Genomic DNA, 64,178 nt, shown 5'->3' on the forward strand with positions numbered 1-64,178 from the left:
ATTCAGTGAACAGGGCTTGTGCTGAACATACTTTCCGCCTATTGTTTTAACAAAGGAATATTATTTTATCATTTCTTGCACTAAAGAGGGTCTGAAACCGAAAGTGTTTCCTGGTTTGTACAACCAAAAACAAACAGCAGTCCACAGAGAAACCCTCTGTATAAACAGACCCCAGCCCCTTCCTCCAGCTGCATGTTTCATTAGGCTTTCCGATAAGGAGCAGGAGAGCTTCTCAGTGGACTGGCTGACTTGTTTCGATTGTGCTTATACAAACAGGAAGTAGAATGTGAATCAGAATAAAGGGGGGATCCATATCCACCCCTACTGCCTTCCCTTACATGGTGGGTGCAACTTAACCGCTGATGCATGCAACTCACGCCTTGGCACAGCTACCTGCACCTGTGAAGCCACATTGGCACCAAGCGCACACTGATGCACGAGACCCAATTAAATACTGAGATGTATAAACAATGTTTATGGCCAAGAGCAGCTGAGTTCCCTTGGGACCCTTAGAGCCTATGGATGATTTGTACCCGCTGCAGAAAATGCAGTATGACAGCTCCTACTCTCTCTTACACAAAATCATACACACAGATCTGTACATGTTCCAGTGGGGTTTTTTTATAGGAAACAATTTGTGTAACCACAGAGCAGAGGGAAGGGTAGAGTTTATTAGTGGTGATATCTAAAGGGGAACTGGAAGGGGAAGTGAGTGCTTATGAGTGCTTGTATGTGTGAATGCCAGACTATAGGATAGATAGCCTGCTGAGAAGCAATATGGCAGGAAACCTTGGTACTTCTAACAGACAGCGCTAGTGTTACTATCTAGGCACATGGCTGCACACTGGCGGCCCAGAATGCTTAGCGGGCCATCCCTGGTGGTGGGAGGGCAGTTCTCCTTAATAGCAATGGCACTTTGCATAACAGGATGTGCAACCTTCCCCCCCAGGGAAAAGCTTTGAGGCCCATTCTTGCGAAATGACAGCATGAAGGTTGAATCACGTGCCGGGGTATGTCAGAGGTCTTAAATAAATAAATATAGAGACCTATCCTGCAGATATAGGGAAAGACAGACATCATCAAAATGCACAGCAGGATCTTTAGCAAAGAACGAATAAAGGGTAAGAATACTGAAAATCCTGCAATTCTGCCCTATCAGTTTTCCAGTCTCTCATTGGTTGCTAGGTAACTTGGACCCTAGCAACCAGCTGTTGACCAAAAGCAAAATACTTAAAAAAACAAAAATGACCCCTTTAGCTGGAGAGCAGATGCCTAGCATTACTGGGCTCCACAGCATTTTGTAAGGGATCCCCTCCTCCACCAATAACTTCATTAACACATATTTATTAAAATTGTTATCAGTCTGAAATTCTAGTGAATTCTCTGAATGATTTTATTTTCACCACCTCACCTCCAGTTTAATGGGTGTCTCTTTCATTAAAGGAACAGTAACACCAAAAAATTAAAGAGCTTTAAAGTAAATAAAATATAATATACTGTTGCCCTGCACTGGTAAAAGTTGTGTTTTTGCTACAGTAACTCTACTATAGTTTATATAAATAAGCTGCTGTGTAGCCATGGGGGCAGCCATTCAAGCTGGAAAAAAGAAGAAAAGGCACAGGTTACAAAGCAGATAATGGATAAGCTCTGTAGAATACAATAGTGTTTTATCTGTTATCTGCTATGTGCCTGTGCCTTTTCTCCTTTGAATGGCTGCGCCCATGGCTACACAGCTGCATTCTTTATATAAACCATAGTAGTGTTTCTGAGGCAAACGCACCAGTTGTAGCAATGCAGGGCAGCAGTACATTATATTGGAATTTCTTTTATACACTTTAATTTTTTGGTGTTACTGTTCCTTTAAGCCAACCTGTAAATACCCCATTTTATAGCCTAAATCTGCATTACCGAGTGGCCCCACTACAGATACTCCTGTTGTCATTGAGGGGCCACTAGCGGCTTTGTGAGCACAGCAGGGTGGGGCAGTTTATTATTTTGTGAAGAACCTGACTGCATCTGCTGACATAGGTAGTTTCACTCTGCCTGGGAGATGGTGTTTCACCAGCCATGTCTGCCACCTAGTGGCCATCTAGCCCACTGCGGTTCTGTTTAGCTGGATACAAACATGGGACCTGCCCACTCCATAGGGCATTACATAAAGGGAACTAGCAGAGTTGTGTATAAAGGATCCCAGCTCTCTTAAAGGGGCACTAACAAAAATGAAAGGTACAGTAAGATCCAGCAGCATTTCATTGGTCCAGTCTTTATATTAGTTCATTGGCCGGACCGACAAGCACATTCAATAGCTCTTTAATTCTGAACCAAATCCACTGTTGGGGCATTTTAGGCCCACATACAGACAGATGTTGGTCAGCCTTACCCAATAACAGGATACTTAGATTATTAACTCTACAGGGCTGGGATCTCTGTCCTGCCAAGTCACAAGGCACTTAATCTCTGTATAGTTATATGTATTTATTATAATTCATGTCCTCCCCATGTGTATTTTTCTATATTGGCAAACTGTACAGCACTAGTAGCACTTTATAAATAAGGTTACACATACATACGAGAGTATGAGAGGTCCCTTTATTAAAAAGTGCTAACTAGGTCTTATCTGCAACTAAGTCTTATCTGCATTCCAGTCTGGGCTCCAGACTGGATTTGAAAGCTGCGCCCAAAAAGTATGACATGATCTGTCTGATGCTGAATGCTGTCAAGTGGGAGCCATATTAACACACTGGTTCTTAACCATGGATGATCAGATGTAGCTGGAACTACCACTCCCAGAATCCTCCAAAACTTTATTGAGGTAAAAGCATGCTGGGAGTTATAGTCCATATGGGTAGGGCCACGACTGAAGGGGGGGGGGGGGGGGGGAGTCCAGTCAGAGGGGCTTACTAAATTAACATTCCTCTGATAGGCAGATTAACTAATGCTGGAATACAGCCAAGCCTAAATATTCTCAGTCATTTGCTTTGTATCTGCTGTTGAGCTGTATGCCCGGTGTACCTCCTGCGTTATCCATAGACCCAGTGTTATTATAGCTGCCCAGCACATCTCTCCCCCAGTGGAGTTCTGGCCCAGCAGACTGGAGGCATTTGGCAGTCATTACGAGAACATAATAGCTAAGGCACAGCTAAAGCCTGAGAACTGGGTGATGGCCAGCGCCAAATATAGTGCGCTTTGGATGGAAAGGAACCCTCTGCTTCACTTCTATAAATATATACCTCTGATCAATACCAGTGTAGATTTTCTACAGACGCCCACTTTTTGGAAGTGGCATTAACTCCTTCAGTACACTGGTAGGAAGCAGGTCTGGCCTGCAGCAGCTAGGTTTAGTTAGGAAACACTGCTATTCTTTGGGGCAATCACTATCCTATATATTCACTGTCCTATATTCTTGGAGCTACTCCGGAATGACAGATACCCTAAGGGGGGCTCTTAAAGAAGGTTGGACCTCCAAGGAGAGCTTGAACCACAAACAGACCAACAACCACTGCCTTACAATATCTCCTCATACCATTCTTCAAAGTCTTCTGAAATATTTTTAAAGGGACACTCTGCTTTCACTAAGCTTCGCTTTACTTCCATTACTGGTATAGGGCTAAGCCTCGGGCAAGGGTACATTAAATAAGTAAATAAAAGCAGGCCTGGTCTGTGGGTTCTGGCAAATGCCAGAGGGGCTGCTGTAAGATGCCACAGACAGTCACTATTTATTGGGCTGGGGGGCTGTTTGGGCCTCTGTGTACTTGGAATGCCAGGGCCTACTATTTTGCATGCCAGTCTGGAGCTGTTTGAGTAGCCACATTCTATTTTTAGGTTTTAGTTTCCCTTTAAGCAGTAGACAGTATCCATGGAAAAGAGGAGGTGTGGATCCAATATGTCTGAAAGCCATTTAGAGACAGAAGGTAACTGATCCAATCATTTGTCTTGTGAGTCATTTGTCTTATCCTGTTTATATCTAGATATAATGCAAGACAGACTACTGAATAAGGGGATAGATAGAGACTTCCTTGTGCCACGCCAAGTGATTGCAGAACTATCCACGTTATACACACTGTACTGTATATAAATAGAACATAGCATGTGTATCTATTAAGAAATTCACTTTGTTTATTTGGGAAATTCCTCTGTCACATGATTGGCCATTCATTCAGGACAATATAAATTACTGGTTCAGTTCTACAAACACTTCACTTCAGTCACAGCAACAGACACTTGAGGAATTAAGACAAATGAAGTCCTAGGGCCACTTAAAGGGCAGTCTCTTTTTTCCTTCATGCAACAAAAGGGGTTTGGTCCTGATGAACTCCTTACCATGGGAGAGAAATAATATAACACAGAGATGGAGGAACACATTAGACTCAAACAGATATAGGGGACAGCTGGTAAATGTAACCCACTAAGTACAGGAGGGAATATCAGTGAAGGGCAGAGGATTTTGGGGAGAAACACTTTAGACATTTGGGAAGCATCAGATCAATATATTTTGGTCCGAGAGTACATCAGGGATCTGTAACCTGCTTAGAATTATAGTTCGGTGTCATCTGAGAGAGATATAGGTTGAAGATCAATGGAAGCAGGATCAGAACTGCTGGCTCATATGAGTATATTAAGGTTCCAGCACTTAAGTCTTCTGTATAGCGCCAAAACCAACACACCGACGGTAGCTCTTTAGCCAATATTATATGATATAATAGTATCCATATGCCAATATGGGGTTTGCTGGTAAGTGTAGGGGAGACCAGTGCAAGAGATCTGTGTACATGTGCCATTCAGATCCACAGGGCACCATTGCCGAGAGCAGAGTGCTTAAGCTTTCAGCAGTGTCCTTTATAAGACAAAATGTGCCAAACTGCATCACCCTGATGGTAGAGCAGTCTCTCACGCTGAGCTTATAACAAACCTGCTTTCATTAGTTCAGCTGGGACAAACCCAGAATTCTAAGCAGACATAGTTATGGTCAAGGCAAGGCAGAGTGAGCTCCGTCATTGTTCACATTGTCCTTGAATCCCCACACCTCAATAATGGAAATCTGGAAGGTTTCGGAGCAGAGTGGCTGGTTGTTGAAGGTGTTACAGTGACTGGTTCTGCCATAGTTGAGGTCCGAGTCAAAGTATAACGCCTGCCCATCTCCACCGCCTGAGGGGTTAACAAAAACACTTCGTTATGCACTTGACAAAATGAGGACCAATCAAATGGTTGTAAGCGACTGAGAGTGCAACGCTCATCTATGTAAGCTAGAGTCAGCATGTTACACCTCTGGATGACTTGAGGGCCCCAATACAGACTTCACAGTTAAATCTGCAACCGAGGGGATGTAACTGATATTGCTTGGACCTCCAGCTTCAGCATTGGCTACAATAATAACAGCACAGCTGTTGTCAGGCTCAATGGCATGATGTGGTACCCACAAGTCCTTTTGTTCAAGGTAAAAATCTTGCTTATTTGGATTTCTGAAGTGTCTATGGATGATGCAAATCATAGCCTATTTCTAGACCCAGTGGCAGCAGCAGAATAGGGGTGCCACCTAGAGGACAGAACCCTGCAGTAAAACTAAATAAAGAAAACTAAAAATAAATAAGAGTAATACTATACCACCAGTGGTGAAATTATAGGTGGAGCGGACCCCACTAGGAACAAGTGGGTCACTGGGGAGCCCATGTACATCATACTGAATGCACGCTGGAGTGGAGGGGACGCACGGCCATGAAAGTAGGCCCATGTACAGCACTAACCATTTTTATACTTTATATGTTGCATTTTTAAAGGGCAAGTCTATTGTTCCTGCCAACAAAATCACAGGATCACATATGGTCAGAGTTAGCACACAAGCGCTCTTCTGGCAATCAGGTTAAACAGTCAAATCCTATAGTCTATGTGGGTAAAATTCTCTTATGCCTGTTTGTCTTGCAGTCCTTGCTACATCTGATCACTCACCAATAATAATGCAGTCTGTGCTGCCAGCCATAAACATGGAAGCAGATTTGGACGGGAGGTTGAAGTGTCGGGTGGCCAGGAATGGAGAGAGACGATCGGAAGGATCAATGCCATCCTTGGCTGACTGGGAAGAGTTTGCATCATTGTCACCAGATGAAGCATTCACTTTGCCAAGTTCTGGGTGCTTTATTACAACCCACTCGTATCGCTCAACCTCTGGCTGCAACTAAAAGGGAAGAACCAACGTATTCATCAAGAACACACTGTCCAGACCACTCGTTTCATTGTAACCACCTACTCAGCACGGCACATCTTGCTCTGCAAATCTATTTGTTTTTAATGAACGCAGGTAAGGAGGAGCTGGAGGTAGTTCCAGAGCTGGGCCCCTCCTGTAGAAGTCCAAAAGGTGAACATGGGTGTCAGTAGACGTATGAAAGGAATGATATGGGCAGTTAGGAGTGCTGAGATTATACAGGGGCTAAGGTCTGGAGATCTTTGAATGTATGTAGCAGTATTTTAGATTCAATTAAAAAATGAACAGGGAGCCAGTGGAGTGAAGAGGCTAGTAAGTCTGATGGAAGCATTCTGACAGGGAGAGCCAGTAGAATGGAAGGCCAAATAGCATCTCAGCTTCCCTTATGAGGGGGGACAACTTACCCGAAACACAAAGCATTCTCCTGTCCCAAAAAAGCTCAACTTATTGCCACTCCTCCTGCGCTCACTCCAGTCTGTAGAGAGGAAAGCCCCGCATACCTAGACATTGTAGAGATACTAATGAGCGCTATGCACTTAAGGTCATGGCCACAAAATATATTTACATTAACTCTGCGGTTTAAGCCCTCCAACTAATAGCAATGTTACAGGTAGAGGAAAACATGGGTGTTATCAGCCATTCTTCCACTTTCCCATAAATCTCACCCTAAATGGATTTCAGGCCTGTCTAAAAAAGCAAACATACATTCCCCCAAATCTCCTAACTCAAACTGGCTAACCCCAATGCCTCCCCCCCACCTCCTTCAGTACTACAGTTTGGGAGCATAATGCAATGTTAAGGTGGCCATACACCTATGGGTCTTTGCCAGATATGGCTACCTATGTGCTGGGCCATGTTGGGCTGATCTAAACATTTGGCACTTGGACCAATGATCAGATCATATCGAAGGCCCTGGGAGCGGAGGACTGCACCAATAAGCAGATAAAGTCCTCATCCAAAGGGATTTTTAAATTTGCCTATAGATATATGTCTGATTTCCAACCAGATGTGTGTTTGTCAGGGAGGGCCCATGGACAGGGAGATAAGCTATTGACTTGGTCTCTTGGTCTGAAGGGGCCAAAAAAAAAAGCCTAAATCTGCTTGTGTACGGCCATCTTTACAAGCTATAAGACAAAAAAACCCCCCAAAAGACTATAAAAGTATAACAATATACTTTATGAATGTCTGCTGCATAGATTTGTGTCCGGCACTTACCCCTGGCGCAGAGCTGATGGAAAGTACTGTTTTATATTAAATCAAACAATGTTAAGATTGTGAAGCTGTATGGTGAGACTATTCAGATGGGCCGGGTGCTTCCAGGACAGCCTGGCTACATAGGGGCCAATATAAATATTCTCTGTATGGAAAGTGTACAAGCCACAATGATGTTACACACCTCCTGGTTTGTCGTTTTGATCAGAAGCAGAGTAGGCTCGTGCCCTTCGCAGTGCAAATAGAACCTGCCCAAATGGAAAAGGAGCAATAAATATGGCATAGATAACTTGCTACAAAAAGAGAAAAAAATACAATAGTTACAGGGATTCAAAACCAAGAAATAGCAACTAAAGCAAAACCCAAATTCTACTTCCTTGTAATGGCTCTAGTCTGAGGATTGCAGTTACAGTTTATCTTAAAGGAGAAGTAAAGGTAAAAACTAAGTAAGCTTTATCAGAAAGGTCTATGTAAATACAGCCATAAGCACTCACAGAAACGCTGCACTGAGTCTGCTCAGTTCTCTCCTCTCTCCAGCTCCCCCTCCCATAAGAACTCATAAAACTCACTCCCCCCTCCCTTAGGAATGTGTAATCTGAGATACAAGGGCTAGAGCTGCTGCAGGAAGCTACTTAAAATGGCAGCTGCTATCTTAAACAAACAGAGAAAACTTCTAGGGCTCTTTACTCAGGTATGTCAATGCTTTCTACAGAATAAATATAGCGTTCTTGGTGGCACTAATGTGATGAATCTATTAGCAGTAAAATGCCAAAATGACTCTCCTTCTCCTTTAACTGGCCCTAAATGGTTGAAATATATCTATAAATGCTGCTGGTGATCACCCAGGAACTAGTAAGCAGGTTACCTAGTGACACATATCCATGGGTAAAATACAGTAATATTACAAACACCCTCCATCAGTAGTAACCCCCAGCCACCATTCAGAAGGTTGCATTTTCAACCAATATTATTACAGCAGCCATGAAAACAAACATTCTTACCTTGAAAATCAATGGGAAAGACATCAGTTGAACTGGTTTGCAGTTACATTTATTGTTTTTTTTACTTTTAGATTCCATGATATTAGCATATATATAACAGGGATGCCCTCCGCTGTATTGCCCAAAGCGTCTTTTGATGCTTCTCTGATCAGTTCTGGTGCTTGGCAATAGAAATGAGCAGAGAACACATCACTAAATAAAGATTATGCAGTTCCTATTACACTTTTTAGAAATACATATGGGATTTGTTATCCAGAATGCTCAGGACCTGAGATGGTCTTTCCTGTAATTTGTAGCTTTCTGAATAATGAATCAAAACCTGAGCAACCTCTAAGCATTTTATGTTAGTTATATGGTTGTGTATAGATCCCCTTTAATAATTCAGACCACTAAAATATCATGTCCTTGTGGAAACAACACAGGCACAATAATAAATTATATTATATATATATATATATTTATATTTAAACATCAAACAGATAGGCACTCACGAAAAAAGAGAGATCCATTGCCTGGGTACAGTCCAAAAAAGAGGTATAGATATTCGCAGAGAGTTGAACCGCTTCACACAGGACTTATAATAATCACTGAAAGAATTTATTAAGGCAAATAACAAAGACTGACAAACTTTGAGAAAGGCTGGTATTCCAGCCGAAACGTCAGTCTTTGTTATTTGCCTTAATAAATTCTTTCAGTGATTATAAGTCCTGTGTGAAGTGGTTCAACTCTCTGCGAATATATATATATATATATATATATATATATATATATATATATATATATATATATATATATATATATATATATATATATATATATATATATTCGATCCATATAGGATCGTCATCAGGACCTGGTCCTGATGACGATCCTATATGGATCGAAACGCGTAGACGTTTTTGTGTAAATAAATATTTTCTTTTTTTCCCAAATACCGCGAGTGCTTTCTTAAGGAGGATATATATATATATATATATATATATATATATAAGAAGAAAAAGAAGCCGCGTTTTTTTCTTCTTATCTCGTTTTCACTTTGAAGACTGCACCCAGGCGGATTCGAGATTTATACGTGAGTGCCAGTATTGCATTTTGACTTATATATATATATATATATATATCCTGCCCGTTGAAAGCACTCACAGCTCCATATGATTAAAAAAATCAAAATATTTTATTGCTCCACACTCACATTGACGCATTTCGGTCCACTAGGGGCCGTTGTCAGGATGATATTTTGATTTTTTGAATCATATGAAGCCGTGAGTGCTTTCTACGGGCAGGATATGAATACTTTTTGGTGAGCACCCGGCGTGTATTCTTGAAGTGGTGTCAAGGAGAACTAATATATATTAATACACATGATTCATAAAGCTTTCTATTTAATTGCTTAAGCACACAAGTGATCAAATCAATGCTATTGTACTGACCCGACTGATCTTGGACAGCCCTGCTAAACACTGTTTATATTTCATGAGGATTGTATAATAAACATATTGCTCTGCTACAGGCAGACTCTCTCTCTTCCGGGGCTTTAAATTAGTAATAAACTAGATCACTGCAACCAACCAGTTACACTGGTTACAAGCAGAATTTTATATTGCTTCTGCTTCGGTTTTTGCAATTAGTATTCAGACTTTAAGACACAAGGTAAATGGAACAATTGTGTAGCATACAATATCTATACAGCCCCAGCCTAAATTCCTTACTGCTAGTAAAATGGGGGAGGGGCTTGCTTGATAATCACATAGGGACTAGTTTTCCTTGCTAGTAGTTTAAAAATTAAAAACAAAAAAAAGATGTCAGAAATTATTTTAACCTTTAAATCCCCATGATATTTAATTTGGGTACCCATGATCCCCTTTATTACTGAGCCCAGGTCTTAGGCCTCAGGCTGGGATCCCTGTAAAAAACCATAAAAAAACTCAATTACAGACCTAATTTGTTTCATTCTAGGGTACATTTATGCTTCTGACTATTAGTAAAACCAGTGGTCCTATAGTTACAAATTGTCTCTGGACATTTCTAGTCTGCCCCATTATTGTCAGTAGTACAGAATATTATTCTATTGTGCTTGTTACCTTTTTTTTTTTTTTTTTTACTTATCTTCCTATTTAATCCTTCACCTATTCATATTTCAGTCTCTCATTCAAATCGATGCCTCGTAGTTATGGTAAATCAGACCCTAGCAACCAGGTTGCTGATGAAATACGAAACAGAAGGGCTGCCAAGCAAAAATAACACAAAAAACACAAAAACTAAAAAATGACGACCAATTGCATATTGATTAGAATATCATACTAAAAGTTAGTTTAAAGGTTGACCACCCCTTTAAAAGAGTGCAAAAAACCCAAAAATAGATGGTTATGGAGAGACAAGAGAAGCTGGTTGGACTCACCGGCTGAGGCTGTTCCCGTGCTCCCGATTGGTGTACAGCAGCAACGGCTGGGAGAGCGCAAACCTCTCGGGGATCCAAGACCAGATGTCACGCATTTCTTTCACCGACACAATTTCGGACTTGAAGTTTTCGGCATGAACGGCGAGGTGGACATTCTGCCTGTCACACACAAGGTAGAAATGAGTTCATTCTGTCCAAAGAGAGAGGGAGCATACCAACCTATCCAAGTAATATCAATTGGGGTATTAGGAACCATACTCTTAGACGTGGAATATTACATCTAGTTATTAAGAAAAACCCCTATAAACAGTATATTTTTAGGCCAGAAGTGATTTGCCTTTATAGTCCCTTACTTTGGCTAGCTCAAAAGTACTATAGATAAATGCCCTGCCCATGGACCAGCCATCACAGAACTCTGTATACCTGTTTATGCAGTTTGTCACTCATGGACAGATGGCCTTAGTGTGTGTAACCGCATTACAATCATTCAGGAGTCGCTTCCCTACATGACGTGTGTGTGTTGTACACAGTCGGAAGCACAATCGTAGGCTTAACATCCGTACTACACACTGATCCCTTTAGCTGCCAAGCAGATTCCAAGTACCCAAAGAGGATTAAGCAATGTAAACTAAGGTAAGGAGAAAAGATCATTGGCAAGAATTAGTAGCAGGCTGCTGGACTAGTGTCGGCACTAAACAGGGAATCCTGAGCTGGAGAATAACAGCTGCTGCACACAGGCCTCTGTGTAATGAAACCAGGAAAATTCAGTCTCAAACCGTGGCAAAAACCACCCATAGGATAAAGTGCTCCGCTTCAGAAGTTGTCAGATTTCCAGCTGAGAACAGATCGACTATGGGGCTAGATTTTATTTCTGTTGATTTCTGGTTTTATTGTTTACCTTTTGTGTTGAGGCACTCTTTCGTCATACTTTACTGTGCCATTAAATCATATATGTGGTTGCTAGTGCTAGTATTCATAGCAACCCTGTTCCATACACATGAATGTTTTAATGAAATTTAAACTTCTGCTGTTTAGGTTTCCCCATATAATGTGACAGATACACCCCCACCCACGCACCACGCAAGCCAATCATGCATCAGGTTAGTGGTCTGCTGATCATGCTTGAGGGAGCTGCGCAGAGCCGCTCATTAGTCAGTCTTGGCCGTGTGATAAACACAATGAACTGGAATTGTGTGTCATACACTGAGGTATAATGTTTCCTGCTTCCCTTCTGTCTGCTGAAAAGGATTTTTACTTCTGTATGCATTTTTAATGCTGGGTCTGGAGTGCACACCATTCTTTTTATCCTTTGTAACCAATAGACCACCACTCGGGTGTCCCACCTTCCCAAAAATTCATCATTGTATATCACAATGTGTACAAGTTGTGGCGGCACAAATTGGCCCAGTGACATTCTTGTTTCAGGCCACTAAGTCTGAAGACACACAGAGCTACTTAGTAGCAGCTACTTGTCATGGCTACTAAACGCCAAAAAATACCCTGCCATAGACAATACTGAGTATTGCCTCTGCTTAAAACGCACACAATTATCAGTAAATGATCAGCATTGTCTATTTCTGTAGCCACGACAAGTAGCTGTGCTGGACTTGGAGCCCCATCATCAGATAGGGATGGTTTTCACAAAAAAGTCCTTTATTTTCCCTTGGAAATAAAATCATGGAGCAGAAGCTCCTTCAGTTCTCCAGAGACATGTTATAAAGGACCAAAAAGATATCAACAGCATGGCTGTTCAGTGGTTTCAAGGTCCTGTGTTAGACATGTGTAGGGCATTAACCCTCAAAAACTGAAAGCGAATTATAAATCAAATAATAAATCAAAATATTACTCAAAATCTATCCAGAAACCAAAGTGTGCAAAGGAAATCAATATAAACGATAAAATTCGTACCAAATTAAACAATAAGGTCCGGGTGTGAACACCCCGAACCTAGCACAAATATTTAGAGCCGAAGCTCGTGAAGTCCAATGGTAATCAGTTCCACTCACCCAGGTCCCAATGTGTAGGGCATTACTTACATTGTTTATGGTTTTTCATTTTAAAAAAAGCAAGAAAAGTGCAAGCAATTGCAATAGCTTTGCTTGATGGAGAAGCAGCACAGCCAAAGCAGCCCCCCAGGAAGAAATTGGCAATGCCCAAGGCCAGCTTATTGACACTAGCTGTTGCAAGTTGAATGGTAACCAAGCCAAGCATTGTCTGGATAAGCTTGCAGTCCTTCCATCCAATCCACGCTGATCTAGCTTAATCTGTCAGCAAGATGAATGTTTTACTGCCCGTACTTGGATACTGATTAGATTTGAAGTGATCTTCCCTTAAAGTTAAGGGTGAAGACACACAGAGCTACTAGTAGCAGCTACTTTTTCACAGCAACTAAAAGACAGAAAATACCCTGCCATAGACAATATTGAGAATTGCCTCTGATAACACATGTAAAGATGCTACTAGTAGTTCTGTATGTCTTCACCCTTATGCACCATGGGAGAAATTAGTCGCCCTCGATAAATCTCTGCTACATTGGGCGACTAATCTCTCTGAAATGCCTTTTCACTTCACAGGTGTATTGCAGGTGGAAAGGCCTACGTATCACTTTGTTTTCTGAAGTTGCCAGCAGGAGGAAACTTCACGCAACTTCAGAAAAATGAAGGGATACGTAGGCCTTTCCACCTGCAATACACATCGGTGATACCCTTTTCAGAGAGATTAGCCGCCCAATGTAGCAGAGATTTATCAAGGGCGACTAATCTCTCCATGGGACATTACCCTAAAGGAACAGTGTTATATGAAAGTCATCCATGACCCATTAATCAAAATCAGCAGGTTGTGGCCCAAACTTCTAGCAGGGTTCCTCCCCGCTGATGACATCACTTCCTTTCCCTTGCCCCCTCTGGTGATGTAACATCCCATATCATTTAAAGCAGAGAGGGCAGATAAAGCTTGGGCTTTAAAACCTTTGAGAACTTTGGCACAGGTTGGGTGTATGGTTGCCAACTTCTCCTCAATCTTTTTACCGGCCAGAGCAGGGGGCAGGTCTGTGACACGAGGGGCAGAGCTGTGACATAAATAGGGGTGGGAATGACTTTTACGCCCCTATATAGGGGGAAGTAGTGAGCGGGGCAGGCTTGAAAGGGAGCTGGGAGAGGGGATAGGAGGCGGGTCGGGGGCGGAGGACAAGTTATTACAAATTTACCAGCAGCTACATTGCCGGTAAGTTAGTAATACCAACCCTTTGCAATTATTCAAGTGTAGTGTTATAGACACGACAAAAGGTTGGAAACTGGCACACCTAATAGAATTAAAATGTAACTTTTACTTATATATAATTAAAATTATCGTAAAATAAATAGAAAAGAAAAAGAAAAGGAGTTAAAAAACACCTCACACCTTGATCAAGTTAAGCTTCTAATATTGTCTCTCCTGGATATAGTCACTTTCAAAGTATCTCTATTGAAAGTTAGTATAGGGCTAGCAGCTGATGTAGCAACACGAAGTGGTTGGCAGATTATCATATATAGTTTCTTTCCTGTAAGAAAGTAACAATGTTGTCTGCTAAAGGGATATTGTTTCTCAAAGTTGCTATAATCTCAGAGCAATCAACTTTATTCATTCACCATATGTATGTATTTGATTTTATGCCGCTTATATTCACCAAGATCAAATGGGAATCAGGTATTCCGTCTATTAATCCTTAACAATATCACAACATTTATTAATTCACCCTTCTTAGGTTATGTCTGTATTTATCTTTCACCACTGAATTTGACAGGAGTCGGATACGGGTCAGGTAAATTTTGTGTAAGTCATTATATGTTATATAAACTTTATTGATTTACCATTTTTGTGTTGTGTATATTTCTTTTCACCTCTTACTATACCGAAAATCAGGTAAGTAGCGGACGACGTTTTATCCCTAAGGGATCCTTGTAGTTCTCCCCAACAGGTAGGTATCCTGGTTATTATATATACGCAGTTCGTGGTAAATTCAAATATCTGTTCTACACGAGCAGTTCTATTACTTGAGAGGACTGCTGGCGTTGCCCTTATAGATATCTGATGCACTTGTCTGTTCCGTTAATGCTCACAGAACGATATGACCTATGTCCAGTCTCCTCAACATTGACCGATCGGTACTTCTGCTGCAAAAATTTTTTTTATCTAATCTGATTTCAAGGCTGATGTCCATATGCCGAAACAATAATTAGATTATTTGCTGGCAGCTAACACAAAATTATCCCAAGCACCTAGCCTCAGCGTTGAAATTTACTTTGCTGTTTCCCGGGCAATGACAGCTATGGCCGTTTGTACCACGTATTTACCTTATATTATACCACTAATGACGTTCGTATATATCTACTCATAGATCTTTATACCTATTATTTACGATATTACGCCAAAACATAGGAAGGGTACTGAAGTTAGTTTTGTCACACTCTTATGGATGCTATTGCGGCGCTTAAACAAATCCGCCCGCTTAGTATACGGATTGCTTACGATCGTGGTGAAACACACCTGACATCAATTGATAGCGTTGTATTATTGACTCCTTTGTACGGTGTATGTTTTTACAACTTAACATTTGTGATTCCTCCGTGCCGCTCTATCATTACCCAAAAAAGTCAAACCATTTATTCATACAACAGTACCATAGAACTTTTAAGTCAATTTATGGCTTTTACAGCGTATCTGTTAATTACGGCGCGGAAGTAATTCTACCCGATTAACACTTTGGTGGTCAGTCCCATGGAAATCACTTGCGTGGGGATTAGCATAGATATTCAGAATTCCATGTCTTCACCTTTATATGTTACCATAGCGACTTGGATTTCAATTTAAGCCGACGATACTCGGCATGGGGATGATTCCACGTTTACGGCTTATTATAACCTATAGATTCAATTTCATGAAGAATCGCCAGTCTACATTACTGGATACACGATCAGCAGATGGTTTGAACACACATTCCTGTGCCTACTACCATAATTTGTACCTCGGCACAGGGTTAAGTCGGCGAGATGTAACTATTTTAGCCCCGATTTTAAATCAACAACATCCAGTCTACATTACTGGACAACAGTTCCATAAGTAGTCAAAACAACGCACAAAGCCAAAATCCTGTGCCTACCACCTTCATTTATACCTCAGCACAGGATTCCGCCAACAGTATGCCGCTTATTGTAGCCCAAAAAAATGTTTTATATAAATTCGTAGTAGAAACCAGTCTACATACTTTGTGCCTCAGCACAGGGTTAAGTCGGCGAGATGTAACTATTTTAGCCCTGATTTCGAAACAACAATATCCAGTCTACATTACCGGACAACAATTCCCTAAATAGTCAGAATATAGCACGTACTCAAAATCCTGTGCCTACTACCTTCCTTTGTACCTCAGCACCGGATTCCGCCAGCAATATACCTCTTATTATAGCCCAAAAAAAGGGTTTTTTTCTTTATAAATTCATAATAGAACCCAGTCTACATTACTGGGTAAACAATCAACAGGAGGTTGGAACAAGAAAAAACCCTGTGCCTACAACCATAGTTCACACCTCGGCACAGGGAGCATTTAGATCAAGTGTGTGAGAAACGCCAACGCGCGTTTCGCATAGAGCTTTCTCAAGGCGAAATCTTTTGGTCGTTCTCGTCAGGATACTTTTAAACCTGTTTCAGCCAATCAGCTTACTGGTACCTTTAACAGCCAATAGAATGGTAATGTTACTGTTTTACTTCGCATTATTCCACCATTTAAGATCGATTTCGTAGATCATTATATCATACTTTTGAAAAGTTTCATGCAAGGAGTCGTTCTGTAGTTTACTCGGTATACTTTTTATTTTTTGTTTGTTTTTTCTTTTTGGTAAGAAAAGTTATTTTCTAACCCTTGACACATTAGCTTAATGTTTGTATATCCCTTACTAGCCAAAAGTTAGACGAAGAGGCTCATAAGAAACCTGATTTGCCATATCTATGCTGTGAGTGGTGCACTAGTGATTAGTAAGTACTCATATTGTGTGTGCTACATAAAAGAAGTGATAATAGAACTTACATCATTTATCCTATTAATAAATAAATAAAAAACAATTGTTGTTGCTAGAAGTGATGAAACAAAAGTACATATAGGTTTTATATATGTACATATCCCTTTAGCAGACAACATTGTTACTTTCTTACAGGAAAGAAACTATATATGATAATCTGCCAACCACTTCGTGTTGCTACATCAGCTGCTAGCCCTATACTAACTTTCAATAGAGATACTTTGAAAGTGACTATATCCAGGAGAGACAATATTAGAAGCTTAACTTGATCAAGGTGTGAGGTGTTTTTTAACTCCTTTTCTTTTTCTTTTCTATTTATTTTACGATAATTTTAATTATATATAAGTAAAAGTTACATTTTAATTCTATTAGGTGTGCCAGTTTCCAACCTTTTGTCGTGTCTATAACACTACACTTGAATAATTGCAAACTTTGTAACACTGTGCACCCTAAGATTACTGTAGTGCGAGGTTTCTCATTTTCATTATAGTAATACCAACCCGGCTGGTATTTTACAGTGAAATAACGTCTAAAAGGCAACCCTAGTTAGGAGCAATCATCACTAGCAGGTTCTACTAGTTAGACAGCCAAAGCAGCCCGCAGGGCTAAAAATAAGACGTTAAGCAGCAGCAGCTGGAGGGCAAGAAAAGAATGAAGCAGATTGATATTTACTTACCGGACAGGAGACTGTACTCTGGAAATACACAAGTTACAGGTAGAAGTAAGGTGAGGAGAAACCACAGAAGGAAAGAGAGAAGAGAGATTTAAGAGTTAAAATACATTTTACTCAAAAGGAATATCTTCGGGAAACCCAGGGAATTAGTTTCGATTAACCTAAATTACAGGCTGCCAATCATCAGGCTGCGAGGAGTATCACTGAGATTAGCATCATTGTATCACGTCCTTTCAGAAGGCGGCTTTTAGTTCCACTTATGGCAGTTGAATAGCAATGTAAATAAGCAATAATTTGATGCAGAAATTAGGTAAGATTATAGATTGCTTGGCAAGTCAATTTTCAAAAGTGTTTTTGCTATGTTACAGAATAACAAAGTATTAGTATGTAGATTAAATGTCATTAAAGCCCATTATGTTTACATTATATAAAAGTGATAACAATTTTACCATTTGAAAATATTATAACACAGTCTCCAGAATGGTATAGTAATGGGTTAATATACAGCTTTGTTCAACACAAGAAATATATATATATTGGATGTGTTGAAAATGTATTCAGTCTATTCTTTGCATTAAAATGTAAACAGGTTACATAGCAGATAACAGATACGCTGTGTAAATTTCCATTGTATTCTACAGAACTTGTCTGTTATCTGCTGTGTAACTTGTGCATTTACTCCTCATTTCCAGCTAGAATGGCTACTCCCACACACAACTTTTACCAGTGCAGGGCAACAGTATATTATGGGTAATGTTCCACTAACTGCTCTGAAGTACCAGTATGTTGGAAAAGAACGTTCAGTTTCATTATTAGTTTTGTATAGTGCAAATAAACAATATACAAATAAAAGTAATTTTCACAAATTCATTGAACCCATGTTGAACAAGGGGGTATACTTCTCTTTAACCAAACAATGCCATGGTTAATTTGGTTAAAGCACTCATAATATTCAATAGTGGCGATTTAAGAACTATAGTGGCTTTGTCCCTACAATAGGGCTTAGGGCTATGTGAAATCCATGTCCATGTTTCCTACTGAAGCAACTCCATCCTTGTAACAAAGAGCAGCAACTACACTAAAGAGACATAACAGTTGAAGATGTCTGAAAAGCAAGTGTGCTAGATCAGGCAGAGACACTATTATACCACTTCACCATTTGCTTTAGCTGCTGAGATAGAGGCAAGCCCTGTTACCAACTGGAGATGCATAAGTCAAAGAAATGAAAAGGTCCTATATGTATTTTACTACTTACATTCTACATACAATAGGGGTCATTTACTTCAGCAAGTGCAGTGAGCAAAAAGAGCAATTGCCATGTTTTTTTCCCACAAAATGCAGCATTATTTCCCCAGAATTCCAGCTCCATTGCAGTCGCAAGAGTGGGCATTGTTTCTGGTGTTGTCAGTGCGCAATTCTTTAGGCGCAAGTGCACTATGCCTATTGACGTTGATACGAAGGGAACCCTGGAGCTACTGCCTGGTCAGGAGGTGGTAGTAGCTGCAGGGTTGCCCTGTGTCCAAAGGAGCAGCAGCACTCAATATGGAATGGAAGGCAGTAAGGACAAATCGGGGCTGAAAGCAACCATAAGGCTGTGCAAAGAGCCCGTTCTGACGTTTAATGTGCAACTAAGTGTGGGACCGCAATTGCGCTTGTGTTGGTAAATGTTCCCAAATGCGTAATGACAGCTCTATTATAAAAGACCCAAGTCCAGAATTCTTACCTTTTTTGTTTGACAGTAATCCCTTTCTGCTGAAGGGCTTTCTCATTGGCCATCTGCAACAACTGGATCTCCTTGCGCGAGAATAATCTGATGGCAAACGCCTTCTCTAACAGCTTCTCAGGAGCTACACATTGGTTGAGGTCTCTCACAAACATCTGAATGTCTCGTTTAACATTGTTGGACTCCATAGGCTGTCCGCCTCTGACCTTATGGAAGAACTTAAGGAGAGCCAGGGCTACACGGAACAATACTTTGTAACCTTCTACCAGAAACACATCAAACACACGTGTAATATAAGCGAAAGGCAGTTCCCCAAAGATCCATCTTTGCCAGTCAGAATACACCTCTAATACATCTTCTGACACTGCCACCATGAGCTTGTGTGGACCTTGGCAATACTTGCCAGCAAGATCTCCAAAAGTCATACAGGAGGATTCAAACGCCAAGAACGTTTGGTCAACAAGTCTTCTGTTGGGGTCATTGCATGCCAAGATTCGGGACACGTTTTCAAAGCACTCTGCTTCATCCTGACTGTAGTGGAGAAGCAATGCCACCAGGGACGGGAGAGCAGGGCAGAAAGAAATATCTGGGAACTGGTTTGAGATGCACGTAATTATTTTCCGGACAGCTCCAATGCCTTCAGAATTCAAACAGTAGCTTGGGATTTGGCGGTCATCTACAAATTCTGGGAGAGGGAGGCTGCTTGCAGGACGCTTTCCCACGATCTTACCCACTATGTCACGGTACACGGATGCGTCGGGTGTCACAGTGCGACAGGGTATCTCCTTGATCAGTTTTTGGTACACCTTAGCCCTTAGTGAGTGGCTCTTTGCCCAATGTCCTTGGCGAGCCATCTGTTTCAAGTCTTGAAAGTCAGTACAGCTCAGTACCTTAGTGCTTTGCTCTTGCCCACCACCCTCCATTTTGTCCCAGTCCACAAAACGGCCATATTCAGTATCATCCATGGTTGGGGATTGTTGTGTGTGAAAGGGTAACTTCTTTCAATGTCACTTGTGAGTCTCTGGCATTTCCTGGAAGACACAGATCATAGCACATCATCCCATCAATATAACCACTCTCTTGTGACTATGTTATAGCTTTGTTAGATAAATCTTTTTCTATAAATCCACCTGTTTTTGCATAAGGAAAAAATATTAATTCTAAGCAACATCCCAACTTACATTAACTTAAAAAGTGCTTTTAAAGATAATTTTAAATGTAATTACAGGCATCTGTCTGTCCCTTTCTGCTCTCTATTACTTCTCCTGATCCTGACTAGTGAAACAATGTAGCATAAGATGCTAAATGTGACTTACCATATACATGTACATATAATAAAAATCCCAGCAAGGCTAACTAGTCTTCTGTGAATGCAGTAAACTAGTAACACATAGGATAACATTGCACTGACCCAGATAATCTGAAACCAGCATTAATCATTAAAAGGATAGTTCAAGCACTGTGTGGATCCCAGTGTACTAAACAGAGGGATAAGGACCAGGTATTTATAATCAATAATGGAAGAGTTTAGATTTGTAACCATTGACATTTTTTAATTCTTGTATCCTTGAGTCCTGCAATGGATTGGGTACCTACGGGTTACCTGCAGGTTGCAGGTAGTACTTTTGGATGGGGTATAGATGCGTATTGAGTTGTAGGTTTTCTCTATATTAAGTTTTACTCCTTTGCACATATTTAAAAAAAATTTTTCTGCCCGCCTACTTCTGATGATGTCACTTCCAGTTTGCAGCAATAGCACTCCTTATTTAATGGCGGTCAGCAGTTGGGTTATAAATAAGGCAGTTGCGGGTTGGGTAGAGGTTAAAAATGCTGCTTGCAGGTTCGGGTTTTAAAGAAACTCCAACTACAGGAAGTTCATCTTCCATAGACTCCATTTTAATCAAACAATTTGATTTTAAAACGTTATTCCTTTTTCTCTGTAATAATAAAACAGTACCTTATTCTTGATACTAACTAAGATGTAATTAATCCTTAGTGAAGGCAAATCAATCCTATTGGGTTTATTTAATGTCTAAATGTTTTTTTAATATATATAAGGTATGAAGATCCAAATTACGGAAAAAATACCCTTATCCAGAATGCTAGGGACCTGGGGTTTTCTGGATAACAGGTCCCATACCTGTATATAAAAAGGAGTAAAGTTATTGTCACATACTATCCCTTTAAATGGAAAATAGATAGAAATTAACCATGGTATAACAAAAGGATTTGTTCATGGAAATGTATAAATGTCCAGAATGAATCTTTCATCAGTTTATTATAATAAGTAAATGAGTTATTAAATGGTATAATCATAAACTCAATGGAAAAAATGAATCCTTGGTTTGTTTTGTTTAATTGCTATATATGAACATATTTCTGGCATATATCACGCACCCTGTGTAAATTGATACAAATGAATGCACATAATTATATCTACGCCCCCTCTCTATTTTACACAGCCCTGAAAGAAAATTTTGCAGCTTTAGAAATTAGAAACAATCAGAAAAAACAAGGCTAATTTCTTAGCCTAGGGGGATTGCTGATTAGATTCTGCGGTGCATCATTCCCAGGCAGATCGGGGCGCATAGCCAGGTAGCCTGCCAGTGTGCGCGGCACAAATACAGGAGGGGGAGTCGTAGAGAAACTGAGTACATAGGCACGAGACAGAGCGGATCTGTTACAGCACCATCTCATGGTTCAATACATTTCTGTAATGAGATTAAATGCAGTTCGATTTTCCCTAGCTGCAGGCCCTGTGCGGCACGCACCGACGGCACAAAGTAGCTGAGCTGGTTGTGCCAAGCCTGGGTCTGGCTTCAGCTCAACTCTCAGGACAAATGTATTTGTACAATGTCACCACCTATCAGCCTTTGTATTCACAGTGGGCATTGTGTTTCACTGTATTATTTTACATTCTAATTTAATGGAATTTAATTGCATTGCGGTCAGATGCTGGCACTTTGTATGGGGAAAACAAAAGGCGCAGTTCAAGTTAAATCTGAAAGTCACTGAGTCGGCTAATTTTCCAGCTTGCTGTTTCCCCAAGTGCTTAATACAGGCTGATTCAACTGAACTGCACAGCAGCCCTATTTCTTCTGTGGCAATGCCAGGTAACCACAAAATACCTGAACAGAGAGGCCGTGACCAATCTCGCAGTCAAAACCAATGAATAAATGGCAATAATTATATTCAGTTCCTAGTTGCTATCAGAAATAAAAACATGGCCACAGGATTGTACACTTTGGCCTGTGGGCCAGTTGGATAACATATCAGTATATGGCAGTAAATAAGCCGAGCCCAGCAGAAACATACAGATCAGGTGATGAAAAGCACCATAGATCTAAACAGTATAATATCATCTGTCATTAATGGCATTTCATTAGATTAATGGGATTCCTGGTGGCTATTAAACAAACGAGGCCCCGGGAGAGTAAAAGCATTAACCCAGTGCTGTGGCAAGGCTGATCAATAACATAAGGATGTTCTTAAAATAGCCATGCCCTTAGGCCTGCAGCCAAAAGTGATCCATGCAGGGTGGGGACCCTCGGGGGCCTAGGCAGGGCTGACCCATCATGCATGTTGTATGTGCCCACAATCACACTGGAATTCAGGGGGTGGGCGGAACACTGCATTGTTGCGGGGGAAAAATAAAATGAATTGGGTCTGAAAAGTGCACTTTGCACCATGTCTTGTATTTGCTGTGAGCCCCATTATGTTTCAACTTGGCAGGTAAAAGAAGCAAATAGTTACATTAATGTGCGGTCCTCTCTCGATGGGTCTCTGTAAACTGCACCTTATGATCTGATCAATGGCCCGAGGGTCAAATCATCAGATCATCCAGATCTAGCCAGCAAATGAGCAGAGCGTACCAAGTACTGTCTTTTTAAGTCTCTGTACGGCGTGCTAATAAAGCCTTTATTCTCTCACTCACTAACATGGGCACGGGCAGAATTTGCTACGATGCCGTGTAATCACTCAATATGACAGCGCGACGGCAGCGGGGAGTTGGGGATTTATCGGACACTGCACACTGAGAATCTTAAGGAAATCATTACAAAAAAAAAAATACCGCAGTGTGAAAAGGGGAGTCTTCTTTTGGAAATGTACAAATGGTACCGGCTGATAGAGAAATGCAGGGCACAGTTACAGCTTACAGCATAGGGAGAGACAATCCATAATGCAAATAACATACAAATTCCTGGATGCTGCATTTCCCTCCCACCCATAGTAACAGTATCTATCTGAGCTGTTGCATGGCAAACAGTCTGCCTGCAAAACTGCACAGGATTAAGGCTGATGCCACACGTGGCGTAGGGCTGATTTTTTCGGCAACTGGAAAAACGCTTGCCGAAAATTCAGCCCTACGCCTGCTACTTGTGCCTGCACCCGAATGAATGGAATACGCTCGGGTGCAGGCAAATGTAGCCGAGATACACATGAAAACACGAGACTTTGCATTCTCACGCGTTTTCATGCGTATATCGGCTACATGTGCCTGCACCCGAGCGTCTCCCATTCATTCGGGTGCAGGCACAAGTAGCAGGCGTAGGGCTGAATTTTCGGCTAGCGTTTTTCCGCTTGCCGAAAAAATCAGCCCTGCGCCATGTGTGGCATCAGCCTTAGGATATGGATCGACTTCCTATTGCGCTCAATAACATTTGTATATTTAGCCACAGAAAATATCTAGTGTACATTTTGGAAAATTTTGGAAAAGTGCATTTTCTACCATTATGCAAAACTGTTTTTTTCCTTGATATCCTCTGCCATCAGGAATTATGCCCCCCCCAGCGACCACATGAAACCTGGTTATTAGCCCATCACCTGACTGGGCACCCTAAGAATGGGGCCCCAAATAATTAAGTCTCCTTATTAGACTCCTCCCCCACTGTTCCCAGCTCTAGAAGTATATAACCTTTTTGGGGTTATGTAATAAAAGGCACCCAGGAGCAGCAGTCAATAACCAATCAGCAGGTAGCATTTACTGATTACCTGTTTAAAAACAAACATCTTATTGGCTGCTATGGGTTACTGCTCCTGGGCAAACTTAGTGCCTTTTAGTACATATGGGGCGTCTGTCCTGCACAGCCCCTTGTCTAAGCTTATTAATGCCACTATTTCTATCCGTACTTACTACAAATAGAGGTTGCTTCATGCTCTTTCGACAACATAGTTCCTCTTTAAGCTTCCCTACTGCAGAAATGTAATTTCTATAAATGTGTACCAAAACTGTAATGAACATGCTTAATAATTAGTTCATAAATTTGTTTTATTTTGTTTTTATGTTACTGTTTTTGACATATGAAAGATATAAATAAGGAAGTGTGTGGTCAAGTTGCAACAATGCAATAGTTTGGCCACTGCGCCACTGATTAAATCTTAATATGGACCTGTTCAGACCCATCAGGAGAGGACCATGTTAACATATGGATTGCATGACAGTATACTTATATGGATGATTTGGCCAGATATTGATCAGGCAGGCAGGTTGGGGGGCCTCCATATACAGGCCAATATGGTACCAACCTCAGCCTGTGTATGGCTACGTTTAGAGATTTAAAGTGATACTGACATGTTAAGCTGACTGCTTACCACTGTGTAACCTTTAAATGGTACAAGTACTAAGATTAACTACATTGCTCACACTTCAGATTCAGGCTGTAAGCCTTTGCATTGTTCACACATCAGATCTATGCTGCCTGTGTGTGCCATACTCTGCCCTATGCTGCCCGTGTGTGCCATACTCTGCCTACCCTATGCTGCCCATGTGTTCCATACTCTGCCTGCCCTATGCTGCCCATGCGTGCCATACTCTGCCTGCTCTATGCTGCTATGTTTGCTATTCTCTGCCTGCCCTACCCTGCCTGTGTGTGCCATACTCTGCCTACCCTATGCTGCCTGTGTGTGCCATACTCTGCCTGCCCTATGCTGCCCGTGTGTTCCATACTCTGCCTGCCCTATGCTGCTGTTTGCCATTCTCTGCCTGCCCTACCGTGCCTGTGTGTGTCATACTCTGCCTGCCTTATGCTGCCTGTGTTTGACCTACTCTGCCTGCCCTACCCTGCCTGTGTGTGTGTGCGCCATACTCTGCCTGCCCTACGCTGCCTGTGTGTGCCATACTCTGCCTGCCCTACGCTGCCTGTGTGTGCCATACTCTGCCTGTGTGTGCCATACTCTGCCTACCCTATGCTGCCTGTGTGTGCCATACTCTGCCTGCCCTATGCTGCCCGTGTGTTCCATACTCTGCCTGCCCTATGCTGCCTGTGTGTGCCATACCCTGCCTGCCCTATGCTGCCTGTGTGTGCCATACTCTGCCTGCCCTATGATGCCTGTGGGAGGTGAAACTGGCGGAGGTTCTGGAAGTTTGTTAGCATTTGGAAATAGCTGTTAGGGGGCCCGTAAGGTTTATAATTATGTGTTGGGGGTTGCTGTGCTAACCACAGGGGTGAAGGAGCCGTATGTGTGCTACCACCATTAATGTGGATATGGTCTTAAAAATATATGTATTAAAATGGGTGTGGTTAAAAAAGGGAGTGGAAAAAACTCACTTTCATGGCCCTCCACCATATAGGATAGAAAAATTCTGCTCCTCTGTACCACAGAAGTTGGACAGCACTTGGCTAGTTTATTGTGGCTCACAAGTAAAAAAAAAAAAAAAAAGGTTAGGGATCTCTGCTCTAAATGGTAACAGGGTCTCACAAATGCCCAGAGAGGATCGTTAGTTGACGTCTCTACATATGCCGGCTGTTTAGGAGAACCTGAGAGCGGAAACAGTTACACCAACGTCTTGTGATATTTATGTATTTCTAACAAGCAGTGATGGTCACCCTGGCAAACTGCGCAAATAATTCCCACATATGTGACCTCTTGGCTCAGTCTGCCAAGACAGGCCTTGTTTAACAGTCTGAAAATGTAATTACACTGAACCAATAACTTAATGGGAGACATGTGAAATCAATTTAGGTATTAGCATTGTGTCTCACGAGGGACTCGGGGAATCTGCTCCTCTTCAATAGATTTCCACTCAGTATGGACAGGTCTGGACTGGGAATCAAAATAGGCCCTGGCATTCCAAGTACACAGAGGCCCAAACAGCCCCCCACCAGCCCAATAAATAGTGAGTGTCTATGGCATCTTACAGCAGCCCCTCTGGCATTTGCCAGAACCCACAGATTGCCATTCCTGAATATGGGACACTTTTATATAAAATTTTGTTTGACACAGGTTAAAATTTGTGTAATTAACAACCCCCCCACCCCATTACACTTTGAATGCATTATTTCCACACAAAGAATAATTTCTACAACATATAGAGACGTAACTTTAAAAAGGGATAGGACATTTGGGACAAAACATTGGTTTTGTGGAAAACCTCAATACTACTACAGGTATAGGACCCGTTATCCAGAATGCTCGGGATCAAAGATATTCCGGATAAGGGGGCCTTCCGTAATTTGGATCTCCATACCTTAAGTCTACTAAAAAAATCAAGAAAACATTAATTAAACCCTATAGGATTGTTTTGGTTTCAATAGGGATTATTTATATCTTAGTTGGGATCAATTACAAGGTACTGTTTTATTACTACAGGTATGGGACCTGTTATCCAGAATGCTCGGAACCTGGGGTTTTCCGGATAAGGGGTCTTTCTGTAATTTGGATCTCCACACCTTAAGTCTACTAAAAATCATATAAATGTTAAATAAACCCAACAGGATTGTTTTGTCTTCAATAAGGATTAAATATATCTTGGTTAGGATTAAGTACAAGTTACTGTTTTATTATTACAGAGAAAAAAGGGAATCATTTTTAAAAATTAGAATATTTGTTTATAATGGAGTCTATGGGAGATGGCCTTTACGTAATTCGGAACTTTCTGGATAATGGGTTTCCGGATAAGGGGTCCTATACCTGTACAAAGAAAAAGGAAATCAGTTTTAAAATTCTGAATTATCTGATTAAAATGAAGTCTATAGGAGATGGGCTTTCCATAATTCAGAGCTTTCTGGATAATGGGTTTCCGGATAAAGGATCCCATACCTGTACTACTACAACATGCAGTCTGTGGGCTGAACACAGATTAATCAATGGTACAGACCTCCCTGACCATTTCCAAAAAGTTGGCTATCTCCTGTGCCTGACAGCCGATACTGAAGCTCTATGCATAAGGTATATGTTACCAGCTGATCACACAATATCTTACAATAGTTATATCTGCCAGAAAGGAAGAAGGCAATTTATTGAGGTTCTTAAATAAGAATGGCCCAAGAGAAGTGACTTAAAGGATAAGTAAGCCTTTTAATTTAAAACTGATCTAAACAGCCCCCAGAATAACATACCTTGCTCCCTGCATGCAGATTTATTTTGTGATCAACTCAAAGAGGTGCCTACTCCTGGATTTTGCATAATAATGTCCCAGTGGCTGTTTGCCCTCTTTCAATGTTATTATTAGTGAAATTAGGATGTTTAAAATACCAACCAGATGTATATTTTACCATGGCTCTGACAATAGTGTATTCCAGTTAGTCTGCATCTCATACAGCCAGGCACAAATCACCTATTGCTTTAGGTTGTGTAACATTTATTCCCCCCCCCCCCCCAGTAATATTATTGCTGTAATGTTTACCCTTGTCATTAACACAGTAAATATTGTATTTCAAATTAAAACTGACTCCTGTGCTTATGTCCTCTGGGTACTTAAAGAAGTTGCTTTAACACATTTCCCCAAATTTACATGTTCCCAGATTTTTCAAAAATTTTTCCTGGTCACCTGAAAAAAACATAAAATGGGGGTTCTACTGTGCTTGCCAACTGGCTTTGGGGTTAAAGACTGCAAGCCCAGCTTGATAAAAAAAATACTACATTTGAGGCATGTTTATCAGTGCACTGAGGTTTATATCAACTGTGGTCATGGAGGCCAGAAGATTTATTAGATCAGTGATCAGATGACAGCACGAGAATATGATCTCTCTCTTATGTAACCTGCTCAAAGACACAAATATCTAATCTGTACTCTGGCAAATAGCCCCAAAACATATCAGGTAGGATATTCTAATGGCAAAGGATAGTAAATATTGGTCACTATACCAAAGCACAGGAGCCAATTAGGCTGAACCCTGGGCAGTCACTAAATAGTGTCTATGGCACCTTACAGTAACCACTTTAGCATTTGCCAGAATCTACAGATTGCCAGTCTGGGCCTGCTATATATCTTGGTCTAAGCATTTCCCTGCTTACGTTCAGTTTAGTCCTATTAGTCCTAATGGAATTCCCAAAGCCCATGGCATCCCTAAATTATAACAGTTCCCTTGAAAGTATCATTAGTGCTTTCAAACCCTTTGCAAGACCTCTTATGCATAACCAAAACAACTTTCAAACTAAGCCTAGTCTAGGCACTGTAGCAACTCATAACATTTCGCTATAGGTCATTCTCCCTTTGCCACTACACCACCATTATTTTGCTCCACTTGCCACATTGTATGTAACATCATATACAACAAATGGTTATGGCACCAGAGAAGTGCACTGAAATGTTAGTTTGCCTTCCCATTGCTGAAGGACCTCTTAACCCTGTCAATGGAGGCCATGCATGTGGAGACAGAGAAGGTTACTAGCTAACCCAAGCAGCAGAGAAAGGGCTTATACACACTACAGGTTGTATGGCTGACTTCAGTGTCAGACTGGGAGCCCACTGTGGCTGCACCCTGGGGGCCCCCCACCCCAGTTGGGGTCCACCGGATTTTTTCCCAGCCCCCTGCTGGCTCAGTCCAACCCTGTCTGACTTGAATTGGCTTGTCAGGTAAGTGGGGCTCATTTATATCATAACACTGGGTAAATTTGCACCTGAGCAGTAACTCATAGCAACCAAACAGTGATTCATTTTTTTTCAGCCAGCCGTATGTTTAACACTGAAAGTATCATCTGATTGGTTATCATGGGTTACTGTACAAGTGCAAATTTGCCCAGTGCTGTGCTTTTGCAGTATAGTATAGCTTCCCGCACAGATCCCTATACGGCAGATGTGCCCATTCAGATGATCCCTCTGATCATCAGTGAGGTAACACGTATGCCACCCATAGGGGTGTATAAACCTTGGTTGGGCACAACGTGCATGCCTAAGGGAGGTGGAAGGCCAGACCAAAGGCATCTAGAACAGTGGTTCTCAACCTTCCTAATGCCGCGACCCTTTAATACAGTTCCTCATGTTGTGGTGACCCCCAACCAAAGAGGAGCGGTGTCTCGGTTCCTAAAGCCATCGGAAATATGTGTTTTCCAAAGGTCTTAGGCGACCCCTGTGAAAGGGTCGTTCGACTCCCAAAGGGGTTCCGACCCACAGGTTGAGAACCTCTGATCTAGAATGTTTGTTGTACCTGGGAAAAGGATGACCCCAAACACAACAGAACTCAGTGCAGGTGCCTGACTTGTCCTTATCGCAGTGCATAAAGGTGCCCATACACCTACGGGTGGGCGATATCGGGACAATCCAGGCTAATTCGATCGTTTGGCCCTGGAGCCAAATGATCGAATTATAATGACGGGCATAGGCAAAGTCGGTACGGGGACTGCATCAACTAGCCGATGCAGTCCCTGATCAGACTAGATTTTTAAACCTGCCCGATCAAGATCTGACGGATTTCAGTCCCGTCGGTAGTGCCCATACACGGGCCGATTAGCTGCCGAATTGGTCTAAGGGACCTTAAGCCTTGCTCTGTGAGGCCCATTTACAAACAAACGTGTTAAACTGCACATGTGCACTTGTCAGCAGCAACAAATTGACAATAAGTTTTGATGAGTCGACTACAAATTTCAAAATGAAAGCCAAGACCTGATTGGTTACCAATAGTAACTGCATTTCTGTATTTAAGCACCCAGATTGCTAAATGCAGGAAATACGACGCATAGCCCAATCACACGTCCGCACCAAACTATACACCACTCCGTAAGAAATTCACCATTTTTACGAGCAACTCTGCAATATACATTTTGACTCCTGAAACAATGTAGCGGAAGCCAATTCTCCTCCAGGTGTGTTTATCAGCCGGCTTCTGCTACACGGTTTCAGCAGGGGCAGAGAATATACAAAGCCAGACAGATCCTGCGCTCAGCAGCAATTACAAGTAACTGTAAGACCCCTGGAACACTCTATTAAATAATATTACATTTCCATTTATTAAGCAAAAATACAGTTGCTTTGTGAAGTTCAGTACAAAGCTGCCCCCAGGCCATTCCCAGCCGGGCACTGGCCCTGACACTGGCCATTCATACAGCCATAGCTATGTGCGAGTCCAGCTGTAAGAGACCTTTGCCTCCTGCTGAACTACAACTCCCGCACCCTCCTTTTGCAATCATGGCATGCTGGGAATTGTAGTTTCGCGACAAAGGAAGAGCCAAACATTGCTTATCGCCCCTCCTTCATTGCATCCAGCTGTGGGTTTATACACAGACCGGGGTACCACCTGCCTCAGAGAGACTCTGCACCTCCAAGCCGGAGCTCCATGGACTGTCCCCTGCCTCACCTCTCAGCCTCTGTATTACACTCTGTGCTGCTCCTCAGCCGGTCTCTTAACCTGTCTCTGTTGCTTCAGGCTAAGCGGTCTGTGCCATTCCACCTCCAGCCCGCTGTCAGCTGGCCCCGCCCACTCCGAGCTCTCCCTTTCACTCGCACACAGGCCGGGAGCGATACGCCACGCCCCCTCACGTGCCTTCCGAAGTGACGTTGTACTTACGTCTTACAGCCCCTCCCACCGATTCTCCTACTTGTTTCTTATTATAAGCCCCGCCCTAACACTGAGACGCTGTCACAATTAGCGGCCAGTCCCATTGCCGGTAACGCGATGGCTGGTGTGGTAGCCATTGTTTGATAGCATAGACATAGGTGCCTTATGTATGTCAGTTTTCATAAGGTTCTATTTGTCAGGGCAACGTACTGTGCGCAATAAACAAAATGTAGGTTGGATTATATTACTGGTGCCTAGTAGTGCAAGCAGCTCATGAGTAGAGATGTAGCAAACTGTTCGCCAGCGAACTAATTCGCGCGAACATTGGGTGTTCGCAAGTTTGCGAACTTTTCACGTATGTTCGCAATTTGGGCGTTTTTCCGCTGTGTTTTTTCTCGGCCTGAAAACGCCGCACGAGCCACACATGGCGTTTTTTAGCAAATCCCGTTTCCATGGTGCTAATAGTGCGAAATAGCAAAAAATGCCGCGTATTTCCGCTAGGTCTGCCAGCTGCCTTTGCGGTTTTACGCAACGCTGTGTCAACAAAGTATTTTTCAGAGAAATTTTTGCCCTTGATCCCCCTCCTGCATGCCACTGTCCAGGTCGTGGCACCCTTTAAACAACTTTAAAATCAGTTTTCTGGCCAGAAATGGCTTTTCTAGGTTTTAAAGTTCGCCTTCCCATTGAAGTCTATGGGGTTGCAAAGTTTGTGAATATTCACACTTTTTGGCGTAAGTTCGCGAACGGGTTCACAAACTTTTTTTTTGAGGTTCGCTACATCCCTACTCATGAGGGGAAATAAATGTGAAAACCCAATTAGTTGCCAGGGTTATATTTTTGGGCTCCATCCAAACTGCTGTCCATTCGTTCTTCATTGGGCCTCTATACCCTTCGGGTCTGTTAGCTCCTTAATTTACCCTTACCAAAAAAGCATCCCCAATGGCCAGTCAAATGGCCAAAGCAATTGGGACACAGCCCCCAGATTAAAGGGCAAGTCAAACAATTTACCCAACGTATCCCAAACATTACAAAAAAATCAAAAGAAAAATTGCATTTTATTTGAAAATCAATATTATAAGAATACAAACCCCAAAACGCGCCGCCTTACACGTTTTGTAGCCCAACAGTACTTAGTCATAGGCAGTTCTGAGAAATGAATTTTTTCTTTTGATTTTTTGTAAAGTTTGGGAAACTTGGGTAAACGGTTCCCTCGTTAGTTCTGCCCTGTGGCTCAGCTGCTTGTTTTCGCTCACTTATAGCAAAGTTCAATATACGACTCTTCACTAGGGTTGCCATCTTTTCTGGAAAAAAAATACCACCTATATTTTTGCCATTTTTCCTTATAATTAACATTGGAATCTGATAGATATCTGAGCAATTTACAATGACATACCAGTTGGGGAGTGTGTAGATTTGGCCATGTAAATGGACCAGTAGATTATGTTCTTGCCAGAGAAGCCAACCCAGTGTTTGTTTCTGTTTGACGTGCATGTTGGCCATGCCCTGTTCCAAGGAATACAAACAGATTATAGATAGCGGTCATAGATTAAAAACATTTCAGTTTGGTGAGCCTAGGAATGCTTCCCCCCCCCCCCCTCTTGATTATACTTTTGACAAATAAATATTTTTATATTTCAGCTAGGCTTGATACCTTTATGTGAACTGAACCGTAAGTATGTCCACTGAAATTCCTGTTATACAGTAATTCTCAAAAATATTGAGATTATAAATCTTGATTCCCTAAAATCCTGCAGAAAGTGCTCGGGTTTGGCCAGAATCCTGGATTCAGTGCATTCCTATTCTAAATTAGTTGCTTTGTCATACAGGGAAAGATTAACCGTTAGGCTTACCTAGGCTATTGCCTAGGGGCCCATGTGTTTAGGGGGGCCATTTCTTTTACTTATTATTATTTGCACTGAGCGCCGCCTCAGCGGTCCTGACAGCCCCCTCGCTCCCCCCGTGCTTAGGTTTTTCCCGTCAGAGGGGGGCCACATTGCTGAGTGCAGTAGCGCTTTCTGCACTAGAAGAGCTGAAATTACGAATTCAAAAGCACAATTTTGGCTGCTTAAATTACCAGGAAAAGCTTTTTGCTGCCCCTTGTAACTTGCCAAGCACTGCCACTGAACTCAACACAGAATAGAGAGCTGAGAGCTTGTTTGCACATGTACTTGGGCACACACACTCTGCACGCCATGTCTGCTTGAGTTCTTCCAGTGAGGTGTACCCCGACTGCCAGCGCAAATAATAAAAAGTAAAAGAGATTTGGAAGGGTAGACCTGAGAAAAAATAATTTTAAATTTTTTGGGCCCCCTGATCACATGGAGCCCTTGCTTTGCCTGTTGCTTGTGGTCTGAGCTGTATCTGTTCTTCACAGATACAGCCAGTGTCGGACTGGCCCACCAGGATACCAGGAAAACTCCCGGTGGGCCCAGGTGTCAGTGGGCCCTTTTGCTTCTATCTGCTTAGCTGTTTCATGGTCATTCCCTATTTCTGTACGGGAACAAGGAAGCTTGATAGATGGAAGAATAGAATATAGTATGTAGAGACTAGGAGAATAAAGAGTTTGACAGAGGAGGAATTAAAGTTGTGAGAGTGGGCCCATTGTCCACGGTTTTCTCATTGTACCCAGTGTCTCAGTCCGACACTGGGTACAGCCTACAAGGACCCCAGAAGCAAGTGCTTTTTGCCCCTTTAGTGCTCTGGCATGGACATGGTAACTGACCCTTTAGGTTTTTGATATACACCAATAAATCAAGTTATTAGACCAAAGATATAGGGGCATATTTATGACCACAGATGATACATTTCACAAGTGCAGTTGTCAACAGGAACTAGTCACAAGTTACTTCTGCCTGCTACATGTTAGAAAACAAAAGTAAAAACTTGCTTCTATGACTGCATGGAAGGACAAAGCCACATGGCATAGAAAGAATCAGATTAAAATAGTGCACAAATAGGTATAAGCACATTGTGCCTGGCATTTTTGTGGGGCAATTCTTCCCCCACATTTGCAGTTAGCATTGCAACTATAAAGTGGCGATTGAGCAAAAGGAGCTGCAAATAAAAAAAAAGGAATAGAAAAAGATGTGATTCCTAATGTCCATTAAACACAATCTTACATAAATCTTGTTTATACTGACCCAGAGGACTGTTTATCTCCTCCTGTTTTCTGGTTCTGACTCATGAAACAATGTAACAGGCAGGGGCGTATCTAGAGAGGAAGTGACCCAGGGGTCCCAGGAGGAGTGTCAAGAGCCCAGTAAGGCTGTAATGAATGAGCAATTTTAATATATCTAATTAGAATTTGTCAACTTAGTAATGTTTTGGGGCCCTCACTCAGGGCCGGAGGCAGAAGAGGCAGCTACCTAGGGCGCAACGATTGGGGGGCACCAGGAAGGAGCCTCTCCTGCCTACCCCTAGTGCTACTTTGTCATTGCCTCCGCCGCTTGTCATTAGCAGCAGAGGCAATGACCGATCTAATCGGCCCGCCCCCCCGACCACCTCCTGTGCTTTGGCGCGCATGTGCCGTTCGGGGGGGGCGGGAAGGTGGGTGGAGTTGGATGACCGGGTTGCCTAGGGCGCCCGGTCGGCTTGGCCCGCCCCTGCCCTCACTTGAATTTGTTGTTGGGCCCAGTAACATTAAGTTACACCACTCGTAACATGAATCAGCTGGTGTCTAGGGAATACTGTCATAATTTTTATCATATACTTTCTATTTCTAAATAATACTGTTTACACAGGAAATAATTCACTCTATCATTTCAAATTTTATTCTTGAACCAAAAAATATTTTTTTTTCAGTTGTAATATAGGTGTGTAGGCGCCATCTCAGTGCATTGTGCCTGAGTCTGAGCTTTCAGAAGGAGCCAGCGCTACACATTAGAACTGCTTTCAGGGAACTATTGTTTCTCCTAATCCCATGTAACTGGAGGAGTCCCAAGCCAGACTTGGATTTCTGATATTTACTGGGAGCTGCTATCTTGCTCCCTTCCCATTGTTGCTGATCGGCTGTTGGGAGGGGGGATATCACTCCAACTTGCAGCTCAACAGTAAACTGAAGTGACTGAAGTTTATCAGAGCACAGGTCACATGACTGTGGCACCCTGGGAAATGAAGAGTATGGCTAGCCCCATGTGACATTTGAAATGAAATATAAAAAAATCTCTGTTTTTGAAAAATGGATTTCAGTGCAGAATTCTTCTGGAGAAGCTCTGTTGACCGTTTAAAAAAAAAAAGTTTTCCCATGACAGTATTCCTTTAACGTTCATTATGAAAAAACACATTTTGGGTGGAGGACCCCTTAATGAGTGTGCCTGTGTTAGGGCACATTTACAAACATGGGGGCTATAGTACAAGTGCAGTTGCCCATAGCAATAAATCAGCAATTACTTTTGATCAGTCTACTACCACTTAGGAAAGGTATGCTCGTTAGAGCAGGAAAAGCTCCCTATAATGTAAGCTACCTTACAGTTAAGAACCCCTTTCATTGGCTGCTTAAAACACAGTGGGCAAAAAGCCAAAATGTAACCCATGTGACCTTTGTGTAAAGAGGCCGCTTTAAGCCACAAGGTACCTTTATGCTGCAAAGGTTTTTAATCTCTATCTGTTTTTAGATGCCTTTTCCTTTTGCCAAACTAATATAGGAAATAAATCAGCCATCTCTGTTTCAGTATAGGATTAACATAACAGTATTCTATATTTAAATAGGACATATACAATGTAAACTTTTTTTAAGTTTTAGTTTTTACCCTGTTTAAATCCTGAATGTGTAAACTGAAGCAGAAATGTTCAGTATGGCATAATTCAGTAATAATTAGAATAATGTAATAAAAAGTAGTAAGGTGGCATTTATATTGTGGGAAATAAAATGATATATCAGAAAGTGCCACATACTACAAATTCAAGCACTATAGCACCCTGAAGAAGTTATGCATGCTACCCTGAACATGGGATTTTATTTAATCACTATTTTTCTACTGTAATTGGATACTTGGTCAGTAGGGGGCAGTGTTTGCCTTTTCATGATCAAATATTCCATTTCAGCTGAATTTGTCACTGAAATTTTTTGCCCATGTCCCGTACAGCCGTGCCACTAACAACCCTTTGGTGCGGTTGTTAAAATGATATCAAAGCTAATATTATATATATATAAATATGTTTATATTTCTTAACCTGCTTTAAGTGATGTAAGGAGGACTTACTATGGCTAAAACATTTTAGCCCAACTAGCAGAATGAACCATCCATACATAAAAGCGAAAGCAGAGACATATAGCTTGTCTCTGTACAAAAACAATGCTAAAAATGAATGAACAACTGTAGTAACAGCACTTCTTTGGTGACATATCAGGGTTGGACTGGGCCGACCCAGACCCATTCCCCGCCAGGGCACATTAATGCTCCTCCATTGACCTCTCTCCAACGATCATGAATTAGTAAGTATGAGGTATGAAGTATGGGTGGACAGTCGGTGGTGCTCCCTTGGGGTTGTGGGGTGCCCCTGGGGTGGAGGACATGGTGGGCTCTGCACACCCCAGTCTGACCCTGTGACATATGGATTGTTAATGAAGTCATTATTATTGTCTAATTTTTTTCCCCAAATTTAAAGGGGATGTTCACAAGCAATTTACAGCTGGCTATAGTCCAAGGGCAAAATAAGACCCCTGCACCCACTGCAACCATACCTGCACCCATACCACCATCCTTCTTTTCATGGTTTACTGCGCCTCCGAGGTATCCTCAGCAGGCCCTGGGGGGTGGCTATCCTGGCTGGCTCTGGGGCAATCACACATTAAGCTTCCTCGGTCAGTTCCGCCAATGGCTTGCCTTCATTTTGTTTAATCTCTTGTTTTAGAATCCAAGTGAAAGATGAATCTCAGAAGGCCTGAAACACAAGATCAGGGATAAAAAAAAATAATAGCCATAAAAATGCACAGTCGACTTGTTTTGTTTTTTTGCTGCGGTCAGGCCCGGATTTGTGGAGAGGCCACAAAGGCCCGGCCTAGGGCGTCGTGCCGCCCCGCCGCACCAAAATCTTAAAATTTTGCTCCCATACACTCCGTATGCAAGTGTGGCCTTCCGTGCATGCGTGTGCACACCAGTTGTTCGCGCATGCGCACTCGCGGGGGGGGGGCCCAACTCACGGGGGGGGGGGGCCCAACTCGCGGGGGCGGCCTCTGGGCGCCCAGACTGGAAATCTGGCCCTGGCTGGGGTCAGTGACCCTAACAACCAGAATGTAGTTTTATTTGCTGCCTGGGAATAGGAATACAAAATACAGAACATGCAAAAGAAGACTAAATGAAAAGTTGCTTAGAACATGTAGCACTATACCTGCCCTTCTGATATTTTACAGGGTAATATTAGTGTGGAGTTATTGCCCAGCAGTCCCGCTGTTTAAACTGACATTCAGGGTCAGGCCCCAAGGGCCCCCACTCCTCTGAGGCCCCTGCCCTGCTTGGCAGCTCACCCACCACCAGCCCCTTACCCCTTCCCACGCGCACCTAATAATTACCTCACCACAATCGGGGGTGGGAAGGCAACAGAGGATGATGTGGAGGGCAGGCAGGGATCGGGTTTGGGCAGGCGGGCCCACCAGGTTTTTTCCCAGTGTCCTGTCGGCCCAGTCTGACCATGCTGACATTTATACCTCTTTCTGGTAATTATCATCTTGTAGGGAAATGTAGCACATTTTCTGGGCTGCTGTTACCTGAGCTTAGAATATATAATCTACAATTCATTTTGTTACATGGCAGTATAGAAACCAGTGCATTCTGCATAAAAGTTGACTAATAATTACCCTTCCATGACAAAGTAAGCTCACTTTCACATGACGTTTTGATGATTTCCTACAACCCCTACACTTAGCTTCTCCAGCCCAGGTCACACTGAGCATGTGCAGTGCCACTGGCACTTAAAAGATGATCTAAAAAGGTCCAGGATAGGGAGCTGCTGAGGACAATTTAAAGTCATGGATCATTACTGTTGTAGGGCTGCTGGACCTCTGGCCTTGTACAAATAAAATACAGGATATTTTGGCATATTTTTTAGGCTTTAGTTCTCCTTTAAAGATGCTGAACTTTAGCCACCAATCAGGGAGGGCAGTGGCACCTACACAACATCCAACAGGGGCAGCTCCTGCTGAGCACCAGTGAGAGCCTCAATGTGGGGGTAGAGAGGGCTTCTAGCCTTGAGGGGTGGCATGAACTATGTAACAAGAAAACCAATAGAAAATCCCCTAAAACATAAAATTATATTAGAAAATTGCTTGAAATTGTACGTAATAGTGGCGATTTATGCATGTGTACTTTTTAGAATCCATTTAAACACATGGCTCTCTTTCCTCTCCTTTGCACTAAGCCACATGGCTGATGCTTTTTCTCCTTTGCCAAAGGATATTTTTGTTTCCCCTGGTATCAGATGCAAGTATTCCATTTAATCACTTTGCCCCTAGCAAGGCGTGCAGAAGAATAAATCAGCCATAACAATAAGGCATATGTCAAGAGGGTTTTTTTTCATCCCGTTGGGATTGGCGTGTGATTGAAGGTATGGCAGAGTGGTTAATGGTTTGGTGTTAACCACACAAGCATGCGGCTTCACTTTGAGCCACAGCTACTTATTCTCACTGTGTGTGATCTTGAGGGTATAATTCAATCCCACTATTTCTTTGCTGAATTAGCTGTATTTGTTTAATCATTGGCAATTCTATAAACACTGACTATTTTCCCATTATTTCTGAACAGCACGGAAGCTAATTGCATCAAGACTCCGAATAATCAGAGTTCCTGTGTATTTTCCTTGTGACAGGACTTTTCTTTGTACCCTCCCTGAGCAATTTTCTACTGGTGGGTAAATGCGTTCGTCGGATGTCGAGAGTTTTACATTAAAAGGTGGATTCTCATAGCATTGCACATATTTTCTGGAAGACAAGAGGTAGTTACGGGACGGTGTCCAGGTAAAACAGTGCCTCAGATAAAATAAATATAGCTGCAATTATCCATGGATTGTATAAGATTGGGAATTCATTAAGTGTGTGGCTCTGGTGGCGGTGACTCGGTGCTACAGACAGAGGTGAGAATTGAGCAATATGGAGAGAAGAATTTGTAATACTGGTCTGTGATGGATGACATACAAGAGACATTATATGGCAAAGAGTTTAATGACGTCCTCATTTGGAACACTCAGCTGTCCCTGGAAACAGTGTCAGACAGCACAGGAACTTTAGGGAGTGTGGGGTTTTTATGGGTGATCAGAGGTATTTAGGCACTCAAAGGATTCCACAATGGTCCCCCTTGACCCTTGTGGAATCCTTTGAGTGCCTGGATGCCCAATTATTTGTTGCTCCCTATGCTGAGCATCTTGGGCTGGTGCACCTGGACCACCCTTTGTACTGGTTTTGTATCTCTATGTTTTGGTCTTTTGTTCCCCCTTTTTTTGTCCTGGCTAGTGATCAGAGGCAGACACGCATAATATCACCTGGTGCAATGCAAGGTGTTGGCTGGAGTGGTGTAAAGGCACCACCATTGGACTCAGGAGCAATGGAAAATTGTCTTCTGAATTAATAAATGGCATTTTACCATCTGGCAGTCTGATGAAAAGGTCTGGGTTTGGGAGATTTCAGGAGAACACCACCTGAGGGCAGGGCTGTATTTAGGTCCGGTGCCACACCTAAATATGCCCCCTACATTGTGTGTGTCACTTCTGCCGAGCAACCCAGCCCCCTACCCCTTAAACCCCCTCATGAATATATAGGAACATAAGGGCCGCCCCCCAACACCTGCCATCCTAGGCACAGGTCCTCAGGTGCCTTAATATAAATACAGCCCTGTCTGAGGGAATAATACTAATGGTAAAGTTTGTTTGAGAAGTAATTATGGCCTGGGGCTGATTACCACGAGTTGGGCCCCTGGTTACATTAAAAGCAAACCTAAATGGTAAGGTCACATCAGGGTGTGCCTTCACTTCTCCCTGCCTATGTTTTTTCTGCAAGCAGGAGAAGCTGATGTGCTCCATTCGGCTGATAAATAAAATGGGCCGGCACATATGTGTATTCCCCTGATCCACCCCTGCCACAGCTCATAATGTCAAAACCCCAGCCAATAGACTGCGAATCCATCTGTAAGCCCTATACCCTTCATGGCCCACAAACTGTAACTTTGCTTCTCTTGGGCTCCCCTTTGCCACAGGGCCCCTGACTGTTGTACAAATGTTTTTTCCTCTCTGGGAGCCTGTAGTGCTGGGATCCCCAACCTTTTTTACTTGTGAGCCACACACAGATGTAAATAGTGTTGGTTCTTTAGGGATGCCGAATAAGGACTGTGCGTGGCTATTTGGTAGCCCCATATTGACTACTGGCCTGCAGGAGGCTCTGCTTTGAGTTAAACTGTGTTTCTGGGCTTCCAAAACTTGCCTTCAAGCCAGAAATGTAAAAATGGGTACTTATTTTGAGGCCACTAGGAGCAACATCAAAGGGGAAAGGGGTGAGATGTTGCTCATAAGCCACTGGTTGGAGATCACTGCTGTAGTGGATGGGCATATAGGAGTAGGAGTCGATACCCATCAGCTATATGGGGTGTATAATACAGCAGGGAGAGGCACAGGGCATTTACAGGTGGAGAACAGGTATAGGGCAGGGATAAGTATAGGGCAGTTATGGGGTGGGACCAAACAATGATAATAACAGGGGTAGCTACAGAGCAATTGAAAGGAAAGGGATCCCATAATAGAGCAGGGGTGATACAAATTTGTCAGAGAATATCCCAATATTGGGCAGTGGCTACAGAATGAAGCACTCTCCTTTGTTTAATCTGCACCATAGTTTGATGTACATTGGTTTGTAATGGCAAAGGTAGAAGGTAAATGAGGGGATTGGCTGACGGTGGATAGGAGAAAGCGATGTCTCTCAGCATCTGTGTCCAGGAGCGATGGCCAGGAGGTGAATGAGCCTTTGATTGGCTGGAAGGGCCCCTGAGACTGAAAGCTGCAGTATGCAAGATCAGAGAGGAGGAAGGGGTGAGGTCGGCTGTGTGTGCCAGGAATGTTGCTGCATACAGACTTTAATACTATAAAAGGAGACAGTGAGTAGGACCAGGGATGGGGCGAGCACTGGCATTTTAGAGAAGAGAAAGGGGAGGAGAGTATGCAGCCTGATCCCATGCTCTATGATCCAAAATCCAGGAATACTGTACTGTTAGTATATGCAGCTTATGGTTAACCATAGCTGTTGCATTACCTTATCCTGATGGGCTTCAAAATACAGCCCAGATGATCCTTTTGCCAGGAATTAATGTTTCCACCCTGCAGAAGATAACAAAGGTAATAGGTTCTCAGACAGGGTGGCAACCTATGCTGGCAAATTTCCATTAGTCAGTCACAGTTCCAAGAATATTTAGGACATCAGAAATATGTTCACCCCATATTTCATCCTTACTGATCTTCAGACTGGGCAGGTGTGTCTAGGAGAGCAAATGGCCATTCGCCCCAATTCTCACCCTAACTGGCCTCCAGGCTAAGAACCCCATGTAGTTGATCCAGTTCCCTCCTAAAAAGGGTTTGAGAGTTTGGGAACCACTGCTCTATCCATGGTCTGTCCAGTCTATACAGAACCATAACTTTAGGCATTTCTTTCAGCAATTCTTGTTTTATAGGAGTTCTTCCTTCATAAACCCTCACATCAGCCAATAATGTTTCCAAAAATTATAGGGTGAGGCAATAGTGGCGCTTAATCGAAGATTATTTGGTCAAACACTAAAATTCCTTGTTACATTTCATTATCTGTTGCTCCTAGGTGGCATGAAAATTAAAGTGAAAAGTCCCTTTTTGCCCATTTATTACAGTGGTCCTGATTTAGGCATATCTCATCATCCCTAATAATACACAGCACACTGTGGGCACAGCTCCAGAAATCATTCATTCATATGCCATTCTCTGCCAGGTGTTTCTGCCGAATAAGTGCTCTGCCCAGGAATGAGTAGGGCTTAGGAGGACCACAGTATGTACCAGATGTGTTTATGCCTTTCTTCTGCTTTATATGTTTATGGAGAAAGATCATGCCCTTGGGGCAACAGTTGCATATACTAGACCCATGCCAGGAAAGTACAAGGAGGTGCACCTGTGGCTTGCAGATAACAATTAAACAGAAATTCTTCAAACCAAGAGGAAAGAATACCCCATGTCATACCTGCCTGATCCCACATGTTAGCGTACTTCGGTTGATTCTGACCTCCCATTAACTGAATGGGTTAACCTGGCCATCCAAAGGTTAGAAAACTGATTTGAGTCAGGCCCTGCCCGTATCCCTCACAAGCTGTGTAAACTTTTTCTCGGTTAAATAAATAGAGACGGCAGGGGGAAAAAATGCTCCTTATTTTCTTACAGTTTTGGAGAATTTAATGCCTGGGAGGGAGCCCGGAAAATGAGGCCAACTATTTGTGTATACAGGTACAGCGTGGGCAGATTTAGTATATCCGTATTTATGCACAGAGCAGGTAGAGTATATATATATATATGCATGGTATATATTATATATACAGATGGAATAAATAGTGAGGTGCCGTCCAATTAATGCCTCATTATTCCTACAATCATTTATTCCTCTCTGGAACAGTGTTTTTGCTAGGATCGCCTCAGTGTTTTTCATTGTTTTTCGGGAGGTTTCCGGGTGTTGCTGACACAGCAAGTGGGTCTCGGTGACTTCATGGCTCCCTTTGACATTATACACGTGTGATTTGAATGGTTTATTTTCCATGTTTGTGACTGGTCAGACACACTTAACAAAACACATTCTCATGGGGAGAGGGGGGCAATCAGTGTTTGAGTGTGTGCCGAGGCTGGATTTCTATAATCTGAACCTATGTATATTTTCCTAAAAGCCCCAACCACTAATTTGTGCCACCAAACCAAAGTAACCCCCCCCCCACATGTAGCATGTGACATCACTTGTGGACATCCAAGACCCTACCCTCCAGCTCACAGAAACTTTCTGGCTAAGGCTGGGGGGGGGGGTTTATTTTATTTATTTATTTTTTAAATGAAAATTATTATATAGGCATCTGAGGGCACCCAAGGGCCACCCTTGGCACAGACCCTTGGGTGCCTATATATAAATATGGCCCCACCTTTGTGCTTATTAAATGCATATATTAAGATTTGAATGTGTTATAACTTACATCGGCTTCCATGACGGTGTCACTGACTTTGTGTGTAGTGTCAGCTTGTCCTAAGCAGCCATTGTCTCATTTAAAATCACCTACTATAGCCCTCCTGTTCATTTATAGAATCTAGCAGGGGGCATTGGCTCACATTCTAGGCCAGTGTTCCCCAACCAGTGGCTCATGAGCAACATGTTGCTCCCCAACCCCTTGGATGTTGCTCCCAGTGGCCTCAAGCAGGTGCTTATTTTTGAATTCCTGGCTTGGAGGCAAGTTTTGGTTGCATAAAAACCAAGTATAATGCCAAACAAAGCCTTCTGTAGGCTGCCAGTCCACATTGGGGCTATTATATAGCCAATTATAGCTCTTTTTGGCACCCCCAGGAAACATTTTCATGCTTATGTTGCTCCCCAACACTTTTTCAATTTAAATGTGGCTCATGGGTATAAAAGGTTGGGGATCCCTGTTCTAGGCCATGCCCCAGTCTGTGAAGCCCATGCTTCAGGTAATCCCTGGCCCTTTTCAGGTCACAAATTGGCACTGACATAACTAAATAGGCATGTTTGGAAATAATGCATACCTTGGACCTTAGTTTACTGAAACTGAATGGTATTAAAACTTTGCATGCATGTCACATAGATTACCTTTTACCTGTGAGTTCCACTCAATCCATTTGGGTTCCCATATCATCATGCCTATGATAACTGTGACATTATGTCACCATGCCAAATGTGGCACCAAGTTTTAAAATGAAAGAGACGGGGTTCAGTGGCCGAATTTTGGACTTATTTACCCAAGTTCCTGGCTGTTCTATTGTTACTTGACTTTTTGGTTCCAACTCAGTACCTGTTCCTGACCACTCTGATTGCTGCCTGCTCTGACTGCTGCCTGCCTGAACCCACACTGCCTAATATTTGGACTCTGAATTCATTTAACCTATTGGAGACCACTGTTTTGAACTTTACCCTGTTTCTCAGTGCCAAGTCTCATCCTAGTTCTACTTTTCTAGTTCTGAAGACTTTCTGAATCTGATATTACCTTGCTTTGATTTGTCACTCCACTTCAGCCTTCCCTTCCCGTTTCTTCATTTTCTTATACAAAAAAAATGTAGAGAAGGAAACTACACCTTTAAGGCAATGACATGGGGTAGCTAGCTGGACTTTTACCATTCCCACGTTTTCAAGCTGATTAATGAACAGCACACGGTTTGTAGTTGCCCCTCCATTGACTTTAATGCTAATCGCCTGGACCCTGCTGGGGCACTTGCAGGTCAGGCCATTATAACTTGCAAATTCTTACCGCCCTGTCTGCCCCCCGAGCTAGAAATCATGCGGGTGGCAAATGTGTCTCCGTCTGTCTGTGTGCCATTGCACAGATATGCAGTACGGAATATATGATTATAAGGAGCACACGCCCGAGGGAAATGTGCCCATATGCTGATTTATATGTATATTAAAATATGCTTTTAAAAATTTGGCCTGAGTAATTATGAATGTTACAGATTTCTCTTTCATGCAGTCAGATCTTGGATTTCAGAGATAATTTTCCTTCAAAGTGGGAAGACTTCCTGCAAAAGCAATCCTGATTCAGCAGCTGCAGTGCCGCACACAGGCCGGGAAGGGCTGCCAGGGAAAACAAATCTATTATACGCTCCTATCTGCGACCACAAAAATCAGCAGTGTTTGTTTTGTTCTTCCTTCTTCTTTCTTTTTGAGAAGTAATGAAACCATCTGCAGACATGATTTTCTCCAGTTTTTAGTGTTTACCAAAAGGTCTGCTTGTAAGGTGAACAGACCACACATTTTATGATATATTTCAATAAGTATTTAAAACGACACCTCTCAACTAATGACAGGATTGGATTTCTTACAAGATTACCTCTTGTTTGTGCAGGCAAAAAAGTTTGGCTACAGCTGTCTCATCATTGTTGTTTCTGGTCTAAGAAAGTGCAGGGCTTATACCTGCCTGTGGGTGGCGCACTGCTCAGAAAAAAAGAATTGCAGCAATGCCTCCTGTCTGTCACACTTAAGCGCAGCCAGACTGAGCTCAGAAAGTAGAAATCATAGCAATATCTCCTCTCTGCCACACAATAGCAACAGAGTCAGGGTTGGACTGGGCCACCGAGGCACCAGGAAAAAACGTGGTGGGCTCCGCCGGATCCCTGTCCCCCCCCTGCTTCCCCAGTCGCCGTGTCCCTCCCCTGACGCATTTCACTTACGTATGCTCAGGGGAGGACGTTGGGTGGATGGTGGGGGCGTGGCGGGGGTGCTGTGGACACGGCCGGCAGGGGCACCTTGGGGGGGTGTGGGGCCCCAGCAAAACCTCCTGTCAGTCATACATAAACACAGCCAGAGGAAATGAATGAAATCTTTTATTATAAGGGGCAGGGCTATTTGTTCCAAAATTTGCATATTCAAATTAGTAAAAAAAATCAAATATTTAAAAAATTGTCATCTTGAGTTGCCCAGAGCGTAAAAGTTACATGACTAAACAGACAAATCTGAAATCTGCAAAAAAGGGTGTGATTAAACCAAATACCAAAATGAATCCTTTCGTGCATCCCTGGTTAGCAATGAAAATAAAGCTGAGGCTTTTTGTGCTGACAGGCCTGGACTAAGTTTCAAAGTTTGAAAGAAAGCTCTAATGCATTGCCCCAGCAAAGGGGCCACATACCAATGTGTTTGTCAATTAAAATCTGACGCTGACTCCTGCATGTAGAGAGACAGAATACTAAGAGAGGAGTAATGGCAGATTATGATTATGTCGGAAATGATACAGAATTTTTTAATTGTATAATTATATGCAGAAAGTTACTTATTTGCATGAGTTGAAGCTTATATTATATTGTTATTTTCCACCCTTATGGTGGTGGAGCCGTCTCAGCTTTCCACCCTCTCATGCAGTCAGCAGCCCAACTTTCATTGTTGTTACTGGGCCTATGCTTTGAGTGGTTATACAGGTATAGGATCCCTTATCAGGAAACCCGTTATCCATAACATTCCAAATTACGGAAAGGCTATCTCCCATAGGCTCCATTATTAGCAAATAATTCTAATTTTTAAACATGATTTCCTTTTTCTCTGTAATAATAAAACAGTACCTGTACTTGATCCCAACTAAGATATAATTACCCCTTATTGGGGGCAGAACAGCCCTATTGGGTTTATTTAATGGTTAAATGATTCCCTTTTCTCTGTAATAATAAAACAGTACCTTGTACTTGATCCCAACTAAGATATAATTACCCCTTATTGGGGGCAGAACAGACCTATTGGGTTTATTTAATGGTTAAATGATTCCCTTTTCTCTGTAATAATAAAACAGTACCTGTACTTGATCCCAACTAAGATATAATTACCCCTTATTGGGGGCAGAACAGACCTATTGGGTTTATTTAATGGTTAAATGATTCCCTTTTCTCTGTAATAATAAAACAGTACCTGTACTTGATCCCAACTAAGATATAATTACCCCTTATTGGGGGCAGAACAGCCCTATTGGGTTTATTTCATGGTTAAATGATTCCCTTTTCTCTGTAATAATAAAACAGTACCTGTACTTGATCCCAACTAAGATATAATCCTTATTGGAGACAAAACAATCCTATTGGGTTTATTCAATATTTAAATGATTTTTAGCAGACTTATGGCATGGAGATCCAAATTACGGAAAGATCCCTTTATCCTGAGCATTTTGGATAACAGGTCCCATACCTGTACCACCATAAATACAGAAAAAATGCCCTTCCTGAAACACAGGGTCTGGGGATATGAAACCATCACTGTATTCACTAACATTTTACCAGGTTTCTACTTTCTGAACATTTGGATACCAATATTCCCCCATTAATTATCATGCTAATATTAGCCACAGATCTTAGCATGTGGAAACCATTATGACTTTTAATGAATCAAGGATGTATATGGTACGGCTTAGGCTCTGTTAAGCTGTGGTAATAGCCGCTTATATCAAAATAAACTTCACTTCTGTCCACAGATTATACCTCCGTGATCCTTCTGCCGTGTCAACCTGTATCTGAAGGGTTGGCACTTTATCCAGGAGTGCAAAATGATTGGTTCAAAGGGAACGTAAACCCAAAACGAATACTTTTCCTAATAAAAGACTATGCGATTCTAAGCAATTTTTCAAAACATAAACATAAAACTTTTAAAAGTGGTTTTAAAGTAACCGTGATTGAAATAAGTTATCTGTCTGGCTGTTTATATACTCTGCACTGCTTGCTCTGACTCCTGAAACAATGTAGCAGCCAGGAGAACTGACGTCTGGTAGAGCGTTTCAAGAGTCAGGACGGAAAGGGATTTTCTTTCTTTTTAAAGACATTTGAAGCCACTGGAAATTATAAATACACTACATTTATACTGTTGTTAGAATTACATTTTTTTTATCAGGTAAAATTGTATTTTTTGGTTCACATCCTCTTTAATGTAACATTCTGCAGGCAATGAAGACATAAAATGTCCTGTACACCAACAAGAAAAGGGAACAAATGAGCACAAACGCCTTTGGTTGTTTCCATGGATTCTCTACTCTTTTCTCTTATTTTCCAGATATATTCTCCATACTTTCTGCTTTTCTCTTTCCCATGTCTTTCCCTTTCGGCTTGAGCGTGTCTCCATTTTGTCATTCTTTTATTTCTTGGCCTTTCTTCCTTTCAGACTTGCTTCTCTCTTTGCTCCTTCCCTCTTTTTCCCAGAACCCCCCTTGCCTCACCCAGTATCTTTTCATTCCCCGCTGACATTTGGTAACAGAGCTGGGTGACAGTCACATTGACATGCTAATACGTCCATGAATAGAATGGCAGGGTGTAGGGGGGGTGGGTTGGTGCCAGCCCCCCCAGTGTGTGGCATGGGGAGTAATACAGCCTGGCAGCACCCCCATCTCACAAGAGATGCCATTGTGCAAGCCTGGCAGTGAGGAGATGAGGTGGCTCAGGGGTGGGCAGCACCCATTTATATCTCTCAGAGAAGGAGAAAAGGAGATACAAAAACATGGAACAATTCAGTGCAGGAAGGTCACAGCACCAGCATAAAACATCAGCTCCCATTCATCTTGCAAACCCTCCATTAACCTTGTGGCCAACTGCAATGCATCCTTGACACTTTAACCTCAGGGGGATTTCTTATTTGGGAAGTCAGTCAAATTTGAATTCTTAAATATGGAACCTGGGTCACCAGCATCAACACTGAGTGCAGTTATTATTCCTCAAGTGGAGATTGGGTGATTTTGTTTTTAATTAAAGATATATTTTCAGGTCAGTGTAGAGATTTGTTGATTTGCCCTAAACTGGTTCATCTGGAATGTACTGCTAGAAACCATATATCATGACCTGGAAGAATAGAAAACTTCATAGACAACACAGGATTAAGAGTGGAGATATGAGCACCATTTTCATGATTCATCGTTTGATGCCCTTTGGGAGCAGCAACAGAAATGTGGCTCCATAGACAACTTTCCCCTATGATAGGTCCATCATAGGTTGAGGCACAATCCTCATGATTTCATACCTAACATTGTAAATTTCAAACAAAACAGAACCAGGAGCCCACCATTGTAACATTCTAAACAAGAACTGGGAACCAGGAGCCCACCATTGGATAATTCTAAACAAGAACTGAGAACCAGGAGCCCACCATTGGACAATTCTAAACAAGAACTGAGAACCAGGAGCCCACCATTGGACAATTCTAAACAAGAACGGAGAACCAGGAGCACACCATTGGACAATTCTAAACAAGAACTGAGAACCAGGAGCCCACCATTGGACAATTCTAAACAAGAACTGAGAACCAGGAGCCCACCATTGGACAATTCTAAACAAGAACGGAGAACCAGGAGCCCACCATTGGACAATTCTAAACAAGAACGGAGAACCAGGAGCCCACCATTGGACAATTCTAAACAAGAACTGAGAACCAGGAGCCCACCATTGTAACATTCTAAACAAGAACTGAGAACCAGGAGCCCACCATTGTAACATTCTAAACAAGAACTGAGAACCAGGAGCCCACAATTGGACAATTCTAAACAAGAACTGAGAACCAGGAGCCCACCATTGGACAATTCTAAACAAGAACTGAGAACCAGGAGCCCACCATTGGACAATTCTAAACAAGAACTGAGAACCAGGAGCCCACCATTGTAACATTCTAAACAAGAACTGAGAACCAGGAGCCCACCATTGGACAATTCTAAACAAGAACGGAGAACCAGGAGCCCACCATTGGACAATTCTAAACAAGAACGGAGAACCAGGAGCCCACCATTGGACAATTCTAAACAAGAACTGAGAACCAGGAGCCCACCATTGGACAATTCTAAACAAGAACGGAGAACCAGGAGCCCACCATTGGACAATTCTAAACAAGAACTGAGAACCAGGAGCCCACCATTGGACAATGCTAAACAAGAACTGAGAACCAGGAGCCCACCATTGGACAATTCTAAACAAGAACTGAGAGCCAGGAGCCCACCATTGGACAATTCTAAACAAGAACTGAGAACCAGGAGCCCACCATTGGACAATTCTAAACAAGAACTGAGAACCAGGAGCCCACCATTGGACAATGCTAAACAAGAACTGAGAACCAGGAGCCCACCATTGGACAATTCTAAACAAGAACTGAGAACCAGGAGCCCACCATTGGACAATTCTAAACAAGAACGGAGAACCAGGAGCCCACCATTGGACAATTCTAAACAAGAACGGAGAACCAGGAGCCCACCATTGGACAATTCTAAACAAGAACGGAGAACCAGGAGCCCACCATTGGACAATTCTAAACAAGAACTGAGAACCAGGAGCCCACCATTGGACAATTCTAAACAAGAACGGAGAACCAGGAGCCCACCATTGGACAATTCTAAGCAAGAACTGAGAACCAGGAGCCCACCAACCTTGATCCACTAACTGTTGTAGATAACCAATGTATTGTGCTGTCCTTGTCAGGAAAGTCAATCAATATATGGCCTGCTTTAGAAATAGGCCAAAACTGGTGTTAAACAGAGGGTGGTGTTTTTAAACAGGAAGAGTTACGGGCACCATAGGGTTAGGACCAAGGAAAGAGGGTGAAATTCTTATTTGGGGAGGCTACCAACAGAAGGTTTTCCACTGGAGAAGATAAATATAATTGAATATATCAGCTGTCTCCTTTGCCTGTGTTTAAGACCAGGGTGAGTATAGAAGGAGGAAGAAAAAGGGTATGTGAGCAAATTCTACATGGCTAAGGCTATTGTACCACCAAATCATATAAAGTCATGTCAGGGGAAGTTGGCAGAGAAGATTTTTGTGTTTAAATATGGTCAGTTGCCCAGGCACCCTACAGAACAACAGTTGTAGGTAGACCAAGTTAGGAACAGTAGCTATAACAGGGCAAGATGATGACAGCAGGACATTAGGACATGACAGTGACATCAATGCAAGATAACATTTCTAGAACATGATGGCAACAATAACACGTTAAACTTGTGTTGGTAAACCTGGCTATGGACAATGTTAATGATGCATCCTAAAGTTACTCAATACACTCCATCCAGATCTTAAAGGGCTCCATGCTGGGAAACATTGAACCCATAGAGCAGTAGTGGCCCTCTTAAATACCCAAGCACCGCAACAATCAAAAATGTAAAGTACAAGTAAGTGTTCCTGGCCGATATTCTAAATGGAAGCACTGTTGGTGTTTAGTAGGTTAGTGTGGTAAACAACGGTGACTGACATGGTACATAAGTCTATAAATCCACAGAAGCCCCCTGCCATCTTATAGTGGCACTGAGATGTGTATTCTCTTCCTGTGTTTCAGGAGAGTAAGCCCATGCATTTCAAACACATGACTAGATATTTGGAGTGTTAGAAAAATTTGTCGTTAAGTTTGCTGGCATTTAGTTTTGTACTGGGTGAAAGTTTGGCCATAGCCCACAAATTCATATCCACCAATCAGAAACTAGCTTTTATTGGTCTAGTAGAGGTAAGGTAATGAAAATAAGCATCTGATTGACTGGTTGCTACATTTAGTAGACTGTGCCAAAATGTTGTTCTTATATAACCCACCTAAAATATTTTTGTGTCGATCTGTACCCCCAAGGAGAGATTTGTCACCCGCGATAAATCTTTACTCACGCAGGCCACTAATCTCCCCAAAATGCCTTTTCACCACCAACAAAGTGAATCTCCGGTGGATAGGCATATGTGCTGCTTCATTTTTCCCAAGTTGTGTGAAGTTTCCTCCTGCAGGGCAACTAGTCTCTCCGAAATGCCTTTGCACCAGCAGAGATTTATCACAGGTGACTAGTCACCCATGGGGCATTAGCCTAAAACTAGATATGACTTTACTTTTTATGGGAAGGGTCTGCATTCGGTAGGTCTCACAAAAACAACAGGGCTATTTGTGCATGTATTCCCGGGCAGCTGAAGGGATAGTAGCCCCGTGGCTCCCCTTGCGTGGGCCATGAGAGATGAGCCTCGTGTTTAATCCTGTGTGACCAATCTGTCCTCACTGGCGCTGCTCTCCAAGGGCACGTTGTTATGCTAATGACAGCTTGCTGAGTGAGAAGTGTGTGTCTAGCTGTGTGCGAGTGTTTTCATGTGTCTCTCTCCCTCTGTGTGTGTTTATGCTACTGCCTGTGCCCTGCTGTGTGTGTGTATGATTATGTTTCTCCTCTTGTGTGTGTGTTTGTGTTGCTATGTGTATCCTGCTGTGTACATACCATTGTTTTCCATACCATTGCTTCTCTGGGTTTTTGTACTGCTGTGTGTGTCATACAATCTGTGCCCCTGTGTGGGTATGCCTAGATATTTAGATCTCTAAAGGGAGGGATCTTTTACCTTTAAACCACACTAAGCTGTAAAAAGTGTTGGTGAGCCACACAAGCATGCAAAAAGTTCTATGGGGATGCCAAATAAGGGCTGTCATTGGCTATTTGGTAGCTCCAAGCTCTGCTAGGAGTAAAACTGTGTCTCTGTGCTTCCAAAACTTTCCTCCAAGCCAGAAATATAAAAATGGGCTCCTACTTTGGGGCCACTTGGAGCAGCATCAAAGGGCTTGGTGAGCAACATGTTGCTTGCAAACTACTGGTTGGAGATCACCATCTTAGGGTGATAGCACAAATGCCTTGATCATTTGAATCTAGTGCTTACACAATTCATATGTTTTACAATTCATACTGACACCAATTTAAAGGTATTTTATGATGTACTGTGTGCTATATACAGGCAGACCCCGCAAGGTATCCAAGCAACAGTGGCGTAACTAAGCCTCTTCAGGCCCCACCGCCAAAAAATCTGTGGAGGGGCCCAGCGCACACTGCAACAGTAATCTGCCCCCCCCCCCCCCATAGCCTGGCGCCCATTTGCCCCACTCCGCACCAGCTTGTGTTGCCTGCTCACTTTTAGGAAGGAGAAGGCAGTTTTTAAAACTATTGAAGAAACAGACCCAGCAGTCTGCCCCCCCATGACTGTGGGGGTCTGATCCTCCTGTAGTTACACCACGCATGGGCCAAACCAGTGGACACTCTTGCACCTTTATAGCTGACAACACCAACAATCAGAACAGCTGCTACTCCGATCAAGCCCGGGCTGGCAATCTGTGGATTCTGGCAAATGCCAGAGGGGCTGCTGTAAGATGCCATAGACAGTTGCTATTTAGTGGGCAGGTGGGGGGCTGTTTGGGCCTCTGTGTACCATGGGGTCTATTTTGAATCCCAGTTCAGACCTTGAGGTTGCAAAGGGGGGCCCTTGTAGTTGCAGCCTTAGACACCCCAGCCCAACATGGGGGAGATCGCCAAACAAGCAGATCTTGGATCTTGATCTACTAGATTTGGTGGACCTAATTAGGATGATCTGATCCCTATACACAGGCAGATAAAATGCAGCCTTAAATTGGCATACACGGGCAGATTTAAGCTGCCAATTCAGCCCCTACAGACCAAGTCAGCAGCTTATCTGCCCAAGTATGGGCCCTGCCCAATGGCCTATCTGATAGATATCTGTCCAAAAACCAGGCAGATATCTATTGGACGAGGACCACATCAACTTGTTGATGAAAGCCTTCATTTCCGCCTATTAGGATCCAATTGTTTGGCCTGGGGGCTAAATGATCAGACCAGCCCCATAAAGGTGGCCATACACGTGGCGATCTGACGATGTTTCGTACGACCATCGGTCGCACGAAACATCGTAAGATCCGCCACACACCATTCAGGGCTGAATCGGCAGGTAAGGAGGTAGAAACAATAGGATTTCTACCTCCTTCTGCCGATTCAGCTCTGAAGGGAGAATTTTGGTCAGGCGCCTTCTATGACGCCCGATCAAAATTTTCAAACTGGTCCGATCGGCGAGTCGTCCGATATCAGCAGCTTCCTGCGATATCGGTCGGCTCGCCGACATGCCATACACGCACCGATTATCGTACGAAACGAGGTTTCGTACGATAATATCGGTGCGTGTATGGCCACCTTTAGGCTCACTTCTTTGGCATCCTCACTTGGTGCACTGCTGCACAAGGGTTATTACTTGTGATAGTTCTACATGTAAGGTCATAAGATACATTGATTATTCTAATAAGATAATCTTATTTGTGCCTTTACCTTCAATAGAGATTAGAATATTAAGTAAATGCAATGGTTTCTGCACTATTATTTCTGAAGAAACTCCCAAAATGCTTCTTTTAACAGTTCCCATAAGCACTGCTTATCAAGGACTTTCACAAACGCTGGCTAGTAATACAAATAATTATGTCATACGTAGGAAAGGTCCATGGGAGAATTTTTTTGTTGGCTCAGTGTCCATGCTACAGGTGCTCATTGTGGGTGGCAGAATTGCCGGGGACAGGGAGACAGGGCAGGACTGATAGAACGACAGACACGAAGGGAACCTTCCCATGATTTTCAGCACCCCTTGGAGAGAGACAAGAGGATTTCCTTGATATTAGCTGGTACTGACAGATAGGCGGCTGGTGTGAGTCTGCAGGTGTCTCTCTCTATACAGCTATGCGTGCAAGTGGTGCGGGGGCATACCAACTATTTACCCTTTAGTTTATACATAATGCACTTTACTGTTATAAGTATACCGCTTTCTGGTTAGAGAATCTGGATAATTCTCCTTGCCAGATTTTCGTTTTTACTTTAACTGTTGGTATACCAGGGGCAAATAGGATATAGGATACCTGCCAATGGGGCTGTTTTGTGAAATCTAAGCAATTTTAAACATATTTCCTGTTATTTCTTCCCATAGCAGTGTCCAGCTTCTTTATGAGTAAGTGTGTCATGCAAATGGAAACCACTTCCCTCAGCACCTCAGTGTTTTACTAAAGGATAAGTTGTATTACTCATGTATCTCTGCCCTGGAATCATAATTAAGCATGAACATTAATTTTCCGACCCTCCTGTGTTAACACAAACTGTAAACATACTGTTGGGTTTTATGTATTCTCTAAAAGGGAATATTTCTCAATGGGTCAGCAATAAAATGTGTTTATCTTGGCTGGATCTTTGCTGACGTCAGGGTGACAGCGAAAATCGACTCCAGTTCTTCAGCTTGTGGGACAGAGAGGGTTAAGCAGTCACCGAGGGAGGGTGGGTGGAAGATTTTCATTAGTCTCAATGACCTGCAAATAACTGACAAGCACTAACCCATGACACGTGAAATGAAAAACCTGATAGCCTCCCTACCTAAGCAAAATCCACTTGCATCCGGACCGTCTCTGGGCACTGGTATGGGAGATATCTTATAAGAGTTAACGGAGAACTGAATGCTAGAAATGGATGATTAATAAGGGGATCACCCAACTCTGCATTCATTTAAACCAAGACTATGCATTGTTATAGCCCCAGTGGTACCCGACCGTACATCTTTATAAGCCTACTGGCACCCAGCCGTACATTGTTACATAATGGCACTTCCCTTCTCCATTATTACAGTATCACTGGCACCAAACCTTACATTTTATATGGTCTCATCTCACCCATCTTGGCATATTCAGTTCTAGGTCTGAAGAACCAATCACTGAAATCTATACCCTGGAATGATATTCAGCCCAGGAGGCCCCAAAGTGAGAACAACAGAGTGATAATGAGCAAGGAAAGCTAAGATGGTTCTGGAAAACAGGAAAATTAAAAGACAGAAAAAGAGACAGATCCAGACAAGACCTGTCTTCAGACCCAACACAAGATATTGAATTTCCACTTCAACAAAAAGTTGTGAATCTGGGACATGTCCTTTAGCACATACTCCTGAATACCTATTTGAAGAAACATGGGTTTTACCCTATAGGTTTCCTTTATAGCTATAGAGCAAACCTAAAATGCAAAGAAAAAAATATAATTTTACCGGATTAATTACTAGTTGGGAACAAGTTTGCCAAAAGTGACATTTAAATAAATGTAAACTCCATAATTACACCCAATATAATTAAATCAAGCTTATTACTGCTTCATAACTGTGATACTTATGGCCATTACATAATTCCATAAGCGTTTCACCCAACCATTTTGCGTAGTTGTGTGCCAAGACCTCATTTACATTTCCAGTAATGTCCCAGCTGGTTTTCCTTTTACCTTTTACATGATCAGCTAAATAGATTATAGATTAAGTTTTACTTACATTCTATTCTATTCTAGCCATTGGTGAATGTGTGAATGGCCAAATTGTGCAGTATAAGGCCGCTAGCCTGTAGGCTAATGGGTTGGATAACTCAAAGCTTTCCCACCATCACTCTTCTGAAGCAAAATGCTGTGCAACTTGCTGACACATTATAAATGATCATGAATTTCTAAAAGACAATTGTGTTGTTTCATTTGGAAAGGGGGTAGGACCTTGATGGTGTCCATAGAAAGGGGTTCCAGGAGTGAGTTGAAGCAGATCTGATCTTACTGGACATGAAGCAAAACGCTTCATTGACAGTAGGTCCTTCTGCAATCATGTCACCAAACATAATCTCAGCAAGTTCTGCAATCCTTCTGACTCTTCAAGGTGCCACCTGATAGTTTCCTTTCAAAATTCTAGCTACAAGAATAGATAATGCAGAAAGAAATAGGGAGACACAGTCCCACTGTTAGAATGGAAAGAATGCTAAGAGCTTTGTAAGATATCAAATTCACTGCATGAAAAAGATCAACACATTTCCTACGCTTAGACTTATTATAAAAGTCATGGTTTAGTCTTTGGTATAACCAGTAAAACCCAGATTGTTGAAGTTTATTGTAACCAGAGAAGGGCTTCCTTCCTTCTCTCAAAAGGTTATTGAACCCTCTTAAACGACAATTAGGGCAATAACGATTCTAATCTTTCTTAGAAGGCTCAACCCTATGTGAGTGTTTTTTTAGGAGTCCCTGGATGACCGATCCAACAGGCCTTCTTTAGATCCATTTCTCATCTAGAATATATTCAGAAATATTACTTTACCTTGTACAGATAAATATGTGTCTAGTTTAGCAAGGAGAAAATTGGGTCTTAGGTTGAATTAAGGGTTGAGTTCTGAGACAGTTCTGCTTACTTGTAACAAACCAAAAATTTGCTCCTGAATCTGTGCCAAGAAAGATCTCTGGAAAAGCTATTTTGTATTTATTATTCTGTGCTTTTTTCTGGACCAGAGTGGTTCTGCATATGTGTAGAAAGGAATACTATAATAAACTGACCATTACCCAGAAGAAGGTTACCTCCAGCTAGTACAGGGATCCCAAACCTTTTTTACTTATGAGCCTCGCCCAGATGTAAAGTAAGCGTTGGTCAGCCACACAAGCATGAAAAAAAGTTATTTGGGATCGCAATAAGGACTGTGATTGGCTATTTGGTTGCCTAAAGTGGATTGTTAGTCTTCAGGATGCTCTGCTCCGTGTCTCTGTGCTTCCCAAACTTGCCTCTAGGCCAGAAATGTAAAAAGGGGTTTGACCCATAGATAATTATCATTAGATCACTGGGTCCTTAAACTGTAATTATTCTTCTAGCTACCTTGCCTCAATCCCAACACATTAGGTAAGAAAGTCCATTTCAGAGCCCACATAACTAAAAGTGCATTGTATACATATATCGCCATGCCCAGTAGCCCACATTGACCTGATGAAGTGTATTATAGTCCATAGAGCAACACTAGAACCTGCTATACACCAAGTAAAACCAAAACACCTTGCTTTATTATTGGTAGAAAGATGTCCTCTCCAATCACAGAATCTGTCCACCAACACACAAAAAAAATGATATAAACACAATCCCTAATGCAGACACAGAGGTCTATAGAGAAGGTACTGGGTCCAACAGCCAAATCATTTAAGGCTCCACAAAGGGCAATATTTGCTCCCAGGCTCACTGATGCCATGCTCTTGTACCTAAATGGGGAGCTTAGACTCAATCTTCTCCTTCATAATACAGATGCTACTGAGGGATGGACTCTTGGGAGTTTCCTTCTCTCTCTCTCTCTCTCTTTGGTTCTACCCTTAATAGTAGCCCTAGTGAGATGCTCAAACAAATGAACTTTCTGGAATACAGTAGAGATGCCAGTCACAACCAAGTCTTTCTGTCACACAGATATGTGAGAAAGGGTGGAGAGCTGCAGAGGTCAATATGAGAGCACCGGTGCATTTTCTTGGAGATCACCATGGGCCTGTGCAATGCATTCTACATTTTTGTAGTCCTTAATATACAGTTAAGTCAGGGATCCCCAACCTTTTATAACCATGAGCCACATTCAAATGGAAAAAGTGTCGGGGTAGCCCCTATGTTGACTGGCAGCCTATAGAAGGCTCTGTTTGGCTTTACACTGATTTTTATGCAATCAACACTTGCCTCCAAGCCAGAAATTTTAAAATGAGCACCTACTTTGAGGCCACTGGGAGCAACATCCAATGGGTTGGGGAGCAACATGTTGCTGACGAACCACTGGTTGGGGATCACTGCCTTAAGTCTTAAGCCTTTAGCTTTGGTTACATTACTTCTTTACTGTGAGTCCCTGTAAGAGATGCGGGTTGTGCTTCCTCTCTATCCCAGCCTTCTCTCTCCCTCTCTGGCTCCAGAATCAGCTCATCCATCACTTGCTTCTCTAAATATTATACAGACATTTCAAACAGCACCAGAGCACTTCCCTGACAATTCTGGCAACACTAGGGTTAACACCTTCAACCCCAGGCCTTTTGCTGTCTAAAGAGAAATCTTTCGGCAGGGGCTTGGTCCCAAACAGCAGACCCCCTCTGGTGCCCAAGGTATCACCCAACCAAAGTGCAGAGGTCAGTAGTCCCCTGGTGATAGGTCCTATAGCCTCTATTATTCTGAGTATGGGTGGTTTTATGTTTCTAATCGCCATATGCTGTAAGTAATACTATAAAAGAATCCCATACACTTAAGAGAAAGATCAGGCTCTTGTACAACTGCAGAAGCAATCTGCCAGATTTCCACCTTGTTACGTCGTTTGGGGGAGGCCTTATGTTTCCCTTAGGTTCTATAAGGGTATGTAATACGGTTCAATAAAAGGTGAAGAGACCTCTGTGGCTCAGAAATATACTTTCATATGTGTAATACAGGGGTCGGATTTGCAAAGTTTGGGAAAATTAGCACATGTAATAAGGAGACCAGGGAGCTTTGTGTTACTATATACATCCTATGAGACGTATATTGCTGGGAATGCTTAGGGCTAGAGAAGGAGACACTCTTTGGGGCTGGGGAGCATTGAAAAAAATATAGATCTGTATTTGTCAGGGAAGTGCTTTCATGTACTCTTATAGAGGGGAGGCACACAGCACGAGCAGCAAACTTTTAAATTAAAGGAAAAGTTTAGTTGTTTTTTAAAGGGGAAGCACCAAGTTAACTTTGCAAAGTTATGCTGCTTTAGGTTATAGTGATGCTAGTAGGAATAGCGATTAAATAACTAGTGTACCCAAGCACTAAACCCTGGATGCAAAGAATGACCCCATACTGGAGAAATCCATTTCAGATGCAAGAGAGGGAAGTTGTAAATACCTCCATCCCTTCATAGAGCATCTGTAAGGCTAAATGTTTATTGTTATTATTTACTGTTTCTTACCTTTCTTACCTTTCCCATTCCATAGTAGAATGCACGGCCATCTTTAATTTTGTTTCAGTCAGGAATTGCACGTTGGTGGCTAGCTTGGGGGAAGGTGGCAGGGCCCAACCGTATCCTCTTTCCTCCCCCTGTGTATGAAACACAGGCAGAGGAAAGTGCACAATCTACTACATGTGCCCAGTTACTTGAGGCAGAGTGCCTAGCAACCTAGGAATGCCACCTAGCTAGGCTAGGACAGGTGCTTGTATTACAAATTTGCAAGCAATATTTCTGCCAGAAATTTGTACGGGTATCAACCCCATCTATAATCCCTCGCTTCCCTGACTCAGTGTCGGACTGGCCCACCAGGATACCAGGAAAACTCCCTGTGGGCCCAGGTGTCAGTGGGCTCTCCTGCTCACCCAACCATTTGCCTTTTATGCCTATACCATGGCCATTACTCAATTCTATATAAAAAGAAACTGAAGAAATGGAGGAAAGGATAGATAATAGTATGTAAAAAGAGTAATTAAGAGAAAGGGAGATAGGGAGAGTGGGCCTAAGTCTAAGGGTTTTCTGATGGGCCCTTGGCACCCCAGTCCAACACTGCCCTGACTCTCACAGCAGAGCGCAGCCTTTCATACAGAGGCCAGCCTCTGTCCCGCCCACTTCTCCACCCCATCTGCCCATTTTCCTGCCCAATCCATCCATTCTACTGCCTAGCCTGCCCATTTCCCTGCCCTCAAATGACATTATGGCCAGCCTCCACTCTAAAGGCCAGTATTAATAGGACAAAAAGTGACAACCTTATTTCTACCCCACCTCTTAGTCAAAGTCAAACAGCACAACATTTTAAAAAAGTATAAACTTTACAGAAAAGAAAAACTGCACTAAAAGGAGCAACGGCGTCAAATACAATTTGTGTTGGAAGGTTAGAGTATAAAAAGGACTCTATATAAATGAAAAGATCATACAGTTGATGATGATGGAAGTAGACTTAGTAGCCATCAAGTTCAAACTTTTGTCCAAGTGAAATCTTTACTACTACTACTTGATCCAGAGGAAGGCAAAACCCCATCTGTCTCTAATGTACTCAGAGTAGGGAACAATTCCTTCCTCTCTCCAAAAGAGCAATCAGACCAGTCTCTGGAACAACTGATGCATTACAAAGCGTTGCACATTTACATAGTTCATCAGTCTCTGCCTTACAATCTAGGTCTCCTATCACATTCACTCACTGGGGTCATTTTTATCTGAAGCCAATTAACTTGTCTGTATAATTTGGAGTGTGGGAGAAAACCTACAAAGACATGGGACAAATGCCCAAAATCCCTGCAGGCAGAGCCCATGTTGAACCCGAACCCAGCACCCCAGCGCCAAACCCTTAGCACCCATGCCACTTGGAGCTGTTTATCCTGCTACCCTCAAGCTTTAGTTGAACTGCTGGTGAATGAGTTGTACTAGAAACACCCTCCCTGCCCTAGCACCAGCCCTGCCAATGTGACATGAACTCCGTGTGGTCATGGAGGGTTAAATGGAATCTGGCTTTGCCGAGTGTTCCTCTGTGCAATGTTTTGATCAGTTAAATGAATGCGTCTCGCCTTGTATAAATATTTCTCCAACGCCTCTGGATCTGTTTCTATATATAAATGGCTTGTCTCACACTCTTTTTATCTGTCGTGTTTTCACCCTGACACATCTCAGTGTCTCCACTTGCGCCTTTCTTGTCTCCCACTTATAAGGAAGGTGTCCTGCCAGGGCTCCTTTGGTGCTGAAGGTCAGAGCAGGAGAGCATATTGCATATATACGATAAACAGTATATACAGTATAATATAATATATGATATAATATATAACGGGTTTCTTTCTAATCCATGCAAAGACTTCTTCAGTTCTGCTTATCCACTTACCTTTCCACCGCCATGCTTGTCCATGGAAACAGGCAACAAGAATGACCACTGAGTAACCCTTCTAGACTCTGAATGGTTTGGCCTGGACCATGATTAAACCATACTGCTTATTTATCAGGACCCTGCTGCTGCTTGGTTAGCTCACTTGCCCAGTCCCCCTGGAGGTAGCCCTGCCAACTGATACTAAGCAGTCCCAATTTTTTTTTAAAGAAAATTGATTTAGAACACATAAACTGGTATGTGATGGATTACTGTTAATGCTATGTGTTAATAAAGTTATTGTTGGTTTGAAGAGGAAAAATGAAGAGGAAGTTAGGAGGGGGAGTCCAGTTGTGAATAGAAAGGAAAAAAAAGCAGAGAGAGAGGGATACAATTGCTGTGATGTGTTTAATCGTGGAAATAAAAATGTGTTCAGGCTTGGAGCCTTCCATATCGTTCCTTTAACTTTACATGCGTACCTAACCATGCCCTAATACATCTCAGGTATGCCCTAATATGCCTAAATATGCCCAGGACCCACCCAAGCCGTACCCATTCCTAAATCATGCCCAACGTTTTTTTGTAGTCCTCAAATTGAACTGTTGAATCAGTGTGGGAGCACCTGGTGCCATGGAGCACCTAACAGGACTCAAGGGCAGACTATTATTCAAGGAAAGCTATACCCCCAAACAACATAGGTCTCAATGAAAGTAACTTGCATTAAACAGCTCATATGTAAAACCCTGCTTCATCTAAATAATCCATTTTCACATAAATATACTTTTTTTTTTTTTTTGGTAGTAGTATGTGCTATTGGGTACTTCTATCTAAATAGAAAATTTCCATTTTAGCAACTATAGGCCACCCCCAGGCATCATACTATTAATGGTGCACACAAACAAACCATGGGCACACATACATGCTAAGCCCCATCAGCCAATTAATGGACAAAGTTCTGCCTTTTGCTCCCACACTACTTCCTGTTACAGTTAGAGCTGCATTATTTCCTGTCAGCTGATCTCTGAGGGAGCACACAGCCCATCACTAAATGGTGGCTCAGGGGAAAAGATGTAAAAGGGCAATATTTACTGATATATATATATTCCAGTGTGTTAAGAATCATTAGTAGGCCACTTAATACTGTATAATATAAACTTAGAAAATATCTGTTGGTTAATTATTCAATCTGGGGATATAGTTTTCCTTTAATACAGCAGGTACATGGGGCCTAGACACTGTTAGAAGCTCCAGAGGAGGAATAATTTCAATAACTTTCAGTAATTTTCATCTAAATATGCCAAGTAAAGACAACTTTCTCCCCCCAGGATACTTGAACTACAGCTTAAACTCAAATTCTGAAGGATGCCTGGGTGCTGGGAGCTATAGATCGGGGACATCAGTGCCTGCATTTATACTCCATAGCCCTGCAAAACTGCCATCCCCTTTAATGTTTGGGAACCATTAAACATTATTGTTATCCATCAGGCTCAGTTGCTATTTCATCATTTTACCATCCCACATAGTTTTGCTCTACGGTCCCTCTAATCCATGCCTTTATAGATATGCCTCTGTCTGGTCATAGTCTGAACTTTTCACTTCTTCCTTCCACTCTCATTTTATTTGCACATTTCTTGCTGATCGTGTTCCAAGACAGTTGTATCCGCTGGGGTGGATGCAGGGCCAGCCAATCAAAACAGGACAGTTAAATGTGGCCAAAGAGAGAGAGATGAATAGAGTAACCAATCCCACTGGAGGACACTGAGTAAGGAAAAATCTGAAGGTAAAATAAAAATGACATTTAAATAATTAACCCTTTGCACTTACTGCAATCTTCTGTATTAGAGAAATGTGATGGCTGCATTAACTGCGAAGGGAAATTTGTTGCTGCTGTGTGACTGCATCTTAATGTATTTGGAGGAGTAATGTTTAAATGGAAACTTAGAAGGGGTAATGGAATTGGGTGACCTGAGGTCTCTGTGTATTAGGAGGAGGGAATAGGTAGGTGCCATGATGTCTATATATTGTGAGAAGAAGAGAATTAGGTGGCATTATGCCTCCATGTATTATTATGAGAAGAAAGGAAGAAGATATGTACATACATATATATATATCTCTTTGGGAAGACTTAAAGAAGAAGAGAAGTAGGTGGCCTGAGGTCTCTGTGTATTAGAAGAAGGGGTGAAGTTGGTGCTTTGATAGCTATATATTGTGAAAAGTAGAGAAGTAGGTGGCATGATATGTCCATGTATTCTCAGGAGGAGAAAGATATATATATTCATCTTTGAAAAAGAAGAGAAGTAGGTGGTCTGATGCCTTTGTGTATTAGGAGCAGTGGAGAAGCAGATGCTTTGATATCTATATACCGGGACAAAAAGAGAAGTAGGTGGCCTGATGTGTCCATGTATTAGTAGGAGGGGAGAGGTAGGTATCATGACATAGATAAATACTGGAAGAAGAAGAAAAGTAGGTGGCCTGATATCTCTGTGTATTAGGAAGGAGTAGGTACCCTGATGCCTGTATATTAGGAAGGAGTAGGTACCCTGATGCCTGTATATTAGGAAGGAGTAGGTACCCTGATGCCTGTGTATTAGGAAGGAGTAGGTACCCTGATGCCTGTGTATTTGGATGGAGTAGGTACCCTGATGCCTGTGTATTAGGAAGGAGTAGGTACCCTGACTCTGACATTGAGGAGGAGATGATTGGCTGTTTAGTAATTACTGTTTAATAAGAGCAGGTACGTACCTGAGGCTCTTGCACTTGTGTAGTAATACAATAAATAATAATCAGTGGAGGTGATAGTCCCATGATATCATTTAGGGATGCACCAATTCGAATCCGGCTAAAAAAAGGCCAAATTTGGAACTAAATCCTGGGTTCAGTGCATCCCTAATATTCTTGTCCTTGCTGTGTAATAGCCGGAAAGCCCATTGTATCTTTCTGTGCTAATTAAGGGCTGAGAATGCTTCTGGGTTTAGCAGGACATATACAGTGGTGTGAAAAACTATTTGCCCCCTTCCTGATTTCTTATTCTTTTGCATGTTTGTCACACAAAATGTTTCTGCTCATCAAACACATTTAACTATTAGTCAAAGATAACACAAGTAAACACAAAATGCAGTTTTTAAATGAGGGTTTTTATTATTTAGGGAGAAAAAAAATCCAAACCTACATGG

General features: G+C 42.3%; 1 protein-coding gene across 2 annotated transcripts; it reads right to left on the reverse strand.

Annotated features, from left to right (window-relative positions):
- Positions 1-4,094: 4,094 nt before the first annotated feature.
- tbc1d24.1 (TBC1 domain family member 24) lies at positions 4,095-30,961 on the reverse strand. Of its 2 annotated transcripts, XM_012970563.3 has the most exons (8): positions 30,770-30,961; positions 19,254-20,284; positions 17,534-17,551; positions 10,808-10,966; positions 7,593-7,656; positions 6,601-6,696; positions 5,944-6,169; positions 4,095-5,145 (listed from the first exon to the last, which is right to left on the reverse strand). In XM_012970563.3, exons 2-8 carry the CDS (start codon positions 20,216-20,218, stop codon positions 4,967-4,969), a joined length of 1,707 nt encoding a protein of 568 aa, XP_012826017.1. In that variant the 5' UTR covers positions 20,219-20,284; positions 30,770-30,961; the 3' UTR covers positions 4,095-4,966.
- Positions 30,962-64,178: the final 33,217 nt, after the last annotated feature.

The sequence above is a fragment of the Xenopus tropicalis genome, chromosome 9 (assembly GCF_000004195.4).
Source record: "Xenopus tropicalis strain Nigerian chromosome 9, UCB_Xtro_10.0, whole genome shotgun sequence".
Classification (NCBI taxonomy): Eukaryota; Metazoa; Chordata; class Amphibia; order Anura; family Pipidae; genus Xenopus; species Xenopus tropicalis.

What these genes read in the sequence shown, in the direction of transcription:
- tbc1d24.1 (XM_012970563.3), bottom strand. Translation starts at nt 20,218, where the DNA reads ATGGATGATACTGAATATGGCCGTTTTGTGGACTGGGACAAAATGGAG. An exon ending in CACGGGAACAGCCTCAGCCG is followed by an intron (nt 7,657 to 10,807) that starts GTGAGTCCAACC and finishes CCATTTGGGCAG; the next exon opens with GTTCTATTTGCACTGCGAAG. An exon ending in GAGAATGCTTTGTGTTTCGG is followed by an intron (nt 6,170 to 6,600) that starts GTAAGTTGTCCC and finishes CTTCCCTTTTAG; the next exon opens with TTGCAGCCAGAGGTTGAGCG.